Source organism: Puma concolor, chromosome A2 (genome assembly GCF_028749965.1).
Source record: "Puma concolor isolate L17-30 chromosome A2, mPumCon1.1.hap2, whole genome shotgun sequence".
Lineage (NCBI taxonomy): Eukaryota > Metazoa > Chordata > Mammalia > Carnivora > Felidae > Puma > Puma concolor.
In genome coordinates this window covers 148,238,298-148,310,386 of record NC_141668.1, presented here as the reverse complement: position 1 = coordinate 148,310,386, position 72,089 = coordinate 148,238,298, and the positions used below count along the sequence as shown (strand labels likewise).

At 41.9% G+C, this 72,089-nt stretch overlaps 1 long non-coding RNA gene across 1 annotated transcript; it reads left to right on the top strand.

The window, feature by feature from the left end:
* The first annotated feature begins 40,477 nt into the window (after positions 1-40,477).
* Positions 40,478-67,886, top strand: LOC147583582 (uncharacterized). The gene is made up of 2 exons (XR_015243233.1): positions 40,478-40,729; positions 66,895-67,886. It is a non-coding gene; the product is annotated as an uncharacterized LOC147583582 (long non-coding RNA).
* Positions 67,887-72,089: the final 4,203 nt, after the last annotated feature.

The following is a 72,089-nucleotide window of genomic DNA, read 5'->3' as shown; positions in this document are numbered from 1 at the left end:
ATTGGAGCTTCCTAAATAAAAGGGATTGTTCAATTTTCAGGTAGGAAGGGCACTTAGGTCAGTAAAGAGCCATCAAAGGGTTTTAAGCAGGGATGGGATAGGATACTTTCACATTTTCTGTTTGGCCTGCTGTTGGGATGAGCAGCGGCACCACGATCAGAAGAGGTGAGGCTGGTTATGAGGCTACTGCAATAGTCCACCGTAAAGGGGATGGATGGAGCCATTGAAGAATGGCAGGAAGACCAGAGAATTGAACCCTGGAGAAATGAGGCTGAGTGCAGGATGCAGTACTTGAGCTTATATATTCAACTAGCTCGCATGAGAAAGAGCCCTGCCAAAGAAAGAATAAGTCCCTCAATCTTGCCAAAGAAAGAGTAAGTAGCAGTGGCTAGAAGCTGATTGAGAAAGAGGTTGCCACGCAGCATAAAGAACTTCCAGGCAGGCCTCAGCCTGGATGCTGCTTTCCAAAGCATAGTATAGAACAGGGCTTCCAAAATCCTACTCTGTGGACTTTTAGATCCAAGAAATAGTCTGTGAGAAATTAGTTCTGTAGTTGGTGAGAGGAGACATGACATATGCACAGTACCCTCAGAGAGTCGCCTTGGACCTGATCATATTCATTAACAGCGCTGAGAAGTGCTGCTGTTAAGAAACTGAATTAGCAAAATTTAAACTACCATTTCCCAAAACTTATCTGGCCCTGACACTTTATTTTGAACCAGTGGTCCGTGGAGCACACTTTGGGAAACACTGCTATAGAGAATTCACACATAACTTTGAGAGTGAATTCCGAAATTTCTTCTAAGTCTATAATCTGACATTCTTTCTTAGACCTGACGTCATTCATGCAGTTCCCTTTTATAAAGCAGACATTTCTGATGGGACAGGATATTTCTGTGTAGACGATCATCACGCATGTAAAGAATGTTAGGAGATAGATGTGGATTTACGTCTTAACTGCCCCACTTACTAACTGACGGATCTTGAGTCATCTCTTTGAACTCCATGAATGTCAGTTTCCTCATTTGTAAAATGACCAAATATTAGTACCAACCGCAAAAGCTGCAGGAAGGATTAAGCAAAATCCCACATGTAAAGGGTAGTGAGCACTTGATAAACAGAACCCTAGGACCTTCAGCAGGAATGGTCCTGGGTGTTACAATGACCCAACGAACCAGGCCAGTGGTTCACAAAGTTCTAGTTGCATCAGCATCACCAGAAAGCCTTGCTTGCAACACAGATCATCATGGAGTCTTACCCAAGAGTATCTGATTCAGTAAGTCTGATGAGGAGGTCTGAGAATTTGTATTTCTAACAAATTCCCAGATGATGTCAATGCCGCTGGTCCAGGAAACACGCTTAGGAAACAAACCAGTCAACTAAGTTGGTGTTCAAAGTATCCCCAATTTCTCTCCACTTGGCAGACAGGATGAGGCTTAATTTGCAGGTTGCTAATGAGACAATCCCAAAATTACCTTATTCTTATGTAAATTCCTTCTGGGGGCCAAAACTTGGCTCTGAAAGGAAGCCCCCTTCCCCAACCTGCAGATGGGTTAGAGTAGAGGTTAGGAAGACAGGAGACATAGGAAGTAGAAATACATTCCAGGAGGGGAAAGGATCCTACAAGCCCACACCTCTTGAGGGTCCTTCGGTATAGACGCTCTGATTCAAAGACCATTTCCCATTTATCCTCCATGCCTGGTTTTGCTCCTGGAGAAGCAATTAAACTTTAGTTTCATTTTCAACCATTTTTCACCCAGTTGGGAGCCTCTCTGGAGGCTTTTTCTCCTCACTGGAAGCTCCTCAAAAGACAAGTCCATTTTTTTGGCTTGTCTCCACTGTTCTTGGGAGTTTATACATTGATTAAAAACCAAAACACACGTTATTCTCATATTCAAAGTACTTTTGCAAGTTCTGACACTTTTCCTGGTACCATGTTGAAGACATAGGCCGAGTAGGAGATGATCTGAGGAGGAACAATATTTATGAACTATGATATTTTATAAACACCTGGCATTTATATAAACATGGGAACTGGGATTTTTAATAAGGCAACCTTTCCAAGTTTGGCATTCAAACAGAAAACATGCTTATTGTGTTCTTCCTGCATGTAAGGAATCTTGTTGAAAGTACCTGGCACCTAGACAGTATTTTTGTAAACAGTGATTTTAGTCTATGGTGAATCCTAAATTAGACGCCGCTTACGTGCTATTGCAATATTTAATAATTCCCCCCAGTTTATTTTCATTTAAGGAGCGACAGGAGGGATTTCAACTTTATGATGTTAAGTTGCCTTGAAGGACTTTGCTATGACAGTTGTAATGTTGAGCCCAGAAGAGTTAGGGACAAGGTGCAGTGCAAACTGCTGAGGGCTGGCCCCTGGCCCTGGCATACCCTTTCCTAACCCCCTATCCCACCCTCCAGCCCCCACAGGAGCCTTGGAGCTTCCAACAAAATGCTAGTATTTTCATTTCAAATACTGATTTTGGTTTTCTGGGAGGCCTCATGTAAAATAGCTTCTACTCCTAAGTCTGTTGAGTAGAGGAGGTGGAACACTATCTTGTTTGAGGTCAAAAAGATCACCAAAGAAAATTGCTTTCAGAAAATATGATTTTTCTATTGTTACAGGCAAAGATGCCCCTCACTCCCCAGAATCATGGAAAATTCAGGAAGACACCAGTATATGAAAGCTGTGTCACAGGACTCTGTTTCTTCTATGCAAACCATCTTTATTTAAAATCAGAATATTAGTGTCCATTTACCGAGAACTTATTATATACCAGGAACTGGGCTCATCATTTAACATTTTATTTAATCTTTACATTAACCATAAAAGTGTTGTGTTATTATCTGCATTTTACTTACCAGGAAAATTTAAGACCAGAGAAGTTAAGTGACCTGCCCAGGAACACACACAACATAAGGAATAAGTGGGAAATCTAGATCTCATCCAAATACTGCATTCTTTAAAATATATATATATTTTAATGTTTATTTATTTTTGAGAGAGAGACAGAGACAGAGAGGGACAGAGTGTGAGCAGGGGAGGGACAGAAAGGTAGGGAGACACAAAATCCGAAGCAGGCTCCGGGCTCTGAGCTGTCAGCACAGAGCCCTACACGGGGCTCGAACTCACAAACCGCAAGATCATGACCTGAGCCAACTGAGCCACCCAGGTGCTCCTCCTGCATTCGTGACCACCAGGAGTATTGCCACATAATGCCTGTGAGGTTGGTATCATTAGCACCTTTTTCCACGTATGAGGAAACTAGTTTCACGAGGGTCACCTGTCTTACCCAAAGTCACAGAGCTCCTAAGCAGCACAACAAGGAATCAAACCAATCTGCATTAATCTACTGCATCTTCTTTTGACCATTATGATATCTTTCCACCCCAGCTACAGTCAAATATATATTTTGTAGAATTATAAGTTTCTATTTTTCTTGTTTTCACTCTGTGTCACCTTAATAAAATCCCCAATAATTTTAAAAAGTATTTTTCTTCAATATGTATAGGACATGAGGTGGAAAGGTACATATATTACCCTCCAGAGCCTGATCTCAAAGCCCACCATCGCCACCTACTAACTGAATATAAAAACCCAGGCAAGCTGTTTGGGGTCTCCAGCTTAGTTTCATCTAGGAAGTGAGTGGTGGTTGTGGTAGGGGTTGCTCAGAGACAATACCTTCCTAGTGGACCTCTAGAGACCATGAAATGGATGCTGTGCCCAGCATGCCGTGGAAGCTCAGAGAATGTTAATTTCTTCTCTTTGCATTTTCCACTTGGTTTCTCCTTCTTCCCTCACCATCTTCTTGTATGCTCCTAAATCATGGCTGGAGTCTTCATAAATGGCTTTGCCCCCATCCTTTAGGAACTGCTTCTTTTCTAAGTGCTGAAGTTCCCGGGAGATACACAATCCTGTAGTTAGGCACACTCATTAAGACTCATCCATGTGAGTCATGGATTTTCTCTCTAGGACCCATGCATGGTGAGTTCATTTCAACATCTTTTTAATCCCATGTCACTAACAACAGTAGAATCAATAAAACCCACGTGTGATGGGAAACCACAAATCTATTTACCTGTTTGAATCAGGCAAGCACCTACCCTGTTGGCTCTGTCATTAAACTTCTGGGAAAACACTCTGCACACCTGGAAATATGAACTGGAAATCTCATCAGGAAAGATATTTCTGATAAATCCCAGGCTTCACCACATTGTGATTCTCAGGAAATTTTGACCTTGCTTTGTTTTGGTCTGGACTAGAGTCAAAAGCATCTCTTAAATGAAACATCATTTTCAGAAGGGCTAAAAATGTGGGGCCATTCGTTTTGACTGCCACTGGATCCTTTTCATACTGCTCAGCCTCTTTATCCCCAGCATTAAAAAAATAATAATAAAAAATCACCATTTAATTGACTTGAGGCCAAGTTGGTTGACTACGGGAAAAAAAAGTGTATGAAATAAGAGGTTACAGTCATTGAGAGCTTTAAAAGAGTGTAGACAGTAAAAAAAGAAAAAAAATGGCCGGGAAATTGTACTTGCCTTTTTTTTAAAAAAAAAAAAAAGACAGGACTGAATACATTTTCCAGGCTCTTGAGTTTAATTAAAGTCAAAGGAACATCTCAAAGGCAAGTGAAAAAAACAGAGCAGGCAAGACATTGAGGTGACTAGGATAAGAAACTGTGTAGAATGTTATGGAAAGAAAAAAACTGAAAGCAAGAAAAGGAAAGGAAAGAAGATGGAAGGGGAGAGGAAGAGGGCAGCAAGGGTAGGGGGAGGGGAGGAGTGGGGGAGGGGAAAGGTGGGGGAGGGGAGGACAGGGAAGAAAGGGAAATGTGGATTTGCCAAACCCCATCAGATGACATGAACTCATTTTCTATCGGCAATATTCACGGCTCTCCTTTAGGCGCAGGTACTCTCCTCAATCTCCAGCTGGGTCACAGAAGCTGGATGTTACATGTCTCCCCTAAGAACACGCACTGGAAAATGCCAGAGCAAGACCAAACCATTTCAGATTCCAAAGCCCGTGGTCTTTCTAATCTATCCATCACCTTGGGTTACCATCTATGCATTTCAATTTTTAGTGGTGGTGAAAGAGGTTAAAAATAACTTTATTGCTAATTCTTCCTAGAAGGGCAAGGCATGTTCACTGTAGAGAAATCAAGTAATACAGACTTCGGTGCCATGATGATAACAATAGAGCTCACATGGATTGTGCTCTTACATTGTGCCGGGTCTGGGCCACAGGTCTTGGAGGGGTTATCTTGTTTCATCTTTACGTAAGCTCCATGGAGTAGATACAGTCACTTGGGACCTCCTTTTACACATGAGGACATAAAGGGAGGCTTACCAAGCTAAGTAACATGCATGAGGTGGCTCCATTTGAGAAAGGGTAGCTAAGATAAGAAGCCACAGGTGTGACTAAGTCATTGCCCCGTCCCAAGCAGTCCTACCTGAACGTCATCAGGAGAACTCAGAGAATTTTTGACAGCTGTTTTTGTAAATAGATATTGACTGGCTAATTATTTTCTTTAAAAAAAATTTTTTTTTCAACGTTTATTTATTTTTGGGACAGAGAGAGACAGAGCATGAACGGGGGAGGGGCAGAGAGAGAGGGAGACACAGAATCGGAAACAGGCTCCAGGCTCTGAGCCATCAGCCCAGAGCCCGACGCGGGGCTCGAACTCACGGAGCGCGAGATCGTGACCTGGCTGAAGTCGGACGCTTAACCGACTGCGCCACCCAGGCGCCCCGATTGGCTAATTATTTTCATCCACACTTTGTTTTCTCTTTTTATTTGCTCTTGTCCTCATTGATACTATCTATGAAACTATGGTTTTAATGTGCTCGTTTCAGATTTTCTAATACACATGAAAGAAAACACATCAAAATAAGTGCAAAGTGGTAAAATAAAATAAAAAGATTAATTAGTTGACCACCTACAATAAATTTTTTAATGTTTTGCTGGTGGTAAAAATATCGTCCTCCATCAAGCTCAGAGACAACCACTGAACGAAGTAGAAAAAGGTTGGATCATACCCAACACTTCTGGGTGGGGAAGAAAGAGGCAGGACTAGAATGCAGAGTTCAGGGCTCTCACTGCAGACTTTTCCCTGTGTGCCATTAGCCTCTCTCCCGTGTCATGTGTGTTCCCTAGAGTCTCGAGGTTACAGCTGGGAGCTTCAGAAAACTTCAACATACAGCTGATCCTGTATTTACTGATATTTTGTTCATCATGGATGTTTTGAATTAATAGTGATTTTCTCTTTAAAAAAATATTGCATTAGAACATTATGATGACTGAGTTTCTTAACATGTTATCATATATAGGGGCACCTGGGTCTTAGTCGGTTTAACATCTGACTCTTAGTTTTGGCTCCAGTCATGATCTCATGGTTCGTGAACTTGAGTCCCATGATGGGCTCTGCACTGATGGTGCAGAACCTGCCCAGGATTCATTCATTCATTCATTCTCTCTCTCTCTCTCTCTCATTTTCTCTCTCTCTCTCATTTTCTCTCTCTCTCCCCTCCTGCACAAAATTAATAAATTTAAAAAATAAAAAATAAAATGTTATATATAATGTTAATATATTTGTCTTTATACCAACATATTAAAAATATAATTTTTATTATTTTTTAATGGAGAAAGGAGACCACAAATATCCTAACTTGGCCCCTATTAACTGATTACTTCCTACCTCAATCCAACACACCCCACTTTTCCCTCAGGACCCTGAGGCCTCATGAGAGACCAAAACTATACAAAACAGTGGGCCTAACAGCAGTTCAGAGCCCCTTGTCCCTTCAACTGTGACACATGAATGCACTTTAAAAAGCTTTACCTTGTTGGATAACATTTCTGAGAAATTCCATAACACACACACACACACACACACATATATATTTTTTTCCTTTACTTACAAATGCTTACAGCCCCTCTTGCAAAACTCCTCAGGTTCTCTCTGGGGCACTTTCACCTCCAAACTTTTATCCCTGATAAATTAACCATTATAATCAAACTATCTAGCCTAAGCATTTTGAGTTGCTGTTTTATTTTTAAAAAGGGGTGGGGGAGGCATCCAACAAACCAGATGTGGCCGTCTCCAGTTTCAGTTCTTAATGTACAATAAGTTGCAGGTTTCTTATAGTTCCTCGGGGGTAAATCACAAACAAGAATTAGCACATCACCAGCCCAACTTCCTCTTCCCAGCATGTCTGTTTCAAGTTAAAGTGAACAACGACTCAAATATCAAAGGCATATTGCCCCTAAATTAGCCAATCAGCTCCAAATACAGCTGGAAACAAGAGCAGGGGATAATGTTTTTCAATCAGTGGACAACCCTTTGAAAGTTTAATTATAAATGGTAACCGTTTATTTCAAGCTAAATGGATTTTGCCACTTCTATGTGGGCAATACACACTGCACGTCACCCCAGCCTAATCTCTGTCTCATACTGCCTGCCACAGGGGAAGTAAAAATGATGTGGGTCCCCATTCTCTAACATCATTTGTGCTATTGTATCATTTTTTTAAGGGAATGGCAAATACTTGCTATATAATTGTTTGAAGAAATCAACTTTCTGAGCAGCTTTCTTACAAAGAAATTGGTCTAGGTTGACCTGACAAGGCAGATTTGAATCAGCGTCCCTGGAAGTGGCAATCCCGTTACTCATCAGTGAGGACGGTTTTCCAGGTCAGGGGAAGGAAGAAGGAAGGGGTGGTCTGCTTGAGACTGGTCTGAAGAATCAGGTCTGGGAAGAAACAAGTTTGTTATCTGTTCTTGTCAAGGGCTGATGACCTCAATCCCAGGGTTCACGCTCTGGAGATAATTGCAATGAATCATTTCTAGGCAAGCCTCCAGAAGCTTCTGCTTGGGCACAATGCAATCTTCCTCACTCACCCCCCCCCCCTCCCCCAGTTACACATCACTTCTCCTCAGGTGGGAAGATACAGTGGAAAGGTGAGGATTTGTCTGTCCAGAACATCACCACGTTTAGGAAACTCCTCCTCCCCCACTGCATAGACACACTTCTCCCCTCATCCCACAGGACAAAGAATGATGACTGGCCAGCCTGAGTCAAGAGCCACCACTCAAGTGAGCTTTAAAGTGGGATTCAAGGTGTTGCATGCCCATCAATCTGCAGGATTCCCACGTTCTTTGGAATCAAGCCCGGAATTGGACATCTGGTGGAGAGCTAGTGAGGAAATGCATCCCAACCCTTGAAGACAGACAGACCTATCACTTATCCAGCTGAGTGACCTAATGCCAACTACTTGATACTCTGAACCTCGATAATCCTATAAGTAAAATGGGAACAATATCTGCCCTGCAAAGCTTTTGTAGGGATTATAGTGACTGGAAATAGTGTAGCTACTAAAAAAATCATAAATGTAGATGTAGTCATATACCAAATTTTCATGCTTCATCAGCCAGTGATGATAAAATGGGGTCATGTTTGTATTTAACTCCCAAATGACCATGATTCCGACTCCAAGTGTTAGGACCTCTGGGGCCAGGTTTGCCCTTCCAAAATGCTCTGCAGTTTCTTCTAAGTCTCCCCAGTTGCTGTCGCCCATACATAAACAAAGTGGTCTGAGACGGTCTCCAGGAGGGATCCTCTGTCAGGTAGTGTCCACCATGTTTTCCTCTACTTTATTGTCAGTGTCACCTGTGCCCTTGCTATTAGGCCATCAGGGTCCAGGCCAGAGATGCTATTCCTGATGCTCCCTCTGTCCTCACTCTCAGTGGTGCTGGATTCTGGAGGCAGTGAGGAAAAAGAACTCTCTCCAACTACCTGCCCCTCTGATTCATTACTTATTTCCTAAGACAATTCCTAAGACAAACTCCAAAGAATCAGGGACATTCAGAAGTAATCCCATCTTCATTAAGCCACACCCTCCAGAAAACCCAATTTGTTTAACTGTGAACAAATAGCTCCAACTACAGAGACGTAAAACTGCTTGGAACTAATGGCCACTTCTCTCCACTCCCACCAACTCCCCTCCCCCCTCCCCGACTGTGTGCGCGCGCTTCTCAGTAGTTTCAGAGACCTGAGGGCTCAGCCTCAACGGGTCCCACGTGGAATCTGAGCCAACCCTACATTAATCAAAATAAACCCCCCAGTGTAGACCTTGCCCACAGCCAGTGACCACATGCTAGGAGGACAGGGGACAGATAACATATGGGTTTGTAGAGGTCAAGGGGTCTCCAAGAAAGGATGTGAATATGATTTGTTGGAGAGACTATAAATCAACTTCTTCTCTTCTCCCTTTCTTACATGTGCCATGTGATGTATAGGGTTTTCTAACAATAAAGACAAATTATGATGATAACAAGGTCAAGGTACAACATTTATTACAAGTTATATCTGGGTTTGGCTTCATATTGGTTCAATAAATAATTTGTGTGTATTGAATCATCATCAATAGATATTACATATGAGTATGATATATACACAAAAACAGATTACATATATGTATTAGTATGTTATATATATATATTATATATATATATTAAAAAGGGATATATAAATTAAATATCAGATGTTAGACAAATCTAAATAAGCCACTCTTGATGGTGTGGAGTCAAAGGTAGGTACTGTAGGAAACCCATTTAATTTTTACAAACCAAAAGCTGGCTATAAATATTAACATATGAATGTATCAGAATTCTTGTATTCATCTTTCTGGTCCTTCAAAGCTAAGTTTTACTTTGCAAGGACCCAAAATGCCATTCTGTGGTTGAGAAAATCTGCCCACCAGATCTCACAGCCAATTGTTTCATGCCAGAGGTGCTGTGTGATCATGTATGTAAAGGCAGGAAACTCAGGGATGCTATAAATGGCCAGTTGCCTAGGAGCAAGATTTCAATAAAAACCCTGCATGAAATGAGTCTCACACTTGTAACAAAATGAGTTTGAAACAGTCAAAAAGTGGTAGGAGGTCCACGGCTTTATGGCATGACTAACTTGAGGAGGCAGGCAGGCTAGGAATGCAAGGAAGATAGAGCTGGTTTTATGCAGCCCGGTTCTTTCAGTCTTAGATGGCTGTTCTGTATAAATGTTCTTGAAAGTTCTCAACTCTAATGGTAAACCTCAGACAGCACTATTTCACCAAACCACAGTTTTTTAATGGACCATTACTGTTTTTGCATTTTGTCTTTACTAGTCTTTCATTTCCTTGGCTGGTCAAACTAGATTTCCACTCTATTTCTTGTATTTCATCACTGTTAAGGATGCTATGATGGCTTCACCATTTCCCATTAATGAAACTGGATTGTGTCTGTTTCTTTTAATTCCTTTAATTTAAATGGGTAAGACTGAGTCATTACGGACAGGTGGTCTCACCCAGAATGCCCGCCAGTGCTAAATGACTAAGGGACTAAGGCTCTGAGGATGAGGTCAGGAAGTCTGACCCAGCAGGGCAGGGTGAAGGTGCCTGGGTTACTCTCCTGAAAGCGCTGGGGCCGGTGGAGGGGGGGGGAGGGGCGCGGAAAGTACAGCAAGCCCAGCAAACCAGATGTCTTAACTAACCAATTCAGTTCAGGTAAATTAATTTAGTAAAACTAATTTAGTGAAACAAAGTAAAGCAAAATTTAGTTACATTTTATCTGATGAGAAATGGCTGTTGTTGCATTTGTTATTTTCTTAACATTTTATTTTGAATAATTATAGATCCACATGAAATAATGCAAAGAGATCCCTTGTGCCCTTTACCCAGTTTCTCCAGTGGCGACATCTTGCAAAACGATATCACAACCAGGGTATTGACAATGATACAGTCATTTTCTAGGATAAAGGCACAGAAATGCAATGCTGGGTCAGTGGAAGTTGACTGTTTAGGTGTCTATTCATTTAAGAAACTGCCAAATTACTTTCCAGAATGGCTGTACCATTGTACATTCCCACTAGCAATGTACAGATGATCCAATTTATCTACATCCATAGCAGTATCTGGTGGTGTTACTATTTTTTTCATTTTACTGGTAGGTGTGTGGTATTATTTCATTGATGGCTAATGACGTTGAATATCTTTTCTTGTGTTTATATGCCATGTGTATAACCTGTTCAATGAGATGTCTTTGCATATCTTTTGCTCATTTTGTAATTTTTGTTTTTGTTTTGTGTTTGACTTGTCTGCTTTTCATTGTATTTTTTCTATTTTTTCATATGGCTTCCTATAGGTTACTTTAAGCTTTTTTTTTTTTTTTAGAATCCCATTTTGGTTTATCTATAGTATTTTGAGTGTATTTTAAATAGAGCTTTTTAGTGGTGTCTTGAGGTTTCACATTATATATACATAACTTATCACAATCCATTGGTGTTAATATGTTGCCAGGTCTAGTGAAAGGTAGAAACGTTACTGCCCTTCACCTTCACTGTTTATAATTGTCTTAATATAACATAGTTCTTTTAAATATTTCTTGTACATACATTTAGACCCATATTAGTGTTAGAATTTGTGCTTCTACTGCCAAGCATAATTCATAAATTCTATGAAGAATCTAAGAAGAAAAAGGAATTCTATTTACCCATATTTTTACTCTTTCTGTTGTTCTTTCTTGCTGTTCCAACATTTCCCCTTTTATCATTTTCTTTTTGTTTATATTCTTAACTCATTCTTTTACGGTAGATCTTCTGGTGACAAATTCTCTTGTTTTTCCTTCAAATTAAAAGTATGATTTCCCTTTCATTCCTTGAGGAGTATGTTTGCTGGATATAGAAATTTAGGTTGGCAATTCTTTTCTTTAAGCATTTGAAAGATGTTTTCTTATACCTCCATTGTTTCTCATGACAAATTTACTGTCATTTGAAACGTTTTCCACCTATAGGTAAGATATTGTTTCTTTCTTGCTGCTTTCACAGTTTTTTCATCTTAGTTTTCAGAAGGTTGATGTGTCTTGCTGTAAATTTCTTTGGGTTTATTCTGTTTGGGATTCTCTTGGTTTCTTGAATCTATAGGCTCATGTCTCCTGCCAAATTTGGGAGGTTTTCAGTCATTATTTCTCTGAGTACTCTGTTGGTCCTTCCTCCTCTCCTCTCTTTCTGGGACCCTGATGTCACAAATGTTAGATTGTTTGTTATTGTCCCACAAGTCCTAAGGGCCTACTTATTTAAGTCTATTTTTTTTTCTATTGCCCAGATTGGATAATTTCTATTTTTCTATCCTCAAGTTTGCTGATTCTTTCCTCTATGCCTTCCATTTCACTGTTAAGGCCATCCATTGAATTTTTTAAAAATTACAGTTATAGTATTTTATTATTATTTTTTATATCTTTTATTGATTTCCTGGGACTTTCTATTTCTTTCCTGAGACTTTTCACTTTATTTTTAAAAATCTGTTTCAAGAATGTTTGTAATTGCTCCTTGAAAGCATTTTTAACACGGCTGCTTTAAAATCTTTATCAGAGAACCTTAACACCTCTGTCACTTTCATATTGGTGTCTATCAATGCCAAATAAAAACAAAGCAGCTTTCAGTGCTGAGACATAAATTGCATCCTGGGATCTAAGTAGCTCAGCAATGTCCTGATTCTGGCACTATTCTTTCATTCAAATATTCTTTCCTTCATCAAGTACGTACTGAGTGTCTACCTTGTCCAAGCTCTATGCTAGGTTCTTGAGATTCAACTTTGAGATGGTCAGACAGCAACTGTTCTCCAGGACCTAAACATGTAGCAGTGTGCAATTTTAAGTTCTTCTGACAACTCACTGTTGCATCTTAGACATCACTTTGTCCTTTTTTATTCTCACTTCAGGATCTTTACAATGAGGGTGGGTTAATTAGAATATTTCTTTGAATTATGAAATACATTGAGAAGACTATGAAAAGCCATGCTCCTCACAAAAACGTGCATAGCCTAAATATATAGCACATACTCGTATACACAGTTTTACATATAATTTTGTAAGACCAGAGAAGATTATCGTTAGGAATATCTATTATTTGTTGTCTAAGGAAATTTTGAGTTCCGTCATTATATGCTTTAAAACATTTATACATCATTTGATACTGATAAACTGTTGTGAGAACACTTACTGGAATCCAGGAGATGTTCTAAACAATTTATATAAATTTTCTTACTTTATTCTCATAACAAATTTTATTAATCAAATGTAATATGTGATTAAACTGTAAAGGAAGATTAAATAGAAATTTTCCCTTATGGACTTAGATGAGTCTAAAGGGAAATATTGTGCTCTATAAATTCAAAATTAATAAAATTCTTCAGTTGCAGATCCCTACAGGGGTGATATAAAGGTGGAAATTGGGAGAGACTAAACTAGGTGACAGGGGAGTAGCCACTTATAAAAGAAGAATATATAAATATTTATAAGCTTCAAGCATTGTTTTAAAAAGAAATAAAAGTATGAGCACTAAAAAGTTTAGAGCTTACCAGAGAAAAATAAAAATAGAATTAGTAATTGTTTTCAAAAACTGTTTAATGAAAAGTAGAAAAAGATCTTAAAGGTATAAACAAAAAAAGGTTAGTTAAAAATTATAGTGTTAAATAGCAAAAATGCCTTAATATATTCAACATTAGAATGAATATAAATGGGATAAATTAAACACACTGGTCAAAAGACAGAAACTCTCAAATTGAATTAAAACAAAAAACAGGGGCGCCTGGGTGGTTCAGTCAGTTAAATGTCTGACATCAGCTCAGGTCATGATCTCATAGTTTCTGAGTTTGAGCCCTGTGTTGGGCTCTGTGCTGAGAGCTCAGTGTCTGGAGCCTGCTTTGGATTCTCTGTCTCCCTCTCTCTCTCTACCCCTCCCCTGCTTGTGCTCTTTCTCTCTCAAAAATAAAGAAACATTTTTTTAAATTCTTAAAAACAAAACAAAACAAAACCAAAAGAAAATAAGACCCAGCTATACATGCTTGAAATATATATATATAAATAATATATATTAAATATATATAAAATATATTTTTATATATTAAATATATATAATTATATATATAATATATAAAATATTATATATTATGTATATAATATATAATATTTTATATATTAAATATATATAAAAAAAATATATATATATATCCATCCATCCAGAGGCACTCATAATCACAAAAGCAAAATACTTAAAGCAACAGGTAAGAGAATTAAGAGAAAGACAGAAATAAAATGCTATTGGAGATTTAAAATCACTGCTGTTAGAAACTGAAATACTAAATCCAATACAAATAAGTTGGAATATAGAAGATGTTAATAATATAATTAAGAAGTTATACATACAAATGTATATACAATTTTTCACCCGGACATAGAATACACACTTTTTTTCTGGAATAAATAGATCAGTCATAAAAAGAAATTACATAGTAGATAAAAAAGACAGTATCAATATATTTCTAAGGCTCCATATCAGACAATTTTCTCTAACTTCAACTTAATAAAATTGAGTTACCTAAGAATAAAAATCCATGTGTCTCTAAACTAAGAAAAAATAAATCTACTATCAAACAGACCTTAGGCAAAATAGAAAACAAAAAAGGAAATTGCACAACTTAGTGATAATGAAAGCAGTGCATGTTAGCATCTGTGGGATGTGGCCAACAAAGTTTCTAGAGTGCAATTTATAGCTATGAACACATTCTGAAAATAAAGAAGACTGAGAAATAAATAAGCTAGGTGGTCATCTAATGATGGTAGAAAAAGGACAACAGAGTAAATCTAAAGAAACAAGAAAGATCGTAGTATGAAGATAAATGACATACATGGAAGGTTTTAGAGAGGAGGCGAGTAATATGTAATTCCTATCGCACACATATTGTCCTAGAAAGCTGAAAATGTAGGAAGTCTGGGTTGCTCAATTAAGCCAGATGAAAAGAGATTAAGACAATAATAATAATAATAATAATAATAATAATAATAATGTCAATTTAACTTCTGTACTTAGTTTTTAAAGTGTAAAAGAAAAATTATCTATATATTTCCAAAAGTATATTAAAATGATTCAAGAATGACTCAACATAAGGAAAATGAGCAACATAATTCACCTTTTTAGACAAAAAGACTTCAAGGTCACAATAGAATTAAAGGATGATAAAGTTTAACAACCATTTCTGTGGGGAGAGAACCCTTAGAAAACTAGAAATATAGTATTTTTGATTCCTATCTGAAAAAAACCTTAGAAAACTAGAAATTATCTGATAAAGCTTATCTACCAAAATCCATTGAAAACATAATTTACATAAAGAAATTTTATAAGCATTTTTTTTTAGGTCAGGAACAAGATAAAACTTACCACTTAAACAACTGCTATTCCAAATATCTGGAAAATCAGTAACATAATAAAAATAAATAACAAAAGTATTCGATTGAAAAGGACAAGACAAAATGTTCATTACCTAGAAATCCATGGGAATTAGGAGAAAACCATTAGAATTTGTAAGGGAGTTCAGCAAGTTTATGGTAAGCAAGATTAAGTACTAAAAACTAGTAACAGTAACAAGTATTCTGCACCTACTAAAGCAAATTCTTATTAGAAAAACTGTGATAAGAAAATAAGAAAATTTATGATGGCAATTAAAAGTATGAATTATGGGGCACCTGGGTGGCTCAGTGAGTTAAGTGTCTAACTCTTGGTTTCTGCTCAGGTCATGATCTCACAAGTTCATGAGTTCAAGCCCTGCACGGGGCTCTGTGTTGACAGTGCAGAGGCTGCCTGGGATTCTCTCTCTCTCTCTCTCTCTCTCTCTCTCTCTGCCCCTCCCCTGCTTATGCTGTCTGTCTCTCTCTCTATGTCTCTCTCAAAATAAATTAAAAAAAATTTAAAACTATGAATTATCTATTTGCTAATTTAATAAAGACTGCACAGGATGTGTATGGACAAATTTTTAAGTTTATTCTAGGACATAAAAGAAGGCTTGCATATTCTGTCCAAGGTTGGGGTAATTTAACATTGAAATTATATCAATTAGTATGCCCCAAATGTAGTTGAAAATTAATGCAATTCCAATAAAAATTTCAAACATGATTTAAAAAAAATTTTTTTTAACGTTTATTTATTTTTGAGACAGAGAGAGACAGAGCATGAACGGGGGAGGGTCAGAGAGAGAGGGAGACACAGAAACTGAAGCAGGCTCCAGGCTCTGAGCTGTCAGCACAGAGCCCAACATGGGGCTCGAACTCACAGACTGCGAGATCATGACCTGAGCCGAAGTCGGACGCTTAACCGACTGAGCCACCCAGGCGCCCCACATGATTTTTTTTTTAGAAATGTATTGTAATATATATATATGAATGAATGATGGTTCTTCGATGGCAAAGAACATTTTGAAAGAGAAAGGTAGGGAGATTCTTCTTGCCAAGTTTTAAGACACATTAAAAAGCAATCGTAATGAAGACAGCGTGGCAACAGAATAGGAGCAGGCCAGTAGGCCAAGAAAGCAAATTAGAACACCCCCACTGACTACTGGTACCGCAGGGAACTTGGAGTGTCATAAAGATGGCACCACATGGCACAAAAACAGACACATAGACCAATGGAATAGAATAGAAACCCCAGAACTAGACCCACAAACGTATGGCCAACTAATCTTTGACAAAGCAGGAAAGAACATCCAATGGAAAAGAGACAGTCTCTTTAACAAATGGTGCTGGGAGAACTGGACAGCAACATGCAGAAGGTTGAAACTAGACCACTTTCTCACACCATTCACAAAAATAAACTCAAAATGGATAAAGGACCTGAATGTGAGACAGGAAACCATCAAAACCTTAGAGGAGAAAGCAGGAAAAGACCTCTCTGACCTCAGCCGTAGCAATCTCTTACTCGACACATCCCCAAAGGCAAGGGAATTAAAAGCAAAAGTGAATTACTGGGACCTTATGAAGATAAAAAGCTTCTGCACAGCAAAGGAAACAACCAACAAAACTAAAAGGCAACCAACGGAATGGGAAAAGATATTTGCAAATGACATATCGGACAAAGGGCTAGTCTCCAAAATCTATAAAGAGCTCACCAAACTCCACACCCGAAAAGCAAATAACCCAGTGAAGAAATGGGCAGAAAACATGAATAGACACTTCTCTAAAGAAGACATCCGGATGGCCAACAGGCACATGAAAAGATGTTCAGCGTCGCTCCTTATCAGGGAAATACAAATCAAAACCACACTCAGATATCACCTCACGCCAGTCAGAGTGGCCAAAATGAACAAATCAGGAGACTATAGATGCTGGAGAGGATGTGGAGAAACGGGAACCCTCTTGCACTGTTGGTGGGAATGCAAATTGGTGCAGCCGCTCTGGAAAGCAGTGTGGAGGTTCCTCAGAAAATTAAAAATAGACCTACCCTATGACCCAGCAATAGCACTGCTAGGAATTTATCCAAGGGACACAGGAGTACTGATGCATAGGGGCACTTGTACCCCAATGTTCATAGCAGCACTCTCAACAATAGCCAAATTATGGAAAGAGCCTAAATGTCCATCAACTGATGAATGGATAAAGAAATTGTGGTTTATATACACAATGGAGTACTACGTGGCAATGAGAAAAAATGAAATATGGCCTTTTGTAGCAACGTGGATGGAACTGAGAGTGTGATGCTAAGTGAAATAAGCCATACAGAGAAAGACAGATACCATATGGTTTCACTCTTATGTGGATCCTGAGAAAATTAACAGGAACCCATGGGGGAGGGGAAGGAAAAAAAAAAAAAAGAGGTTAGAGTGGGAGAGAGCCAAAGCATAAGAGACTGTTGAGAACTGAGAACAAACTGAGGGTTGATGGGGGGTGGGAGGGAGGAGAGGGTGGGTGATGGGTATTGAGGAGGGCACCTTTTGGGATGAGCACTGGGTGTTGTATGGAAACCAATTTGACAATAAATTTCATATATATAAAAAAAAAAAAGATGGCACCACAAATCAGTGGGAAAAAGGACTGATTATCTGGTAAAAAGAATCAGGAAAACAGCCTCACTATGGAAAATAAAAATTAAATTGCTAACCTCACACCAAATAAAAAGAAGCCCTATGTGGAATAAGAACTAAATGCAAAAGTTAAAAGTATAGAATTAATGAAGACAGGGTAAACAGTATCTTTATGACCTTGAGATAGGAGAGGTTTATTAATTAAGACCCCAAAACATAAACCCTAAACAGATAGATTGATGGCTCAGGTATCAAAAATGAAAATTTTTTTCCATGGATTTCCTGGGTGGCTCAATCTATTGACTGACTCTTGATTTTGGCTCAGATCACGACCTCACAGTTTGTGCGACTGAACCCTATACCCTAACAGTGCGGAGTAAGGGCAATACAGCGGGCTTGGGATTCTCTCCTTGTCTCTCTGCCCCTTCCCCACTCATACTTTCTCTCTGTCTCTGTCTCTGTCTCTGTCTCTGTCTCTCTCAAAGTAAATAAATAAAAATTTAAAAGGAAAGACATTTCCTTCTAAAATATACCATAGACAAAGTTCTCAGGCAGAGGTGAGACTTACCCTCCACCTTGCAATGTTACAAACAATGAGAGTTAACTGAGCAATTACTATGTAGAAAGCACTGTTCCAAATACTTTACATACATGGAATCATTCACTCTTCCTGAGTACTATTGTTACCTCTACTTTACAGATGAGGACACTGAAGTTAACTAACTGGTATGAAATCACACGATTGGTAAAGGGGAGGGCTAGGATTTGAACCCTCGTAACCTGGCCAAATCCAGTCTGTCCCCTTAATTATGGCTACATGGTCTTTCAGGTTTTTCTTTGTTGGTGCTAAGAAAAGCAAGTCAGGGAAGAAAGATCAAGGATGCCCAATAGTGGAAGGATGGTGAGGAGAAGCCATTGAATGTGACACTCCAGGGACTTCCGAAAGCAGTTTCAGGGAAGGGTGAGCACGGTAGGCTTGTGGAGTAGTGACCAGCCAGCAAGACTGTTCAACCTTTCGAACTACAGCCAGTTCCAGAAAGTGTGAGAAGGACTCATCTTTCTTCTTAATAGCAGCCACTTGAGCGTTTTGTGGTTTGCATTTTAAGAATATAACTTAAATTTTTTTTTTTTGGATAATGCTGCCGATTATGAAAAACATGACAGCTATAAAATTCATGATCCTTACTTTCCAGAACAGACTCCCCACAAATTCAGGGTGTCTGGCGAGTTATAGCTAAAGCCTTCTAAACAAATTGGTTTTCAAACCAGCATCTCCAACTAATATTTTCCACAACACGCAACCCCATTCTTGTTTGCGCTAAAGCATTGGAATGAAACCATACTCTGTTTGTTCTCCAGCTCACATTATGACCTGCTATAAAATGAATTAATATTCATAAATCTTTTTTACTGCACTAATCTCAATGTTTTAAAGTGGTGATTACCACCTGACATGGGGCAGGCCAAGGACTAAAGGAATCTTCAGACAGCCCAAGATCCTATTCCCACGTGAGCGTTCAAAGAGGAAAGCAAAGGGTTCACATATTGAATTTGAGCATAGACATGAACATTTTGAGAAGGTTTTCCATAAGGACCCCAGATACTTTGGGGTAAAAATGTCGTGAACATTTTTTTTTTTTTTCAGAGCGTCTGGGAACATAAGCAGGGGAGCTGGGCATAGGTTATGTAATGTGGAATACACCACGTGGCCAACCTTTTTGAAATTTTCCAGATGGGACCTACAGTTTGAAAAGCTTAGAAACGCCTTCCGTAACGTCCATGTTTTCTGTAATTAAAGTTTCCTCAGACTCTGACAGCTGTGTAGTAGATTGGCTTCGATGATCCATGTCCTAAGCCCACTGGCTTCACAAGGCTACCTGAGGAGAGATAGACCTTAAAGCTGCCCAGTGGGAAACTCAGAACATACTGGAAACCAAGAACACACATACAATGGAACAGAGAACTGGGAGAGAAGTGTAGACACTTTTGGCATGGTTTTAATGAAGAGAATAAGAGGAAGGAGGATGGTTTACATTGGAAGGAGGATGGTTTACATTGTTGAGAATCTTCATTCTCAGTTTCGGACCCAAGTTATCAAAGACAGAGATGGGACCAGGAGGGACACATTCACTCAATAAATAGTTACTGAAGTTCTACTCTGTCAGAAAGCATGTAAGAGTGAACAAAAGCAGAGCTTAAAAATTAGTGTGCACAGTGACCAAATAATGAGATGAAGGAAAATAGAATTATGGGCTGAGATAAATGATTTTAAGGCAATAAAGCCCTATGACAGTAATCAAAGAAGTTAACCAGGTCTTAGGAGTCAGGAAGAGTCTGAGGGTTCCCTGCTAGAGAGACCCAGGAAGAGCCACTCTTGCCAGCAGTGTCAGGGGCAGAGCCAGGCTGGGGGAAGTTGGGGAGCAGACAGCAGTAGCCCGTTGCCCTTTGCCCTGAGCACGCTGTCCCCAAGGGACGCCCGTCAACACTATGTCTGAAATACTCCATTGCCAGGAGCAGTAAGACTGGAAGGACAGTGGAGGAAGTGATGCGAAACCAAGTCTATACTGTCCAGGGCAGAGACGTGAGTCACTGGTGCCTCGTGCTCCCCCACGAGTCATCCAGTGGGCCAGGCCACACCACCGGCTTGCCCCTCCATGATGGGAATCCTAGCTTGGGCTCCAGTCTGCAGCCATACCAAGCTGCAGACCCATCTGCCCAGTGACAGCTCAATTCGCTTGTCCCTAATACTTTTCAAATAAAAAGGGACCCAAACTGTTATGGTCTTTCACAAGGAAACCCACTTCTCCTCCGGTTTTCCATGCCCAAGTAGAAAACAGGGCCAGGGCTTCGTTTTCAATGCCTCCTGCCCTCCGCGGGTCCCATAGCTGAACAATCAACAAATAACTTTCCAATCCACTCCCTTGTCTCTCTTCCTCCTACCTCCGCCTGTGTTGGTACCACCATCATGTCTCATCTGTAAAACCTTAACCACCTCCAACTCCAGCCTGGTCTCCCTGCCACACCTACTGCCAGCCACCCACTTGCCCTTCCCATGTGGTCCCCACTGGAGACCTGGAGAGGATCTTGAATGTATGGAGCTTCAGAGAGACCAAGAATGACTGCCTCCATCCCCAGGGCATCTCCCAGCAGTCCTCCTGATGACCTGTGGGCCCCGGGGAAATCCTTGAGCCACTATTGACAGATGGCAAGAGGTCCATGCAGGAGACTGGGACTTCAGAGAGGCTATCGCCATGTGAACTTCAGTGAAGATGAGATCCAGAAAGGAAAGGCCCAAGGGAGTTGGGGAAGCTGATGCTTTGCATGCTCTAAAGCCTGGCTCTTCTGTAATTCGAGAAGACAGTTTTTAAAAAACAAAAGTATAATAACCGAAACACCACCGCCACTAGTATGTTGTGGCTGACATGGTCAGGGTCCACCACATTTCCCTGGATCCCTTCTCACTTCCTTGCACACAGCTCCTAGTGTGTGTTCACTCCCAGCAGCCTGCACCTGAGCCTTGTTGTGGGTGGCTGCCCTCAGCCTCCTGGAGTCCATGCACCTGACCTCACTTACCCGCCACTTCTCTCTGAGATGTGACCACACTGTCTCCAGAGCTTCCTCAGGGAATTCAGCCAAAATTATCTTTGGTGTAACTTTGCCTGATATCCTTGCTTAGCTGCCTTCCCCTCCCTCTCCCACTTTTATCTGGCTTCTCCTGGGATCGCCTCCCACTAAATCACTTTCCCATAAATCCTGCTCTCCAGGGCTGCTTCTGGAGAACCAAGCTCTTTGCACAAGGCACAGGCTGAGCATTTGTTATGTATTGTTTTCTCCAATCTTCAAAACAACTGTGTGGGCCAGTACCATAGTATCTCCATCTTACTGATGATGACACATAGGATCAGAGACATCTGGTTTCCTTCAAGCAGCCAGTAGTAAGGAGAGCCATGGTTCCAACCCAAGCCTCGCCCAACTCTTGGCCATTATGCTACACCATCTCTTTGCACCCATTCCCCTCTACTCCTTGCTCCTCACCCACTAACACAAAGCAGAACCTGAGACAGGGTCTGACACTCTCCACTATTCTGGAGAGTAGTCCCAGTAAACAGGTGGGAGGAGTGGGGAGGATACAGTAGGGACAGAGGGAAAGCAAATATGAGGGTGTGTGCCAGCTGGCCTCCATGGTGGGTCTTGGTCCCACCTAGCCAGACCTTTGCAGGAGCTGTGTAGAATGTATCTCAGAATTATCCACCTGAAAGACAGAAGGGTGGGGTATTTCTCTACCAGCTCTGTCCCCTGTTGGTCGAGGGCCCCCAAAGATGTTAACTTTCTCCCACTCCCAGGCCCACAGAGAGTGCTCCTGGGAACTCTCCCACTCCCTCCCCTCCCCTGTCAGAGGAGCCCCAAGACAGAATGTGAGGAAGAGGCTCTTGGGTGTATCTGGCTTGAGTGGCTGCCACAGCAAGGACTGGAGTAAAAGGATGTGAGTCAGAACACACATCCTTTCACTGTCTAATGCAACCAATGCCTCCTAATAAGAGCCCTTATTTGTGGAGCAGACCATGTGCCTGGCACTGGGCTAACCACTTTCCATGTGTGAACTTTCTCAATACCTTGCTGCACCCTGACTGGGCAAGCACTGACCAGTCTACAACCCATTTCATGGTTGTAGAAACTGAGGTCCAACGTGGTGACATTAACCTTTGTGGCAAGCAGCACTGCTGAGACAGGGACTTGGCCTATGCATCCCCAGCTCCCCCTACCACCCGCTGCTGCCCCAGAAGGCAGCCAGTCTCCCAAGCCATGGCAGCCTTCCACAGGCTGGGCAGGCCCCAGCTCCAGGCCCGGTTCTTATGTGGGGAACCCAGCCAGAAATCCAGCCAGGGACCGGATGGCGTCTTATAATTTCTCCATATCCCCCAAGCTGCCTAGCACTAAATAAATACTTGCTGACTGATTGACTCATTCCAGCACCGCTTCCAAGTTTCCCTGGGCCCATTCTCTAGGCAGCCGGGCCCCCTCCCTGGCCTTTTGGACTCTTCCATTTCCACCAGCTCCCGAAGCCTGAATTTGGGAGTTGAGGGAATATTGCGTTTTCGGAGATATGAGCTGGTAACAGAAGGGATCTGGCAGCGAGACTGGGTGGGCAGTGGGCTCATGAGTGGAAAAGAGCTGGATGAGATGGGAGGGGTCTTGAGACTCCTTGTTGCAGAGACTCCAAAGAAAAATGTGCATTGGCCACTCTGAGGACATATTCCTGAAAGACCCCATAACCGCGTGGTTAAAGACACCCTCCCCGGTTCAGATCCTCTCCACCTATCACCTTACCTGCCTGTGCCTCCGGGTGCTCATCCCTAAACTGCGATAATAATAGTGACCACCATTGTGTAGGGTTGTTGCTTGGGTGAACATGAATTAGTATAGTGCCTGGCTGGTGGTCAGTGCTCAACACGTATTAACTGTCATGGTTGCTGTTATTATGTAGCCAGGGTTTATAACCTGGCAAGGTTACTTTGCTACTCTCGTTCCCTTGATGAGCAAACGGCCTCAAGGAAGGCAAATGTTGTGCACCCGTACTAGCGTTTACATTCAAAGCTGGCTCAGATTGGCTCTGAAGCCCGTGGCCTTCTGCTACATCAGCATGTCAATCATTGATTGATTGATTGATTGATTGATTATGATTCCAGTATTCATGAGAACTATTTGTCATTGTTGCCCAGCAATGCTTTGCAAATATCCACCGGAAATGTTGCTTAAGGGGAAAGAGAATTAAACGGTGGGCAAGAGAGAAGGAACCTCACTCTCATTGAATGGAAGGACGCGTAAGTCTCAGCTCAGCTTCAGGCTGGCCTCAGTTGAAATCACCTGAAATACTGGGTGGATTACAACCTATTCAGAGTTCCAGTATATATCGTTTCATAAACCTGCAGGACCTAGTGCTTGCTGGTTTTTAACATCTCATTCATAACAGTAAAGTTGTTCAGGTTTCAAGTTCCATCAGCACATAATATTTGAATTCTCGTTTAAGGTTTAGCTAAAGGTGTGTTATATGTAGGTCAGAAGCAGCCTGGCTAAACTAGCCACCCCATCGCTAGAAGGCAGATGAGCAGAGAGATGGCATTTGGCAAGAATAGGAGGTCACTGCAACGGTATCTCAAGGATCACGGTCATGAGAAGTCTGCCAGTACCTGTGCTTGGAATACTGCTAGCACCCCGTGCCTGACCCTATTCCTAGCTGTCCTCACAGTAAGAGGACACCCACGATTCTCTGAGTGTGTTACTCACTTCAATGGAGTAGGGAACTGACCCCATCTTACAGATCAGGAAACCATGGCGCACAGAACAGTAACTTTCCTATGACTACCCAGTCATTGAGTGAAGCTGTCACCCCCAAGAAATCAGACTCTGCCTTCTGTGCTCTCAACCACTACCGTCCACTCTATCACTCATACAGAGTGGGAACGTGGGCTTCCGTGCCCCACCAGCAAAATGGGGATCATGCACAGGAGAAGGGGCCTTAGGTAGGGTTTATAAAACTTGAGCAAGAAAGAAGAAGTTACCTAAGGGAATGACGGTAGATCCAACTCTGTTCCGATCACACACTTGGGTCTTTTATTCACGAGCACCTATGTGATCTTTACAAAAATCCAGCAAAATGGGAACTGTCCATGTTGATGGAAGTGGAAACTGAACCTTAGAAAGGTCAGATGGCTTGGCCACAGCCACCCAGTTGTGCACAGGATGTGGCCAGGACTGATTCTTGACTTCCAATCTCAGGGCTACTTTCATTGTACCAGAACTGCTTAGAGGCTCTGAAGGAAGGTTTCTTTATTTATTCCACCTGACTGAAATGCAGATTTTATTATTATGCAGGTATAATGAGGCCAATAGATCAGGAGACAACTGCTATGGAGAAGATAGTTTGTTACAGCTCCCAAGAGGAGGGGACAATGCCACATCATGCAGGCCCACTCCAGGAAGTGCCAGGGTCAGTTAGGAGGCAAGAGGGCGTAGAGGAGAATATGAGCGAGAACCTTTATTGGTGCTTTCAAGGGAAGGAATGGGAAGAGCAGGGTAAGCAGGCTAGACAGATTTTAGATTGGCTAATTTGAGTCATTTTGGTGGACTCTGGAGCATGGGGGCTGTCTCAAGTTATCTGGTACTTGGCCCTGGGGTGATTCGGGCAGGAAGATAATGACCCCAGTGTGAGAGGTGGCTGAAGTTTGGGTTTCAGATGGGTTGGTTTGCATGTGAAAGGCACGTTCCCTAGTGAGTTATTTGCTCTCTCTAAAAATTAGCTAGCCCCGGGAGGGTCAGCTCTTCCAGTGTCAACAAAGTGCCAACATGTCAAAGCATCAAAATAAAAAGACATGGTTAATAAATACACTACCCTAGAAGAGAACAGACTTAGCTGTATCCTCATAGGAAGAAACCAAGCAGACAGGACACGATTAGGATGGATGGATGGATGGATGGAGAGCTGCTCAGATGGACCAACAGATCTGTAAGGTTTATTCTCCCTGCTGACCATAGTACTAGTCCAACACGTATGGTCGTTTCCATGGAAACTTCTCTAGTGCAAGATTAGGGGTAAAGCACAGTCACAAAGCAGCATTCATGGGACCTCTGGATAGACATTTCTTCCACTGCTTCAAAACGAAGACCCTGCTAAATGACGTGGAGGGAGAGCTGGAGGCGTGCAGCTGGCCCTCGGGATTTCACATTAGTCGTTATTCCCCATAACTCTGCTGCCTAGACATCAGAGCACGGCTAGTTACAAACATGAAGTCAGCTCCCTTCCAAAATCAATAAGAAGCTTTTGACTGGGCTATCCACGTTGACTCAGAGAGAAGAATAAGGATGCAAAGCTAGGAAACCAAAACTAGAGAATAAAAACTTCTGAATGGGCGCTTTCATTGGTTTGTTGGCAAGAAACACATTCAAGGAAACCAGGTTGGTTCTCAATTCCCTTTTTAATAAATTAAAAATACCTTCTTCTGATACTTGGACACATGGGGGCCAAATGGCTTGGATAATTCATTAGCTCTGATGGAGAACGCCATATTTCTCCATCAGCAAGTTGGACTCATCTTACAACGATCTCCAGGCTCATAACTACACTGGAAAGAGGGCTGTGTGCAAGCCCAGTCCTGCTACATTCAGGATTCGACTCTCCCTGAAACTCTGTGACTGGCGCTTTTTCTTGTGGGGTATTTCTATAGAAACCCATCCCTGAGTCTAGCTATTAATTGGAGAAGATTTATTTATCCTATAGGTTTGATAATCAATCATCAGATTTCAGCACTTGTTTTGCGGGATTCCATTTCATCACTTGCGACAGTATATATTATTATTCATTATATAAGTTTGTTAACGGTGTATTTATTTGAGTGACTCTCCTTCTAAATAAAGGGGCCTTATAAAGTTTTTTTTGTAATAAAAGGTTTATTTTTACATCAGCTATTTGCTTTCCTATGCTAAACCTCCGTTGAAGGCTCTGAGCAGCATGCAAACCAAATTCCTGCGTTTCAGGCAGGGATGGGGCTGCTGGAAGGTGATAAAAACAGCTGCATGGGCCCTTCAGCAGATTTGGCTTTTTTCAGCCCTGTCAGTCACTTTCCCCCTGAGAAGGGAATAAGAAGCCTGGTAGAGATTAGGAATGGTAATGTAAAAAGTTTCTACCTACTGCATAAAATTCTTTCAAATTAATGCAAGCATTAAATTGTCAATGATTTTTCACATAAAGCAGATATTAAACCGTTCATGCCCGCTGGTGTTGGTATAAAGTTTTGTCAACATTTTTGGCACATAGGTTATGAGCCCGGGGGTCGAAAAATGTTTTCAACCAAATTTTGTTGTTTCAGTTGCTTTTTTTTACACTCGTGTGTTGTAACTCAAATGTAGATTCTTTTCCCAAAAACGAAATTTGGCAGGCCATTAGTCCATAATGTGGTCTAATGCCTGTGGGTATTTTTTAAACATGTAAATGGCCAAGATATTTAGATTTTTGAGGTTGAAAAACTGCGCACGCACTCTTAACAACTTCTTTTTCAGCTGTATTTAGTATGCATATTTACTGCACATGTGTATTAGGTAGCATGCCGATAGACTGGAGATTAGTTGGGAAAATACACAAATGGCTCTTCGCAGGGGGGACTGTCTCACAGAGCATGAGTTGACATGTCTCCTCATTTTTTCCTGGGGAGGAAGGGGGAGAGTTGAGGCAAGCCATGGTTCTGAGGGCTCACTCCTGGAGTGAGGAGGCTCCAGGCCATTTCTACTCCTCCATGGGGCCTGAAGACACACGGGGCAGGACGGCCATGCCCCAGCCTGCTAACCAACTCCATAGCACATTAATATCCAAAGGGAGAGGCTGAGCATCCAGACCCCACGTTGCTAGATCCTGTCTCTTGCCTCAATGCCCTAGCCAGCACCAACGCCCTGTGGACACTAATCCCCAGCTCTTCCCGACATGGAAGGATCCACAGACAGAATCCAAAGCAAATACTCTGAGTATAAGGAAAACACAGTGTAGCCTAATCCACTGTCCAGATAATTGAAAACTAACAGTTATTACCTCATTTGAAAGTAATTTTTAACAATTAGCTTAGGAAAGTATTTTATAATTTTTTGCTAGCCTTACACAAACTAAAAAAATTTCATGTAATCAATTAAATCTGGCAGGATAGCATCAGGCACTCATTAGGCTAGGCTGCTTGAAATTCATGTACAATTTCTTCCTTATGCTGATCTGCAGGAGCTTTTAAACTCGCACTGGGATGCTGGCAACATCCTCCAAACATCTCAGACACATTGTCTCTCTGAACCTGAACTTTTTTAATGGTGGTTAAACATGTTGTCTGCTTTAGTTTCCTGTCTATCTTCATCATGAGCCAGCACCTGTTTCCAATAAATTATATGCAGCACTGTATCAGCCACACCTTGGCAACAGCTGCCACCCTTAAAAGCCGAGTGCCCTTGAGGACAATACACCTGTGAACACATAGAGTGTTTATTTAGCTGAAAGCCAAAACTCTAAGTTACATAAAGCAATTATCTAAAGCCTAATGTATGCCCATTATTAACACAAAATAACCCTGTTCTTAAAAACCAATAAAAATCTATTTAAAGGATTTTTCCAAATCCCACTGAAATTTGTACTCAGCTAGAGACCTAGTCTTAGCCTGGGACTTAAAATTCTAATGGTGGGCAAGGGAGAGGTCTGTATGTGAGTTATAATATAATATATTCTGAGCTCATGCCTGGAATTTGGGGCATGAGCATGCCTGGGTCGTACAGCCGAAGCTTTAGACTATTGAGCAAGGACCGGCTTATTTAAAATAATCTTTGTTACCTGTCACTTTAAAAAAATTGACTATGGTCTAGAGGTTAAAAAAAAAAAAAGGAATGGATTCAGTTAATATTTAAATGTAAGAACAGTTCATCCCAGGATACTTTTCTTTATTTGTACAGCCCACCTTTACCTTATGGTTCATTACCTAATAGCATTACCCTTAGGTAATGGGGTTGGCAGTATACTAATGAAAATGGAACCGGTGTCAGGTAAAGAGCTTCAAACTTCCATCCTGTTGCAGGAAATATATGAATAGTGAAAATTCCAGCAAACTATAGTATCTGCTGCACACAGTTTAGTTTCCAGAGTGTGTGACCTGCATCACTTTCAAGGAATGGGATCACATAGTACATATTGCTGAGCAATAAATAAGAACAGGGCATAGCTATCGTATCTCCCAAGGGAAGTCTCATGAAATCTGAATGATCTTTTGCTTAGAGTTTGTAGTACGTTAATCCCTGTCTGATACTTCCTGTTGACATTGAACTGATGGACCCGTAGTCACTTAGGTGCAAATGTGTTTTAGCACTTCTGTTTGGCTGATGCAAACGCTATGGAAGTAACTGCTAATGAGTATTACAGCTTCCAGCTTGAGCCATGGCACTGTCGGTTCACATTCAGTACAGAAGTGGCCTAAAGCCTGTGAATTGGACTCAGCAGAAGAAAGCCCAGGAGCAGCCTATGTCTTATGACAAAGTCCACAACACATCAGCCTGGCTACCCTTTCCTGAATCTGGACACATGACAGTGGCTTAGGCTGCTACAGGGGGAAGGCGACCCACGAATGCAGCATGCCATGGCCATGACTGCTCTACTCTCTCCTTTTCCAGTTTGCTGGTGCTCTCATTTAGTTAACAACTGTTTTCCGATCACCTATTCCAGACCAAAAGTGGGGGACACCCAGATGAATGAGACAGATGGTTGCTCCTTCTTGCTGGGTTTGCAAAGACCTCCCCTGGGCATTTGCAACATCTGTGATGAGAGACCCAGGTTCTCGCTGTGATTCTGTCACCACGGGCAGAGCTGGTCTGGAGCAAGAAACTCACACGCTTTCAGACAGCTCCCTCCCTTGTAAAACACGCAAAACAACTCCTGCGGCATCTACATCAGAGAATCAACAGGAAACTCAATTAAGCAACGAACGCACATAGATCCTGCAGATTTCAAGCACTGAGTCCTTTTGGGGACCTTTGGGTTTCAAGCTGTACTTGCACTGAGGATATTTCTTTAGGTGACTTAGCTTGTTGTAAGTTTGAAGACTCAACATGAAACTCACAAAGTGCGGCCACAGCAGCGGTGTCATTATCAAAACTCCAGCAAGCATTCCAGCCAGACTATTCCCCGCTGGATTCACTTAATGTGTAAGGAGATCTTTCAGCCAGACTTCACTGGGAAGTATATATGTGTGTGTGTATACACACACACACACACACACACACACACGATGAAAAATGAAGAAAATTAGGAAAAATGTGTTTTCCTTTTCTAACAGTATAGAAATAGTATAGCATTATGCTAATTCAAGACTCTGTCTCTATAGATATAAGACTTCCTTCTTTGATTGGTTTTCTTGATTAAGGGCCCTCACATACAATTGCATGTAAATGTGAGAGGCACCCAATTTGCATTCCAGGCCAGAAGACACCCAGGAATGGATTTTAAAAGGAGAGAGCTCATTCTTATCCTTCTGGAGAATTTATCTTTATAAAGGTCAGCAAATTTAGAGCACGCTTTGCTAATTTACCACGTGTACAGGAAATAAGTCATGAGTACAAGTTTGCACAGAAGATAAGACTTGCTATGTTTCACAGAAACTGGGTTTTGAATATCGAAAGGATAATTCAAAAAACATTTTAAAATCCTATTGGTTTCTCTGCCTGCTTGTCAGATTTCCCATTGGTGATGAAACACTGCCAAGGGCAGATTTAGTGCTAGTCATGAAACCAGACCTGGGCTTGTGGTTACTTGATAATAACTGTGATAATAAATTCATCCATTAATTTCTTTCCTGTTTCTCTACATGAGTAATGTTAAACCAAGATGTTATGCTATTGGAGGGAAAGAATAATTTTCATTCTCTCTCTCTCTCTCTCTCGAAGCTTTTTCTGTTCCCAAAGACTAGAACCACCCTTCCCATACCACAGGAAGAGAAAGCAAAGATTGGAAATCAGGTGCCCTGGGACCTGGGACTCTCAAAGGCTATTAGGCACAGTGACAGGCTTCTTGGAGATGGGCAAGTGTATTAAAACTGGATTCATAATGAAGATAATAAATACAGTAGCCTGTATGTGAATAACCAGGCAAAACTTGCCCAAACCTTCCCACAGATAAGTGGAACAGAGGCTATCAAGTGAACTTTTGTTGTTTTGTTTGTGTGTTTTGTTTTCTTGTCTCTTTTCAGGCTCGACCCACATACAAGGGGAAAAAATGAGATCACTGTAACATACTTTCTATTACTTTTGACCTGAGAGAATTTATGCACCTTCTAGGGGCATATCTCAATGGACCATATGTTCATTTTTCCTCACAAATGGCAGGCTCACAAATTCCATTTTATAAGATTGAAGATTAGGCTTCAGGTTTATTTCTGTCCCACACATGGGAAAGAGACAAGCCTAGCCTTTCTGCCTATGTGCCTTGAAACAAATCAATGAATCAATAATGATTTGTTTTTCCTCCTTTTCTCCCCTCAGCCCCCTTCTACCCTGAAAGCCAGGTAAAGAATGAAGAGGAACCAGAATGATTTCAAAGTGCAGTCCTTTTGTGTGAGGGTGATTTATGGAAACACCCCACGCTTGAGTTCTGAAAGCCTTTTCGCTGTAGACAAAGCAGAGAGGACAAACAACACAGTGATCTCGGTATATAAAACTATACTTCTTTGTGTGGGATTTGGTTTAAGCCCATTTTGAACTGCCAGTTCATTGTTTAAAAATGCACACCTGCACAGAACCAGTTGTGGTCAAGAAGTTTATTAGCAAAAGAATGTTCGTCAGTTCCTGGAAATCCTATATAAAGAACCGTCATGGTTTTTGTTAAGAATGAGATTCCCCATGAGTTACCAAAATCCAGTCGAACATCCTGCCTTAGCTAAGAGGAAGTTTGGAGAAGAAATAACTCTGGGATGGGAAAAGGATCCAGGAAAAACCTAGGAAAATAGGCAAACACAGCCTTACTTGAACTTAGTATCAATACAGTGTAGGGACATGAAAAGATGTGGCATGGTCTCCCCAGGTGTGACGACTGATCTAGGTACAAGGAAATAATAGATGGGAAACGTTTTTCACAGCTGAGAAATACTTCATCAGTGTAAAACTGGGCGTCCTGAATGACACTGAGCCCTAATATTTTTTCAAAGCTTTATGGCTAGAAATGGGGCAAATGGTTTTTTTAAAGCTTCCAGGCGGATCCTTGTGTCTAGAGACAGCAGCCTTAAATTCACCTGTGTTTGTGGAGCAGCTGCCAGTGGAGGGCATGGACAGTTGTTCAGAAAGCATTTTGGTTCTGCAAAAAGAAACTCAAAACCTTTTCTAATGTGGATGTTCGCACAGCACAGGGCTCTGCACAATAGTGTAAAACCTTCTTTGGGGGTGGAGACAGAGATGCAGATTATGCTTCCTTTTGGAGGAAGATCTCATGGTTGGTTTGCTTGTTACGGATTTTAGTAGAATGGCGGCCCAGGGCAGAGATGCCTGCTGGGGATCTGTCAACAGTTGAAAAAAGGTAGCCCCTCAGCTCGATGGCTTGTGGCAGGCCAGCAGGGGAGGTGCTGTGGGAAGTCTGTGGAGAGGTTCTGCTATGCGCATTTTAATCCCCTTCTGTTTTCCAAAGGCTTTCGTAATCTCTTGTTAAATCAATGAATCAATGGTCTGGTCTTTGGGGAAAGGGAGATGGGACCGGGTCTACGTATGGCGGCAGGCAGTTGGTGGAACAGGACAGGCAACCTGGGTAAAGTGGGGTTGCCATCTGAAGGAGTGAAATGGTGATTCTGGGAGAAACGTGTCCCCTGGGCAGAATTTGGGAAAAGACAACAAGCCCTAAGATTAAGCAGGATCCTTCTAATTTCAATGTTGAAGAGGAATGGGATCCTTGAGGCTAGTGCTTTGAGGCAGGGAGTCAGATGGTCGTTCCAGGCACGAAGTGAGAGCAGATTGCCTAGGAGCTCACCCTGATGTCCCCACTCCCTCCCTGTGTGTCTGTGGGGAGTGACATAACCTCTCTCCACACCAGGTCCTGCATCTATTAAAATGGAGATAGTGAATGTAACTATCTCAAGGAGTTTAAACGAGGACTGAAGAAAATAACATATGTTAAGTAGCCAAAGTACGTGTCAAAGTGTCTGCAATAATAAATGTCCAATAAATTATAACTTTTATTATTTTATAAACTAGAACTTAAGTGTTTATCACTGCAGCAGAAATAGACAGGGAGGAATGTGTACCAGGGACGAAGGTCTCTCAAGCAATTCCTGACACCAAGTAGTGACTCAGTAAATTTTTCCCAAGTGATGAATCACATAGACGAGGTGCGTCAGTTTACATAGAGTTGGGACTCAGCTTCACGTACCGAGTTATTTTTTAACTGCTTTCTAAAACACTTGATAGAAATAGTAAGGTTATCCCACTGGGCTTGTTATGCCAAGAAACACAGACATGTGATCGAGTCGACTCCAGGTTGTCACTGCACACTCACCCTCACTGTGTATCCTTATCTGCAACCTTGCCTAGGATTCCTACAGGAATTGCTCTGGTTTGGCCTGTTTATGTCAGAGAGGACCCCTCAGCATGGGGATAAGTAACAATCACTAAGGGCAGGTGTAACATGGGGCTGCAGGAGGCTTGTTTCTTTGCTAGACTCTATATGAACACTGTTGAGTGGCAAAGTCAATGAAAAGATGCGGAGACATGAGCAGCAAACAGGCAAGATGCCACCATACTCTCTCCACTTTGTCCCCTACCAGGGACATGGGACTGAGAACTAGAAGCAAAGTGAAGGCTGCAGTTCGTCCACTATCATAAAGAGGGGAAGGAAGGAAGAAAAGAACTGGAAGGGGAAATAAAAAGAACTTACCTTTACAAAGCCAAACTCAAACTACCACGTACCCAAGAAAGAATTGTTACCTGCCTTGTGATATAATCGAATAGGCAATAATCATGTAGTTCATTTTCACATTATGTCATGAAGCTTCATAAAAATGGAATGGATAATGAGACAGGAAAAGGAATCATGGAATAGAAGCTGTTCTCTGGATCTAAGATACATAGAACTCCATCGGGGTATAAAGGGAAGAGTCCCAAAACCCGCCAGGGGTAGAAGAGTGCTAGGAAATGCAAAGTGAGATGTCTACTCTGAAGGAACTTGACCAGGCTTTATTGCTTGGGATGGCGTTTGGAGTAGGTCCTAGATGACCTTCAAGGAATGTTGGGATTTTGACATGTAGATTCGGGTCTGGTCAGGATCACTGTAGATCCCAGCTCCAGTTAGGGTGTGGATTTAAGGTGTGTCTCTGACCACACATGCTAATTCCATGATCTCTAAATGCATACAAGTGGTAATTAAGGGAAGGGAGCTAATATTTTTTAGTATCTTTTGTGTGCTAGGGTACTGTGCTAGATGTAGCTCTAATTTTTCAGTAGCACTTGGCAGTAGATATTATTCTCGTTTTACACAGGAGGAAGCTGAAGTTCAGAGAGACTCTTGCATCTGGGAGCAGCAGAGTTAAGATTATAGACTGGCTCTGCCTGCTCTTTCCTCCACAGAGGAGAGAGTCAGAAACTGGATGAGAGAGGCTGTCAAAATGAGGTTGTGAGCATGTCTTGTGATTAAGCACTGAACGAAATCATGCAGTTATGTTGGGTCCCTCCCCTCACCCCAGACTGGAAGCATACACTTTCTGCATGAACTCTGAAACTGTGCAAACCCTATGGTGTAGACACTCTACTTTGCACCTTAGCGCTTACTGTACAGTATTTACCGCACAGAAAATTTACAAATAAACGCAAGGAAGTACGCTCGAGAACGGTCACTGCAGTATTTCTGCAAAAACACATCAAATCAACCAGCCAAACAAAAAATGCTAGAAGCCTGTTGATGAGAGAACTTTTTTCAGAGCAATAATGAGAACCAAACCAGTTTGTAGATTAAAAAATAAAAAAACATTACTGAGGGAAAATTGACGGATACAATTGTACATATTTAAGGTGTACGGTGTGGTGATTTGATATACATAAATGTTGTAGAGTGATTACCAAGATCAAGGTAATTAACACATCCACCAACTCACATAGTCAACATGGGTTTTGTTTTTTGTTTTGTTTTGTTTTTTTTTGGTGAGCATGCTTAAAATCTACTGTCAACTTTCAAGTATGGGATACTGTGTTATTTTTTTTTTTCAACGTTTTATTTTATTTTGGGGACAGAGAGAGACAGAGCATGAACGGGGGAGGGGCAGAGAGAGAGGGAGACACAGAATCGGAAACAGGCTCCAGGCTCTGAGCCATCAGCCCAGAGCCTGACGCGGGGCTCGAACCCACGGACCGCGAGATTGTGACCTGGCTGAAGTTGGGCGCTTAACCGACTGCGCCACCCAGGCGCCCCTGGGATACTGTGTTATTAACGACCGTCATCATGCTGTATATTAAATTCTCAGAACTTATTCTTGTAACTGAAAATCTGTGCCCTTTGATCAACATCACTTTATAAACTCCTCTTCCCAACACCTAGCAAGTAACATTCTATTCTGTTTCTATGAAATTGCTTTTTTTTTTTTTTTTTTAAGGTTCCACATCTAAGTAAAACCATACGGTATTGGTCTTTCTCCTTCTGGTTTATTTCACTAGCATAATGCCCTACAGATTCATCCATGTTAGCACAAATGACAGGATTTCCTCCTTTTTATGGCTGAATAATATTCTATCACATATATGATATGTCATATATATAACTATATATAACATATACAATTATGATAGAATATATATAATATATATATTTCTTTATCCATTCATCTCCTGAAGGACATTAAGGCTGTTCTCATGTTCCTATATTTTGGCTCTTGTGGATAATGCTGCAGTGAACATGGGTGTGTAGATATGATATATGATTATTTAACAATTTCTTTGTTAAATATTTTTTTAGAAAATTTTTTTAATGTTTGTTTATTTTTAGAGAGAGAGAGAGAAAAAAAGAGAGAGTGGGGGAGGGGCAGGGAGAGAGGGAGACAGAGAATTCAAAGTGGGCCCTGTGCTGTCAGCCGTGAGCCCAATGTGGGGCTTGAAGTCACAAACCGTGAGATCATGACCTGAGCCCAAGTCAGGTGCTCCACTGACCATGAGCCACCCAGGCGCCCCTCTTTGTTAAATATTTGCCTTGTTCCAATCTTTCATCATTATATATGGTGTACTGATAGATATCTTCATATATATATAGTTGCAGCTTTGATGATTATTTCCTTAGGATATACCCCCCCAAAATTAACAGGGATTCTTCTTTTCTTTTAATGTTTATTTTGAGAGAGACAGAGCACATGAGGGAGGGGCAGGGAGACAGAGAGGAAGAGAGAGAATTCCAAGCAGGCTCCGTGCTGTCAGCACAGTCCCACATGGGGCTTGATTCCACAAACCATGAGATCATGACCTGAGTTGAGATCAAGGGTCAGATGCTTAACTGACTGAGCCACCCTGGTCCAAGACAGGGATTCTTAAATAGGTAATGTTTTTAAACTTTCTAAATATCGTTTTACTTGTATTGTTTTGATTGAGGTATAATTAACATGCAACACTATATTAGTTTCAGCTGTGTAATAGGATGATTTACTATTTGTATATATTGTGAAATGGTCACCACAATAAGTCTAGTTAACATCCATCACCATACATAGTTATTAAAGAAATGTTTGTTTCTTGTGATGAGGACTTTTAGGATTTGTTCTCTTGGCAACTTCTAAATATGCAGCACAGTATTATTAACTATAGTCACAATGCTGCACCTTACATCCTCTGGACTTATTTATTTTATAACTGAAAGTTTGTACCTTTGACCCCCTTCACCCATTTCCTTAGGATAGACTCCCCAAAATTCACCAAGATTCTTAAAGTAGTATTTAGTGGACAAAATATGCTATATGAGCATTAAAAAACACACTAAGAGGGGCGCCTGGGTGGCTCAGTCGGTAAAGCACCCAACTTTGGCTCAGGTCATGACCTCACGGCTTGTGAGTTCAAGCCCCAGGTCAGGCTCTGTGCTGACACCTCAGAGCCTGGAGCCTGTTTCAGATTCTGTGTCCCTCTCTCGCTCTGCCCCTCCCCTACTTGTGCTCTGTCTCTCTCTCTCTCATAAATAAAACATTAAAAACACACACACACTAAGATTATTCTAAACGTTAATTAAATTAATTAACTCAGTCCTCAATAATAAAAAGCATGGGAAAACATATCCAGGGACTGATCTCGTTTACTTTTTTATGCTAGCTTTAGAAATACTTCTTTAAGTGCATTTATAATAATCTATAAATAAATGCACAAAATTTTAAAAGGTAAATAAAAACACACAACTCATTGACCGCAATGTTTACCTCTGCAGAAGGGGCAGGATTAGAGATGGTCATCAAGAGAACTATAACTTTCTCCAAAATATTTAAATATTTTACAAAGAGTAGGTCAAATTGCTATATTCTTATGAAATTTAAAATATTCCTTCCTTTATATGTAAGTCTTTACAAAATAGGGTAAATTTTGTTCCCTTGAGTCTATAAGCATGGAAATAATGTGTGTCCTTAAGGCGATTTACGTAATTTACAGAGAACTTTCTGCTACCTGATTGGTTATCACAATAGCCCTGTAAGCCAGGCATTATTGTATTTTAATCTGTAAAGCAGATACACACCTTGGGCAGTACGTGCTAAATCCACAAAATTCCTCCCGGCTGATATTCAAGAAGATGGCCCTATTTTGCTTCCCTAAGATCTCCTCCCTGCTCTGTTACCACAAAGCTCATTCCTTTCCTCTCTCCCTCTCCCTGTTCCTCCCCTCCCCCTTCCCTCCCCGTTGCTAGCTTTGAGAAGTTAAGAGGCCAAATTGGGGAACCCCATGTGGGAATGAACTGTGGGCAGCCTCTAGGAGCTGATGACATCCTAGGCTGACAGCCAGCAAGAAGCCCTCAGCCCTCCAATAGCAAGGAACTGAATTTTGCCAATGAGGTAAGTGAGCTTAGAAGCAAGTTCTCACCCCGATGAGACCACAGCCCCAGCAATTTTGAAGTCCTGCAAGGCTCAAAGCAGAGGATCCAGCCAAGCCATGCCTGAGTTCCTGACACAGAGACTGTGAGACAGTAAATGTGTTGTTCTAAGCCATTAAGTTTGTGGTAATATCATCACATAACAATATAAAACAAACACTTTTTCCATTGAAGGAATTGAAAATTTGAGGCACATCTTTGGAGCAGACTATGCTCAAGAAATTATAAAATTGGAATATCCACCATCATATTGCTCATGCAGGGGATGAAGGTCAAGGTAAGTCATGCACTGGCCCCAGTAGAGCAGCCCTGACCTCTCTGAACCAGGATTCTTTTGTTTTCACTCTATGGAAGTGCTGACATGTCAGCTGTTTTTGCATGTGTGAACGGATCTTACACAGAGGACTCATGTCTTAGAACATGCACGTGGTGTTTGTACAGCAAAAATAATGTTGGTTCACAAGACCTACGTATATAGGATTTTACTAGAGCAGAGAGGCCTTGGAAAAACCTTCCAACCCAGCAAGCTTGCGTTTTCTTTTTAAAGCAATACCAACCAAGCTTAATTTAAATCAATAGAGAAGGTAAAGGGGGAAAAGGGGGAAAATATTACCTAAGCACAAGATAACAAAAAGGAAAGTGGTAGGCAACATATATGAACCTGGGGGGAGTGAAAATTCAAGTAAAATGTTAGTGGAATTAATTGTTTCTCCCCTAGAAACGTGGCTGACTTACCTCCCTATTAGAAGGTGGCCTTCGCTGAGTGCCTCTTGATTGAAGGGAAAGCATGTACCTTGGCCATGTCATAGTCACTGGCTTACTAAAGGTTGCTGCTGTCTTTCCAGCACCTGTGGCAAGAAGCAGGATATGCTGAACTGGAAGAAAGGAAAAAAGAAAAAACAAAAAAGCAAAAATATTAGCAACATTGTTTAAAGGAAAAGCTGTAAGAGAAGATGGAAACAGCTTACAATGATCCAAAAGGGAGACATTAAGGCAAAGAGGAAATGTTAATGTAGGCTAAAAACACTTCTGTCTGGGAAGAAAATGAAAAATTCCCCTAATGGGTGATTCAAAAGCAATAATAAGCCTAGTAAACGTTGAATATACACCTACTGAATTAAACAACAGGAATATTGTAAATGATTAGTTAGCACCTCGAGTCGTCATTGCGCTAAACTTTTATCCATTTAGCAGATATTGGCATGCACTAACTCTTTAATGTTTCAGCACAACCCTACGAGGTACACAGTGTTGTTAATCTCCATTTTACAGACCAGGAAACTGAAGGCGGTTCTGAAACGTGCCCACCTCGCTCGACTTGAGAGTGGAACTGGGATTTGAATTCAGGGCTCTCTGATCTGCTAGTTTTCTCGAGTTCCACGGTGATAGTAGAAAGGAAGAGTAGGGAAGAGTCAAGGTTAAGAAATGCCCACATGCAGAAGGGAGGAAAGACAATGACTTATTCCTGGGGGTTAAGGAGCCCAGTGATTGCAGAAAAATGCCCCAAGAGATGAGTAGAACAATGGCAACAAAGGTGCGGTGAGAAATGCTCTCGGGATAAAACGGAAGAATAGTGGAAAATTTGATTTTAAAACCACTTTCCCAACCACTATGCTGATACTGGAGTGAATGAAAGAGAATGCCTGCATTAGAATCACTTGGGAATGCTGTTGGACTCTGGATCCCGGGGCAGCCCTGAGAATCATTGTGACAAGCCATCATTGACCAGGGGACCCTCTACAGCTAGGGAAAAATTCTGCACCAGAATGTAACTAGGAGGATGCTACTCACTGGTAGGAATGGCCACGGTAACTGGATATGTTTAGGTAACACTGACAAGAAGGTTAGCTCCCTGAGGAGCCCAAGTCATAGATTTACCTGGCCCAAATCCAGGCATGGGTATGGCATGGGTTAAATGATAAATAATAATAATAAAAATAAAAAGATCATGAATAAGGTGATGTCTCTCATCCCTTCACTCCTGTACTAAATAAACAAGCAAATGAATGAATGACTAAGACACGGTGTAGGCTGACAACATGGGCCCCTGGATGAAGCTGTAATCAGTGGCAGTGAGCACAGCACCCATTCTGCCATGCTTCCACAGCTAGGTGGCCAATAGATGGTGGGGCACGCCCTATACCACCAGTGCCAACCTGAAGGGCAGTCTGGATGGGCAGTCAGTCTGAGAAATACCTGAAAGACGCCTGAAATTTGAGAGGTCCTATAATAAACAAGGTTCTGTGTTTTGTTTTTTAGCTCTGTACGTTGGGTGTGTTTAGAACATGACTTATGGTACTCATGAGATTGTCACCTGCTGTCTCTGCTTCCTTCTCCTAGTCAGATAAAAGCTGTGAAACATTGGATTTCACCTTGTCTAGTATAAAATTTTTTTCCAGCTCTATTGAGATATCATCGATACATAACATCGTATAAGTTTAAGATATACAGTGTGTTGATTTGATACGGTCGTAAAATGTAAAATGATTAGCACAGTAGTGTTAGCTAACACCTCTATCATATCACATAATTACCATTTCTTTTTGGTGGTGAGAACCTTTCAGGTCTACTCTCTTAACAAGTTTCTCGTATATAATACATTATTGTTAACTATAATCACAATGCGGTGCATTAGACCCCCAGAACTTATTCATCTTCTAAATGGAAGTTTGCACCCCCACCTTCTTTAATTTCATACTCCTTGGTGAAAGGAGGTGGGGGGGAGCAGACTGGAGATGATGCAGAGAGCTGGCGCCTTAAGGAGTCTAACAGACCTTTTCCTCTCCACCATTTCTGCAGGAAGGTTTTACTCCAGCATCTGTGTTTTATCCTAGCATCTCACAAATCTCTCTTAACACAGACCATCGCCTGAATCCCTGTAGCCCTTGTATCTCTGAAGGCATCCCTGCACTGTGTTTACCACTGTTACTCTCACCAACAGACATGAAGCTGAGACGATATTTCTAAAAATAAAACGGCTCCTCCTTCTCTACCTGTCTCCGAAACTGGGTACTGAAACAAAGCCAGGAACACCCTTCGTAGCAACTCCCTTGCTGCCAGATTTGTTTTCAAAGCGTCTGACAAGCCACATCCGATTCATCCTCAAAACTGATTTGTCAGGGGAATAAACAAGTGTCAGAACTTCCCAAGAAATCTAGTGATGAAAAGGCCTTTAACGATGAACAAATTAAATTCAGTTCTCACGCCAAGCAACAGAAAGAAAGCGAAGTGAAAAGCCACAGAAGACAAGCACAGGTATGATTTAAAATTTTTTTAACATTTATTTATTTTTGAGAGACAGAGAGAGGCAGAGTATGAGCAAGGAGGGGCAGAGAGAGAGGGGGAGACACAGAATTCGAAGCAGGCTGCAGGCTCCGAGCTGTCAGCACAGAGCCCGACGTGGGGCCCGAACTCACAAACCGCGAGATCATGACCTGAGCCTAAGTCAGACGCTCAACCGACTGAGCCACCCCAGGACCCCTCAGGCATGATTTTAGATAGGCCAGAGATGAGGGACTGTTAATGAGAAACAGATATAGGAGGGGTCGTTGCGACAGCAGATGCCCAGGAGAAGGGGGCTGAGCTGGGCAGGTCTTGCAGGAGAGGTACTTTGGGGCTGACAATTACTCAGCGTTTTATGAAAATGTCCCATCCACGGGCATCTGCTGGAGAATCATCTTTGCACCTGCTTTTGCCACTGGCATCCATGCATCTCTTCTCCAACTCTTGTGTCCCAGGGCAGACGTGTGCACAGTGGGATTCCCCTGCCTTGTTTCCGCTCCTGCATTCCTCTCTAATGCTGTCAGATCAAATGAACATGCTCTAGGTGACCGCTCAATACTTCAGGCTTCAGGCTCTTAGATGAGCTGTAGCAATCTAACGGTGTGATGGTTTCCATTAAATTCTGAACCTTGCCCTGTAGGGATGGAGCTACAAAAATGCATAAATTATTTACTGTAAGGGCTTTGCTGATGACTGATAAAATCAAATTAGCTGCTTTGGGCTAAGGATGAATTTGAAACAGAATTTCCTTCTTTGAAGAGACAGTGACAAATCTATTTGATAGGTCTGCATGTAAACTTTTTTTTTGGTTGAAATTTTAACAGAATCCTTTGCTAGGCAAAATGAATGAGATTGGCCTAGGTGATGAACTAGTTTTTTCCCAAAATGTCTATTTTTGTCACATTATTAAAGCCATACCCATCCATATAGATTTTATTTTTAAAAGAAAAAAAAAAAAACAGGAAAACCACAACAAAAAAACCACTCACCCATAATCCCAAAATCTGGTATTTGGAGCATTTACTCATAGCCTTTTGTCATGTGGGTGTATTCGTATGCAAGTTTTTAAAGTGAAGTCATTTTATATATATGGATATTTACTTTCTTCACATATTCATTAAAATCTATGTTAATGAGTATATAATATTCCATATTCTGACTCCATTTTTTATTACTGCTTTAGAATAATTATTCCGCCAAAAGGTACAAATACTTTTAAAGCTCTTGATATACATTGCCATATTATTTTCCAGAAGCTCTGATTTTATTTATTTATTATTTGAGAGAGATAGAGAGCACACATGTGATCGGGGAGAGGGGCAGAGGGAGAAGTTAGAAATCAGTAACAGAAAAACTGGAAAACTCACAAATTTGCTGAAATTAAACAGCACACTTTTTTTTTTTTAATTTAGAGAGAGAGGGAGAGAGAAAAAATGCAAGCAGGGGCGATGAGCAGAGGGAGAGACAAAGAATCCCAAGCAGGCTCCATACTCAGCCTGGAGGCGAATGCAGGGTTCTATCCCATAACGTGGGATCATGACCTGAGCCAAAATCAAGAGCTGGGCACTCAACCAACTGAGCCACCCAGGTGCCCCTGATTCAATTTATAATCTCACCAGTTATGTATGGGTTTTTAATGTTTGGAGTTTGGGGATTAAAAACTCATAACAGAATTCGTTTCATACATACGGATACTTCTCAAAACATTTGCTCATTTACTAGATGAAAATACTCTCTCATTGCTCTTTGAATTAACTGACTAATGAAATTTACTACTTTTAGGCTTTCAAGTTAGTCTTTCAAAGAAACTGGGGTAGTGCACAAAGAGTTTTGCTCTGTTCCACTCCTTCCTGGCCACATGATTTCCTAATTCTCTCATTATGACTGATATAACCAAGAGTACCTGTATTGAAGTAAAAATATATCACTTTTTTGTAACTTAGCTGGTTCCCACATGAGATGCAATCCTAGTCTGATTCAAATCCTAGTCTAGCATGTTCAAATAAACATGCTACAGGAGCCAAAATGAATGACAATGTTTAAAATGTATATCTAATTTGACTTGTCTCTCTTAAAGAACATTTTTTAAAGACATAATTTATCATTCATGATATTTCTTTAAAAATCATCCTATTTCTTCTGTATTTTTTGCCCCATGGATACTTGAAAGTTTCTTTCTCTTTCCATCAATATTCTCCATCAAAAGCTGCATCCAATGTCCCAGAGCCCTTAGTCCTTGCCTTTTACATCAGACCCTCTTTCCTCCTGATGCTCGTGTCTTAATTTCCTCTATTCCTACTCCAAATTTGGTATCACAAAAGTCTGAATCATGTTGCTGAAGAATGAACTTTGGTTGATGGAATGGTAAGGCAGACACACATGCACAGTGACATATCTTTTCTACACCTTGGCTTTCTTTCTTCTTTTTTTTTTTTAATTTTTAAGTGTTTTTTAATATTTGAGAGAGAAAGACAGAGCGTGAGTGGGGGAGGGGCAGAAAGAGAGGGAGACACAGAATCCGAAATAGGCTCCAGGCTGAGCTGTCAGTACAGAGCCCGACGTGGGGCTCAAACTCACGGACCACGAGATCATGACCTGAGCTGAAGTCGGATGCTTAATCAATTGAGCCATTCAGGCGCCCCACCACTCTGGCTTTCTAAACTCCACTGCTGTTAATATGTAAATGAAACTTTGTCACAAATCATCTGTGTTTGTACAGTAGAGTCCTATCTCAAACTGAGTTAGCACTTGTTGACGTCCAATAAAATAAAAATTTCAAATGTCATTAAGGTATTTCAAATGTCACCCAAGGTATTGTACTCTATGCTCAAGAAACAAAGAAACTTACAAAGACATACAATATCTGTTTCCTGCTCTCTATGTGCCTTCAGTTGGAAATATGAAAATTATAAACAAGGGGGGAAAAGCCCTATCTTCCAAAATAAAATGTAACAACGATGTAATTCAAGAGAAATGTTTTAGAAAGTTCATAGCCACTAGAGTAGTACAATAAGACTGTAATACATATTCCCCATCTCCTTTCTTCAAACAAAACACAATCACCCCAGGTGGAAAGATATGGCAGCAGGGTCTTCAGCTTCCAATTTTTGGGTAAAGTCTGGTCTAGAGAAGGTGGCCTCATATTTTGGATTCTCCAAATGTGGTTTTGTTGTGGAAAATGTGCCTTTCACATCTCGTGTTTACTTGTCTGTCTATTAGATGCCACTCACTGGGTATACCTTCGGTGGGCCACAGAGATGGCCTTGCTTTCCTGTAGTTTCCAGGGGGTATATTTCATGAACAGGCCTCGATTTGGGCTCTAGTTGACTTTGTTTTCTATTTCCCTGATCTTTCTTATTCATGTTTTTGTCTTATTTATGTTCCCCCCCTCCCCCCCAGCATCGTATGTTTTTTTTTGTAAGATGCCATAAATTCCTAACACAAAACTGCATATAAACAACAAAGGGATGTTTCTAGTTAATCGCGTGCCAGCATTTCTTGCCTTGTATTTGATTAGCTACTTGAGGACAGGGGTTCTGTCTCCCTCATTAGAATATGGTATTTATTTTTCCATTTGTCTTAATACTCAGCATTGTATGCAATATATGTCTCAACAAATTGTTTGTATATATAATTTATCCCACTGAAATAGTTTTGTTGAGCATTGTCCTTGATTGAAACAACAGTTCTCCCTCAGTTCTGCAATCACGCAGGCAAGAGGTGCTGAAATATCCAAAATAAAGCATTTGCACAGGAAATACCAGGCTTAAGATCTGCCATATCGTGTATAGATAAGATCACCCAAACTAGCTAGCTTAACTTTTTAGGAACAAACATGGTCAATAGTTCATTATAATCACTGAGAACCAAGATGAAAATGGTCTCACTCAAAAAGGAATTTTACAGCCTCTAGCTGAAGTTTAGGATCAAGCTGAATAAAACTGTTGAAGAAGGAAACTGGATGATTATATCTTGCCCAGTCTCCACTGGACACCCAAAGGGAAGAATTAGGAAAGAAAAGCTTTGGCTTTTCTTTGGGAATGGTCCTTCCCTGGTTTGACTTTGTAGAAAAAGCTAATTAAGCAATGCCAGATGAAAAACGCAGGCGGCTGACCCAAGATTTGATCAACATAGCATTTACTCAGTTTAATTCAGTGAGCATTTCCCTGTGTGTTCTGTGCAAGACACTGCCCCAGGCAAGATAGGAATGTGAGGGAGATAGAAGAATGTGGGGGAGGCAGAAATGAACAAACACACAAAAGACACAAAATCTGGCCCCAGAAATTGGGGAGGAGCTCATGGAGAAGGCATTGGAGGAGGGGTGAGTCAGAGAGCCCGAAATGGAAGGATGGGTATTATTCCAGGAGGAGGAAACCTTCAGCACAAGGGCATGGTGATGGAAACTGTGCTGTGTAGTTGGAAAGGAGGGTTGGATGGCTAGACAATTGGGGAGATGGCAAATTACCAAAATATCAAAATATTTGGAGATATGTGGTGACTCAATTACATGCTCCGGTTCCACATAGATGTTTGGAGTCCTAAACAGCCAGATACTGGCCAGGGAAATTTATCTCATGCATGGTGTATGGGGAGCGGGAGGACCATAGGGAAATCCATCCTTTCTCCCTCCCTTCCCCCACTCCCAGCTAAGCCAGGACTATTTCTACAGGGAATCTCAGAACTAATACTAGTATCTCATTCATAGAGCTGAGTGGTTCTTTTTGTCCTATGTCAAAGATTTCACTTTATTAATATTAGCACTTCAGATCAAGATGATCTTTTCAAAGCATGCATAGTTTCTACTGGATGAGTGGTTCTTAAGGTACATTCAGTGAAATCCTAAGTTTCCTTTGGAAACACCTCCAGGTTTCCCAGAACAGAGAAAGAAATATATCAAAATGAGGAGGAAACAGTAGCAGACACTCACCCAATTTCAAAGACAGCAGATCTGCGTTAGTCTATTTTATACATGAGCCCCCTGCTTGCAACTTTATTTGGAAAAAAAAGGGGGGATTCCATATCACCAAAAAAAAAAAAAAACAACAGCAACAAAATGCTTTCATAACCTAACATTCAGAAAACACAGCAAAGCTATGGGAGTGGGAGGGTCATGAAGGGCAAGTGTAAGAAGGAGGGATGTAGACATCAAGACATCAATATTAACGACTGGGGTCTCAAATCCATACTTAAGTGTAACTTGGAATTTTATGACTTTTACCTTCCTGGAAAAAAAAAAAAGCATCCACTGCATGGATTCTCTTGGCTTGGGCAAGCCATAAATAGGCAAACTTCAGTAATAATACCTATACTTTTTGAGAACTTACTCCATGGCAGGCACTGTGCTAAGCATTTGTATGTCTATTTACAGCAAATCTTTACAACGAATCAAAAGGTCATCATTGGGTGGTTCAGTCGGTTGAGCGTCTGACTTTTGATTTCAGCTCAGGTCATGATCCCAGGATCCTGGGATTGAGCCCCACATTGGGCTCCATGCTGAGTGTGGAGCCTGCTTGAGATTCTCTCTCTCTCCCTTTGTCCCTCTCCCCAGCTCACACACTCTCTCTCTCACTCCTCTCTCAAAATTAAAAAAAGGTTGTCATTATTTTAAACTATATTTCTTTTAAATAAGGGGACAAGGTTCAGAAAGTTATGTAACATTCACCAAATCACAGTTAATAATAATTAATAAATGGGGTAATTCATAACAATAGGAACAGCCGATAGACACTATACAAGATGTTTCCACCTCCTCCAAGTCCAATTTCAAGGGCAAACACTGCCTATGGGACCCAATGGTTATATTGGAAAATTCCACAGGAAGAAATTCATCCATCTGCCACAGCTCCTGCAATCTTTGGATCTTTAACTTTATGACTCTTCCTTATCTCTTGTCTCTTTTCCCTCATGAACTACAATATAGTTTTTTAAGCAATGAGATCGGTGAGATATACCAAATGTTTACATGCAAAATATGTGATTTATGGGCTTGTAATTATATCCTATCAAAATTTTTATCAAACTATTACCAAAATTTTCTTTTGCCTTATGACAGTAGCCCTCAAAGCTTCAGAAAAATATATTAAATTTTTATCTTAAAAAAAGATTTCTATTACCAAATATTGTATTCCAGATTGTTGCGGGCTAGTGTCTCACAAGTTCTTTCCTACCCCTAATGTCTCAGCCTCAATAACTCATTGTTAAAATAAAAACAGGCCCGTCTTAAACAGTAGTGTCACAATTTCAAATAATGGCCATAAAATGTCTCCTCTAGGCCTGGTCCACAATAGGTATCTTGTGCTATAATGTTGGTAATAATTGGAACGTATGTGTATTTCTCCACTACTTGATTGTAAAGTCCCGAATGGAGTAGCTGTCCTGTTTCGTTTATAGTTACTTCACTGCATTGAGTTTGATAGTTTGTGGGTGCTGTAAGCTCGACAATTTAAGTCCACAGTGCTTGCTTTACTGAGGATTGGGAAAGAGGAGGCATGGGGCTTGGCTGGGGCAGGCATCTTGTAATTCCAAGAAGTGGTAGCCAAAGGAAAGCAGAGAGAAGGTGAAGCAAAAGAGAGGGAGGGAGGGAAGGAAGGACAAGCAGGCAAGAAGCTAAAAGGAAGAACAGAGCAAATGGGGGTGTTCACTCTTTACCGTCAATGGCAAAATGCCTCCTCATCTGAATGGTTTCTGCGCTTCATGACCAGGGGAGTCTTCCCTGCTCTCATCCCTTGAGCCTCCCACTCAGATCCTTTGCCAGGAACTCTTTTCCACCCCTTCCTTGCTGCCCCACGCTGAGCTGAGCTCCCCTCCTGTGCATTCTGCATTTGGCCATGCTTTCCTCTGCCCTGGCCTGGATCTGTGAATGCTGGCCACGTGGCAGAAGCCCCATTAGTGTTTGCCGAACTGGACTGCTAGAAGGTTCTGCACCTCTCACAGATCCAGGGTGTAAACAAAAGAGTCTACACATCCTGGGGACGACCTCGCATCCTCCAAGTTGTAGGCAGCTAACACACAAGCCATCCTGTTGAAAAAAAGTCTTGGTGACATCTCTGTCATTGCTCAGAGTGGCCACAGTGAATGTTAACAAAAGCCTTCTTTTGTTAGCCATATGTGAAGTGGTTTAGTCAGAGCAGAATTAAAGCACACATCCCAGAGGCGGTGGTGGAGAGCACTAAGCCCCCTTATGAAAGTCACCTTCTAGCTCCAGGGGCCCTCATCCAACTGGTCTGCTAGGCCAAGAACTGTCTGCAAGTTGGCAAGAGCAAAGCCTCAGTAGCCTGGAGCTAGTGTGATAGAATCCCTGGGTGGTAAGAGCATGTCAAAAGGCAGCAAAGAGGGTGAGGAGAGTAGCTGAGCACTGTCAGCTGGTGAAGCCACCAGGCTCCTTACACCTTGAACCTGGAGCCCTCCCACACTGTCTGCCTTACATCCACCCCCCCACCCCACCCCCACCCCCGGTAGCGACCAATCAGATTATGGCCCCCTTCTGATTGCACCAATCTCAAGTGCTTTGTGTTGTAAAGACCTAGGCTTGCCAGCAAGGCTTGGCAACAGCTAAACAGTTAGTAGCCTTAGGGCAGGGAACTTAAAGAACTTGGCCTACACCTGCTTTGTACCTGGAGAGGGAGCTTATGATCCAGGGCCTGCAAGTCAGATAGCACAGATACAGAGACGTAGTTCAAAGATCCAGCAGTCACTAAAGGCTGGAATTGAGTACAAAGGGTCTTTGAGCTGATAATTGTCAAGTTCTCTTTCAGAGAAAAGCCTTTAGGAATAATGTCCCTAGAGTTGCCTTTTATATTGTAAATCTGTGCAGAGTAGGTTTTCTTAAGCTACCTGATGGAGCTCTGTCACGGGGGCGTCTCGTGCATTGTAGGATGTTTGGCAGCATCCCCAGCTTTTACCCACTAGATGCCAGTAGCATCACCCTCCTCCTCCCAGTGGTGACAATCAAGGATGTCTCCAGACAGCACTAAATGTTCCCTGGGGCGCAAAAAGTGTCCTCAGTTGAAAACCACTAGTCTAGACGGTGGTAACTCTCATGTCCAGCTACAAAATGAAACCTAGTGTTGAAAGCTCCCTCAAAATACAGCCCGAGCAACCCTGATGATACCTCCATCTGGCTGTTTTTTCAAGACTCCGAGTTGGTTGCATTTCTCCCTAAGCCTCGTGCCAGTTCACCAAATCATTCTAAACTAGCCAAACTCACTGAATGCAACAGACCCAATATCTCCCTGGAGGAAATGTTGACATGAGAATGGCTTCTTCAGGGTCACTCATTAAACCAACAGATTTTTATCAAACCGTATGTCAGGTTATAGAGTTTTGGAAAGATTCATATGAAGCTTCTTACGAAATAAAGTCCCTTTCCTGTCTCAAAGGAAAGAAAACCATAACAATGCTTTGAAATTACCAACAAATCAGCTCTTCTGTACTGATTCTGGATAATTTGGTCACTTACTATCCTTAGGCTCAATCACCCTTCTGCCCTTTTGGGGCTGTACCTTCTCATCTCTGTGTTAATAGGAACTCAACATGAAGCTCTGCAGTGATCACAATGGACAGCCTTTCTCCAGATAGTGCGGTCCAGAAATCTGGAAGCAAGGGCAAACTGTCGATTGAATGCCTACTCTTTGCCAGACACTCTTCCATGCATTACACATACAGTAGCAACAACTTTGACCAAAACTTAGCAACCTCACAGATGAGGAAACCATAAATGTAATCATGAGAAATATGAGAAAAATACATGCGAAACGAGACTGCCACCTGGCATGACAAAGGAGGGATCTAACTAGTCAAGAGAGGACCGCAGACAAAATACTTAGAGTGCACACCTACAGCTGAGGCTGACAGTGTAGGTCAAGACTCTGGGAAGTGGCCCTTCGCCCCTGAAAGTCCTCTCTCCTCTGAATCACCCCAGCTCCTTTTTTTTTTTTTTTTAAATTTTTTTTTTTCAACATTTATTTATTTTTGGGACAGAGAGAGACACAGCATGAACGGGGGAGGGGCAGAGAGAGAGAGAGACACAGAATCGGAAGCAGGCTCCAGGCTCTGAGCCATCAGCCCAGAGCCCGACGCGGGGCTCGAACCCACGGACCGCGAGATCGTGACCTGGCTGAAGTCGGACGCTTAACCGACTGCGCCACCCAGGCGCCCCTGAATCACCCCAGCTCCTTAAATGTAAGCCTGCTGTGGTCTTTTCACATGCTGCCTTACCTTATCAAGACCTCTCTCTCCGTTTTTCTTCCCCATCAGTCAAGGACAGGCCCTTGCTGACCCATCAGGCATTTGGTACCAGAGCTGGGCTCTGACTGACGCTCCTGTTTATGGCATTCATTGTGATTTCCCCACCCAGGATGTTTGACTTGTGGCTCAGCTGCTACCCTGACTGGGGCTAGTTTTTCAGCCCTCTCCCCAAGTTAGTAAACCAGTGCCCCGGGGAGAAATACCCCAGAACACATCGGCTTGATCATTATTTCTTAGTTCAGGGACGGTAATACTCCCGATAAGTGTTTCATCACAACACGCTCTTCAAGCACAGAGTCTGTTTGTGTGACTGGGAATCAGAGGCTCCTCACAAAGTCCTCAAGAGAAGGATGATAAATAAAGTGACGGACAGAAGACAGAATGCTCACACCTGGCCCAGGCCCTGGTCCGGTTAATATCCTGCCTCGTCTTTCACACCATGCTCTGTACTCCCTGCAGAGATATGAAACAGCATATGAGGGAAAACGCCGTGGGTCAAATAAAACAGCATGGATAAAAGGGCCTCCTGTGTGTAGACCCATTCTTCTCTGGGCCTCGGCCATAAATCCAAGTAATAGCACCTGCATCTTTCCAATGCAAAAGGAAGTTGGGCGGGTCATGAATAAACTTAAGAGTTTTGACCTCAAGAGGCACTTGCTACTTGTATTATTGTCTTACTTACACAGTCAACAGTTTTTTTCAGTAGAAGCTATTTTAGGGGCATAGAGCTCAGTGGGCACTAAGGAGGACACACGGATTAACAACACCTTGACCCTGCTCTTGAACAGCTTGCAGTGAAGCTACTCAGAGTGGGGCTCCATGGACTGTGCTTGGCCTATGGGTTGTTTGTGACCCTCCATGATGAATAAGAAAGAAAAAATGAGAGGAAGCATTTAGAAAGTTGTGCCCAAGGGTGCCTGGGTGGCTCAGTTTGTTGGGTGTCTGACTCTTGATTTCAGCTCAGGTCATGATCTCACAGTTCACAGGATCAAGCCCCACATTGGGCTCTGTGTTGATAGTGTGGACCCTGTTTGGGGTTCTCTCTCTCCCTTTGTCTCCGCCTCTCCCCTGCTCATGCTCTCTCCCTCTCTCTCTTCCTCTCTCTCTCAAAAATAATGCAATTATATAGCAAATAATGTGATAGTTGTTGAATAATAGCAAAAATTCAAGTTTTCATTTTATGTCTTATTCTTCATTCATTTCTACAAATGCAATACTTACTGTATTTTATAAAGGTAAGGGTCCTCAGTGTTTTATAGCTAAGAAACAACTTGTCCTTAACCATCGACAGTTTGAGCAACACCAGTCAAATACACACGTGATTAAAATACAAGGCAGATAAAAACAAACATGCTGAAAACCTGAAGTAGTTCAACGTTACACAGGAGGGGAGGAAAATTCTGGAAAACGTGGGTGCAAAGGTACAGGAAGCCTAGAAATGATGCAACTTCACTTTCCAAGTGGAACAAAGATTAATCAAAAGAAATAAATGTAACAAAGACATTATTATCGACACTAATAGTAGAAATGGTCCCAATGTGACAGTTTAAATATCCAGAAATATCACTTAGGTATGAAACTATTGGCACCACATGCAAAGAAGATTCTGGAAATCATACTGTTTCCTTCTGGAAGGAATGAACAGATTTGGTTGAAAACAAGCCAAGGAATCTCAGAAAATATCCACCAATGTCTCAGAGTAGGCTTGGTACTAAGGACAGTGGAAGACCCCGTGAGAGTAAACTCCTCAATGTGCCCTCTAGGGTCACCTTTCTTCAGCCCATAAACAATATGCTGAGGTCACAGGGGCGGAGTTGGAGGAGTAGGTAAACTCAGTAAATGTCTCTCTAGCCTGGAACGGCAGAAGCCAAGTAAGTAACAATGTTGCAACAGCAAGTGTTTTAACCAATGCCTGGCAGCAAAAGAGTCCTATTAAAAGGAGGAAAATGCTTGTAACCACACCAAATCAGATGCTGGCTAGCTGCAAGGTTTCTCTGAAACTCTGACTCCATACAGGAGCCTGCTCACACCACAGATGGGAAAAACTGAAATCTGAATGATACCCAGTCCTTGGGATGGAAACCAATCAAGAAGCGAGGTGGTTTCTGGTGCAGGCACAAAATGGGAGGTTAATCAAACCGAGGCGAAGTTACCAACTGCAGTGGCTGCCTTGCTTGAGAAATTGAAGGAATAACAACATCCAACTCAAATCGCACGTGGTACAAGAGTTGCGACCCACTTTTAAAAACTGAATGGGGAAGGGGCACCTGGGTGGCTCGGTCGGTTAAGTGTTTGACTTTGGCTGAGGTCATGATCTCACAGTTCATGAGTTCAAGCCTTGCATCAGGCTCTGTGTTGACAGTTCAGAGCCTGGAGCCTGCTTCGGATTCTGTCTCCCTCTCTCTCTGCCCCTCCCCTGCTCACACTCTGTCTCTGTCTCTCTCTCTGAAAAATAAACATTAAAAAAAAATTTTTTTAATGAATGGGGGACAAGAATAAAAGGAAAAGAATGAAAGAAAAAAAAGAAAGAAACACTGGCATGTTCCCTACAAGAAAATGCTGCATCCCACCCCCAGTACCCTACAGGAAAGCGCTGCAGCGTGAAGAGTGAGAGAGGGCAGGCAGACAGGGGAAAGAGGGAGAGAAAAGGGTTTTGTTTTAGAAGAATTTCAACTGAAAAAAAAAAAAAAGACAATTGTTCTGAATTCTCAAATAATTTTTAAAGCACGTGGGTGAAATAAATGGCCAAAATGTGGTAAGAAAATGCAATGATATGATGAATAAGGGTTTAGCAAAATTTAGGAAAGAAATAAGGGAAAAGTAATGCTTTTATAGGACATAAAACCACATGCAAAGCAAGGAGCACAATCACTGCTGCAGGAAACGGGCTTGGAAAACACATGAAATGTAGCAAATAATGAAATGTTAGAAGGAAGGGGATCCTGGGTGGCTCAGCCGGTTAAGTGTTTTGACTCTTGATTTTGGCCCAGGTCATGATCTCACAGTTCATGGGATCCAGCCCCGAGTCCGGCTCTCTGCTGACAGCTGCCGAGCCTGCTAGGATTCTCTCCCTCTCTCAAAATAAATAAATATACTGAAAAATAAAAAGACTGGAAATGTTAATAGCCAGATTTTTAAAAAGATGTTAAAAAGGAAGAATGGTAGCTATACAGGGAAAGGCAATACACATACACGTATATATTCTGCATATTAAATACATATTATAATAATTTAATATGTTATATACTTTCTATCCAAAAAATGAATAATAGGTGATGGTTTTTATTAGAATAAAACAAATATTCATGTGAGGAAGACCTGTGTATGTACAGAGATGGCTGACAGATCTTAGGAAAAACTGATATATATCAAACAATGTTGAGAAAAAAAGTTCAGTAAAATTACTGTACTTAAATGATCAAGAGAATTGTACAAGCATCTATGCAGAATAGGCAAGTCACTCAAGAAATGAAAAGAGACCAGGTAGGTGTCTCAGAGAATTAGATACCAGGAAAGCATGATAGCAGTAGGTTAAGGCTGTGTGGGCTTTGAGGCGGAAACACCTGGCTTGTCCATACGTTTGCTGGGCAACCCTGCACTCCTACCACTTACTTGAACTTTCTGGTCCTCAGTTTCCTCATTTGTACTCAAGGATGTATAAGAAAATCAGCCAGTGCATATTCTTCTCAATTCAGAGAGGTCATGAAGAGACAGACCATCCGTCAAATTATAGAAGCCAACAGATACATCACCACCGATGCATCAAAATACACACAGTAAGAATTGCTGGAAATACAAGGAGAAACTTCAAGAAAATAAGAGGAAAGATGACTTCATACACCTCTCTAGTCCCCCTCTGGTGGGGTCAAGTAGAAATGAAATTAAGAGGCAGAAGTGGAGGGGCACCTGAGTGGCTCAGTCGATAAAGTGTCCAACTTTGGCTCAAGTCATGTTCTCACAGTTCGTAAATTCAAGCTCCACGTCGGGCTCTGTGCTGACAGCTCAGAGCCTGGAGCCTGCTTCGGATTCTGTGTGTGTCTCTCTCTCTGTCCCTCTTCTACTGCTCTCTCTCTCTCTCTCTCTCAGAATAAATAAGACATTAAAAAAAAAAAAGAGGCAGAAGTGGATTTATATAGTGTAATCATTTAGATAAATATCCACTTTCTGTCCTACACCCAAGAATACATATTAGTAAACTCAGGCAGCATGTATAAAAATGTTCCAAATTACTTTTTTAAAAATTCCAGAAAGTAAAAAATAGTACAGGCTGCACTCTTTAATCACATGTAACAAAATACAAAATACATGAAAGAACAAAAACTGCTAACAACAAACTCCCTGTCCAACAAAAAAAAAATTAAATTAAAAAAAATCTCTACAACATCTCTAACGTTAAAGAGAACATCAAAACCACAAATGCAAAACATATGGAAAACAAAATGAGAACATTTCACCCCAAATTCTGAGGGAAATAGCAAAAACAAGTAAGGTAAAGGTCCTTCCTCACACACAGTCGTTATTAGAACAAAACTGTAGAAACAGCAAGATGAGCATTTCCTCAAAAGTAGAACACACTGGGGGGCGCCTGGGTGGCTCAGTCGGTTGAGTGTCTGACTTCGGCTCAGGTCATGATCTCTCAGTCTGTGGGTTCAAGCCCCACACCGGGCTCTGTGCTGACAGCTCAGAGCCTGGAGCTGCTTCATATTCTGTGTCCCTTCTCTCTCTGCCCCTTCCCCACTCACACTCTGTCTCTGTCTCAAAAATAAATAAACATTAAAAAATAAAAATATATATATAACACACTACAAAAATAACTAAGGAAGCACAGGGAGGGATCCATAAAGATAAAATAGGATTGGTATAGTAGAAAATGCAAGAAGTGATCCTTTGAAAGCCCAGGAAAACAGATAAACCAGCGCATAGTCTAATCAATGATCAAAAGAGGGACAGGCCGCTCAATACTCAAACCAGGAATGAGAGAGAAAAGAAATAACAAATTTAAACTACTAAGAAGCAATGAGGACATGAAAAGATGTTCGCGCTTACAAATTATCACATGAATACAAATCAAACTAACATTGATATAACATTTTTAGCCATGAGCTAGGCAAAGACATGTCACTATCCAGTTTAGGGGAGGATGGGGGACAATGAGACCATTTCTTAACTTGGTGAGGGTGAAAATCCATGCACATCATCTGGAGGATGGTTTGGTAATATGTGCCAGACTTTTGAATGTGTGTAACCTTTGACTAAATACCTTTACTCACAGGAATATGTTTTAAGAAGATAGCCAGACACACACATGCCCACGTGGGGCACGAAGAGCAAAACTTAATATTTAATATCCGATAAAACATGTGCCTTTAAAAAATTATGTTGTAGATTTGCATTTCTTGACTTGGAAAGATATCTACAACATGTGAGGCAAAAAAAAAAAAAAAAAAAAAAGAAGCAGCAGCATGTAAATGTGAAATTACAAATTCAAAAATAAGTACTTTGAATACCTGCTCTGTGCCAGATATCCCGCCAGGCATGGTAGGGAGCACCAGTAAATAAGACAGAGAAAGTTGCTGCCCTCATCGACACTGGAATAAAAGCATAAGCCAGCACTGGCCTGTAGCACATGTCTGAGGAAAATGTTCACCCTCTATGAACAGTAGTTATCTGTATTTGGTAGGATTTGGGGTAATTTCCTACTTTCTTCTTCATTTCTCTGCATTGATAGTTTCAAAATGCACATATCTGGTTATTTTAATTAGGGGGATGATTTGTTTTCTGAGAGGTGTGGAAATCACTCGTGGTTGAGAGCATGGTGGACTTGGGTGTTTAAGCAGTGCTGGAAAATAAGGGTAGAATTTGCATTCATTGAGACCACAGTATTTCCCATTACGATCAATATATGATCACTGTTTACCAAATTTAAAATGAGAATAATATGACCACCCATAGGAACATACAATGACTCTCACACAAAATCTTGTGTCTGGATTTAGCAAATCCAGAAGTCTTCTGAGTCTCCCTCATCCACAGATGAATGAAAAAATCAACTGACTACAGCTCTTAGGAGGCCTTAAATAACCCACGTTTCTCCCGGTGAGGTGAAGGAGCCAACGGCTAAAAGTCCTGTGTGGCTCCAGGTGGAGGTACATGCAGTGGTAAAACTCCACTGCAAAACCAGTCATTTCTTAGATTTTTGTAACCCTTTCCCATTGGGAAAAGCAGTGAAATATTTGAGAAAGAAAAGAATGCATGCTTTAAGTTCAACGTATTTTTCACGTTTGACTTTAATTTGGGGACTACACACTCAGTATTTTGATATTGACATCTGTTTTATGTTTTGATTATTCTTAAATGTGCACTTCAGTGGATATGAACTCCTCAACTTTTGGGTGACGTCTGTCATCCGAACCACAAAACTGTCTGCGGTTTCCCCAGGAGCCCATCGTGGGAATAATGGGGTTCGTTGCCTTCCTCAGTACCACATTCATTTGTCTTCTTTATAAGGCTGACATTAGCGTTGGAATGTCCTGCCTGCCACTGTCTTCCGGAAGCCATTTGAATCTTCTTGACCTGGGTCAGAGGTTTAGCTCAGGGCAGAAGACTGTCAGTAGCACCCATATTCTTATGTCCCTCAGAGTATCTCTGTTCTACCATTCAACCCATCTGTGTGTTAGAATACAGCTTCCCCCATTCAAGCTTAGAAATAAAAATGAGTGTGTGTCTATAGAGGGAAGAGTGCCATCTCATAGGTACTTTGGAGTAAAACGTGAGAGAGGCCTGAGGATGCAAGTTTTGAAAATAATGAATTGTGTGTTGATGTAAAAGCCTGAATAAAAGGAGCTTAAACAAGGTGGAAGTTTTATTTTCAACAGATACGAAATTGGAAGTTAGAGCATTTAGGCAGCTTGACAAAGCCATCAGACACACCTTGTCATTATCCCTAAGATGGGCCCTTCTCTTCATGGTACAAGATGGCTGCTGGAGTTCTAGCCATCTTGTCAGCATTCCAGAGAGCAGAGTAAAGGAAGGAATAGAAGGAGACCTTCTCTCCCTTTTTTGGAGACCTCCCATTAATCCCACACAAACCTTCTCTCTAAATCCCAGTTTAGTTACTTGGCTCCTATAAGCTACCAGGTAAGCTAGAGGAAGCAGGGTTTTTTTGTTTTTTGTTTTTTTAACCAGATGGTAATGAGCCAGCTAAAAATCAGGGCCCTTATTATTTTTTTTTTTTCAACATTTATTTATTTTTTGGGACAGAGAGAGACAGAGCATGAACGGGGGAGGGGCAGAGAGAGAGGGAGACACAGAATCGGAAACAGGCTCCAGGCTCTGAGCCATCAGCCCAGAGCCCGACGCGGGGCTCGAACTCACGGACCGCGAGATCGTGACCTGGCTGAAGTCGGACGCTTAACCGATTGAGCCACCCAGGCGCCCCCAGGGCCCTTATTAATGAAGAGGAATGGGAGGATGGATAGAATGTTAAGAGGCAACATGTAGGCACACACCAATGCATGTAGACATAACTTTAATGACTTATTAAAGTTCTTCTGAGGGAAGGGGCTGTCACTACCAAGTTACCACAGGGTACCAATAAGGCAAGATCTGGAGACACAGGGGAGGTCTGTAGTAGAGCTGAATTTCAAATGGAAAGATTCTGACTTTAGCTGTTGTGCCCAAGAAAGACGTGGGGAGAAGATAAGTCACCGAGAATATGGGAAGGGGTCAGAGAACTCTGAGAGGTAGTGTGGTGAGTTTTAAAAAAGAAAAAGAAGGATAAAAAGGAAAAGGGGAGGAGAGGGGAAGAAAAAATACCTCAGCGGTAAAGTAGTTAAATGGATTTGTAGAACCGGGATGGCCAATACGCAAACCCACCTCGGGCTGCCCAAACTTACTACATTCACAAATCCCCGCTAGAGGGTGGGTGCTATGGGGGGAGGGGTAAATCTAGAAAAAAGCCTAGAAAGGCCCCTCAGCCAGGTCGGCACACTCCACAGGGGACGGTGTGCATGAGACAATGTTAAGTAGAAGCAGCAGTTTTGAGACAAATGTGGATAGAGAACAAGAGCCCCGCCCCCCTGCCCCATGGTCACAAACATCCCCGGGGGCTCAGGGGAACAGATGTACCACGAGTCATGAGGTGGGATTTTGAGCCAATTCTCTCCAGAGCTTAAAGGGCATTTCCATGTGGGTTAAGTTGCCATTAAACGTCGGCTTTTCTCTCCTGTCAATCTCCCCAAGTACACGTGAAGAGGATGGGGAAATGTTTATTTGAGCTTTAATAAAACATAAGCTTTATAATGAAGAAAAACAAAGTTAAATGCCATACAGCTGGTTAGTGGTTCAACCAGAACCAGAACCCGTGCTTTGTATGGCCTCCTTTATTTAGGAGGGAAATATGTGTCATTATCTAATTAACCAGAGAGATTCTGGAGTGATGTGCTCGAATGCATGAGTGAGTCTAGGCTTGGCAGAAAGAGGGCCCTGATCAATTAGTCATGTCTGCTGTGTGCTCTGGATGTGGGGCGTGACCTGCCATGCCGCACATCCATTGTCCTCCTTAGACCATGATGACACTCTAATTGCTGGGATTTACAGCGATGCCATTAGGTGTAATAGATGTAATAGGCCATGTGTGTTCAGACTTGCCAGGAAGAAGAATCTTAAAATCGTGTTTTTTCTGAAGTCCTGTCTAAAGTGGGGCAGAAGATCAAAAAGACAAACTCTACGACTTACAGATACTCTCGTTTCTCCAGTTCAACCTACTGTGATGCTTCAACTTCTTCTACAACATTCTATTAAAAGTTCAGCCTTTCTTGGCATTCCTCATGGAGCCGGAATAATAATAAACGTGGCAACAGCAAATAGCATGGGTAAAGCTTCTAGTAGGTGCTGCGTGTTATGCTAAACACTTCATAGAGCGCTGTCTTATCTAATTCCCTCAGCGATGTAGGAGACTCATGCTCCCATTATCCTCATTCTCTAGATGAGAAAACTGACAGCAAAGGTTAGGGTCCTGCCCCAGGTCTGACAGCTGGTTTGTGTTGAGCCTGTGATTCCAGTTCTAGGGGTAACCTGCATCTCGCTGCCTCTAGGAATGACCGTGGGGAGAACGAGCAGAGCCCCACCAATTCACGGGAACAAGGAAAGATTTCCATTCCACATCTGAGTCCTTCCCAGGACCATGGTGGACTCATATCCATAGAGGCAGCTGGGAGGGTAGTGAAATGTTCCTTCTCAGGCATCCTACTGACTTGGTTCCTATTCAGAAGGGATTCTCATTAGTGAAATCTGGAAGAACAAATATTTTTCTGAAAACACTTCCCCTTCCACAACACTCCAAGAAAGCGACCAAATGTCTTCAGGCTAGGATTAAATTGTAGTAACTAAGGCTTCTAAACAGACAATCACTGTACTTTCTCCCTGAGGGACAAATTAAGAATTTATTGATGCTTTCCCTCATTAGGGTTTCAGTCAATGGAACACAATTTTGTCACTAATATTCTGGTGGGAATTTTCCAGAGTGATTAATGAAGACGAATCCATGGGCCCTGATCAATGGTAGCTGACTGCTCTCAGGCCGGGAGAGGCATGAAGTCTTGGGGTGCATTTCTCATCTCCTCTAGACACAACAGTGTGGGGGGGATAGAGTGCCTGTCATCCATCCCTACCACTATGCACTCACTCACTCATCCGTGCCGTCTCCCTCACCCCTAATATTAAAGAGCGCACACAATGTGCCAAGCCCTGTTTTAGGCACCAAGGGAGATAGCAATGGATAAGTCATACGAGGCTCCTGCCCCACCCCCACCCACAGACTTCAGAGGTTCATTGCAGGAGATGGACAGACAATACACAATGGCCAACATCACGAAAAAGAACTTCAGATGGTGCAATGTCCATGAAGAGGTAAGAAGTGACTCTCAGAGGAGCTCCAAGTGCCTCTACACCAATCTGTACCCCCAACTAGAACATTCCTTAAAATAAATGCCAATAAGGCCACGCAAAGCCCATGAGTTGTAAAGAGACAAGACCATCTTCCCTTAAAAGTGGGTAGCATACTGCAGGCTTCATTATCCATGGTTTCACACTGTCCCTCTTCCACCCCTGATCCTAAAGGAAGCAAGCTTCCATCTGGCCTGGCATTTTTAAAAAATGATGCAGTCATGAAATGAGAAGACAAAAAATAATAAACTCCAGAGCCTGCCTTGAGAATAATGTTTTACCAACAGGATGTGTCATAAATATAAAATGGCAAAGAAAGATGTTCCAGGATTTGTCCTTTGTCCTTTGCTAGCCAGACAGATAATGAGTTACCATCAGGGAATTTTTTTTTTCTCATTTAAACATGAGCTACATATAACTTCCATACTTTTGTGAAAAGGGAACCTATAAATCACAAGTTATTGTTTCCTAGAAACTGGGATTATATAAGGGGGAGCCAAACAAAACCCTTTGTTTCATGAGCTTGCAACTTTTTAATTAAATACCACTTTAAACTCACACATGCATAAGCCAAATGTTCTCAATCCATTCCGCCTTCAAGCCCGGTGTCCAAGCTCCGCTCTCCATCACTGTTGCTATAGTAGGGGTAGGATTCTTGCGTTTATTTGTTTCTATTTTTTCCTCCGTCAATTTAGGTAAACTTAGGAACACAGAGCATAGGACAGGGATTAGTTCTTAACTTTTTTTTTTTTTTTTTTTTTTGGTAGTCATCATGACCAAGGACCAGACTATACATATAAGACTATAAACAAATAAGGAAGGGAAGGAGGGTGGGTGGGAGGGAGGGAGGAAGGAAAGAAGGGAGGAAGGGAGGGAGGGAGGGAGGGAAAGAGGAAGGGAAGGAGGAAAGAAGGAAGAAGTAGACTCCTTAGCATGTAGGGGGCATGTAAACCAAAAACACTTAACTTGACTCCTACAGGTCACTGAGGCAGAATCTGATTAGTTCTTCACCAGTGTCTCTGTTCCCTTCATCTTTGGCATACTTCTAAATTGCATTCACCAATTTCACGTGAGGACATGTGGCTAATTCCCCACGGAATGTCAGCAGAAGGGATGTGTGTTACTTCTAGGAACGGCCCCTAAAATTTCCTGCCCTGTTGCTCAGGTTTCCTCCCCTTTCTCCTGCTGGATACATGCAAAGGATCGAGTGGAGGTCTCCGAGGCCCTGCAAGATGGTACAGCCACACACGAAGCACCTGGGTCCCCCTTTATATTGGGCTGCGACATGAGAAAGGAAGGTAGGACACCGAGGGATGAGGGTTGTTCCTAAACACTTAACCAGCTCTGAATAATACATTCCAGTCTTAGTCTGTCTGGGCTACCATAACAAAATACCATAGACCGGGTGGCTTAAACAATGAACATTTCTCGTAATTCTGGAGGCTGGGAATCCAAGATCAAGATGCTGGCAGATTTGGTGTCTGATGAGAGCCCACTTCTTGGTTCATCAAGGGTGGTCTTCTTGCCATGTCCTCACATGGCAGAGAGATGAGAGAGTTCTCTGGAATCTCTTTTTAAAAAAAATTTTTTTAATATTTATTTTTGAGAGAGAGAGAGAGAGAGAGCACGCAGGGGAGGGGCAGAGAGAAACAGAGACACAGAATCTGAAGCAGGCTCCAGGCTCTGAGCTGTCAGCACAGAGCCCAACGTGGGGCTCGAACCCACAAATCACAGGATCGTGACCTGAGCTGAAGTCTGACACTCAATTGACTGAGCCACTCAGGCACCCCTCTGAAGTCTCTTTTATAAGGACACTGACCACTTTCATGAAGCTCTGTTCTTCTGACCTAGTCACCTTCCAAAGGCACCACCTCCATCACTGTGGATTAGGATTTCCCCATATGAATTTGAGGAGGGATACACACACATTCAGTCTATAACTCCTTTGCTCCATTGTTCCATCCATGAAGGTGACACTAACAGATACCATGTGGATAAACTCTCTCTTTTTACTATTCTCAGACATTTATGCCATGCTTCAGACACCTCTAACCTCACATTCAGAGGATATCCCAGAGATCTTATCCAAGGACTTTAAGTACTAAATTTATATTTGTAGCCAGTTTGTAATCTACCCTTCACTACAATCCCTATTTGAAAAGGCCTTGAAGAATCAGTACATCAGGGCACCTGGGGGGGGGGGTCGGTTGAGTGTCCAACTTCAGACCAAGTCACGATCTCATGGTTTGTGAGTTTGAGCCCCACACAGGGCTCTCTGTTGTCAGTGTGGAAGCTGCTTCAGATCCTCTGTCCCTCTCTCTGTCATGCTCTCTCTCTCAAAAATAAATAAACATTAAAAAAAGGAATGAGTTTATGATGAGAAGTCAAGATGAAAAAAGTCTTCTAAATCAGGGGTCGGCAATTTTTTTTTTTCTGTGAAGGCTACATAGTAAACATGTGAGGCTGTGAGGGTTTCTTTTGCAGCTAGTTAGTACCATCATGGCAGTACAAAGGTGGTTTAGATGCACCCAAATGAATAGGCGAGGCTATGTTTCCACCAGCTGTAATTTACAAAAACAGGTAGATTTGCCCCCATGGGCTGACCCTTGCTCTAAATCATTCCTACGTTTTCACTAAATATGATAGAGGCCACATGTAAATTCCAGTATCAATTTCAATTCTTGTGTCATTGGTTTATATTTGTTTGTTTGTTTTAAACACCACCCCTTGAGTAGTATCAGCTAAGACAAATACAGCTGTAAACACTAACTTTCTCTGCCCCAGCACTGTACTCACTGTGTTTGGCACAAGGTAAAATGCAATAAGTTCTAGTTCTCTTCTACTTTCCATAAAGTTTGCCCTGAAAGGTCAGATTTGAAGTCAAATCTGAATAGAAGTCTCATTTGTTAGTCTACACCTTTGGTCAAATCACTTTCTTTTTGTAAGCCTTGCCCTCCAAATCCGTAAAATGAGAAAATTAATATATTACTTGCAGGATATTTTGGAGAGGGAACCAAATAGAATCAGGTATATATTTTGTGAAATGTAAAGCCCAGTACAGAGGTAAGAGCCTATTATTATAAGCTGCCTCTCCCTTCCTGGATTCTGGATTGACTTTCTTCCCACTTGAAATGTGATTTTTTTTTTCCTGACAAATCCCAAGGAGGTCCACTAAATCCCCATTTAGCCTAGGCCAGGAGGCTGTTGGGGGTGGGGGGGGGCAGGGGGGAGGGGGGAGGACAGACCGGCTCCACCTGTGTCCTGATTGACTGTCAGAAACCTGAGCCTCCTTTATAGGGACTAACTGCATCCAGAGAACACAGCTCCAGCTGCCAAAAAGGGTTGCTGTTTTAAAGAGATAAAATGCAATAAAGATCTTTTTGTAATGGGCGTTCTCAGTATGGTTTGACCAGCCAATGACACAAGGCACTTGGCCTTGGACCCAATGATATTTGAAATGAGCTCTGGAATTGAGATCCTATTCCTATCAAAAGAGTGTTACCCTTAGTAGTCCGCAGCTAAGACCTTCCAAGTGCAAAAATCAAGACTACTTTTAGTCAAGTATTAAAGTGGTGAAAAAGATTTGTGGAGAGAGTATTTATCCCATTGTTGCAAATTTTCATGTCTGCCCCATTTAACTGGGAGTTGCCACGTGTATCAAACTCCAGACTCTAGAGGAAGTCTGAGTCTTCCCAGCCACGGGCATCTGCACACCATCTAAGAATAGTGCACATAACCACTCTCAAAGAAATAGAATGCTTTTTGGCTCCATCGATGGTGCCTGCATTAAACCTTGAAGGAAAAAAAAACTTGAAGGAAATCGTTGTAATTGGTTCTTGCTACTTAGTCATTCGATATGTCCTGACAACATCTAGAACAGTGCCTGGCAAGAGAAGGGCTTCAACACAGATTTGTCAACAGACCAAGCCCTATAAACTGGGCAGTGTCCTGTATCTGATAAGGTAGAGATGACAAATATCCAACTGGGCCATACTCCACCTGTGCTCACCACAGACATCAATAATCACTCAGAATGGCTTTTTCCTGATGAACCAAAACAGAGCAACAGTAACATCTTGACCAGGGCGGTTCTTCTGCAACCTGCATAGTCATGACTCTAGGATAATGGGCCCTCTGTTGGCACTTTGCCTTTCCCCCAAACCACGTTTTCCCATAATCTTAGTTAATTGTGGTCTACTGATCCACTCAAGAACTCAAACTAAACACCTGGTAGCATCCTTGAAAATTTACCAGTATCCAGTAGAATCAACAAATCCTGTGCACTCTAATACCCAATGCAAATTCTGAGTTGCTTCGGTTCAACTCCATCATGATGGACCAGGGCCATTTTTGGTCTCAACTACTTGAACAACTTTTAAAGCTCCTTTGCTTCTCTGTCAACCCCCAAGCTCTGTTACCCATACAGCCACAAGAAGGGTGCTATTAAAACTTAAGGCGGATTGGGGCACCTGGGTGGCTCAGTCGGTTGAGCGTCCGACTTCAGCTCAGGTCATGATCTCGCAGTTCGCGAGTTCGAGCCCCACATCGGGCACTGTGCTGACAGCTCAGAGCCTGGAGCCTGCTTCAGATTCTGTGTCTCCCTCTCTCTCTGCCCCTTACCGCTCATACTCTGTCTCTCTCTGTCTCTCAAAAATGAATAAACATTAAAAAAAAATTTTTTTTAAAAAAACTTAAGGCAGATCATGTTAATAGCTCATGGATGAACCACGTAAACTTCATGATCTAGATCTTTCCTTCCTTTCCAACACCAGGTCAGTTTGCTCTCCTCTCCATTACTGCAATGCAATTGCAGCTTCGTGGACATTCTTCCAGTTCTTGGAAAATATTTGGATCTTGGTTCCACTGAAGGCCTTCACACATGTTCTATTGTCTCCCTGTAAGTCTGCTGCCCATGCCTTTCATGACTAAGAACTGATTCTCCAGATCACAACCAAACTGCTACCTCCTCAGAGAGGTCTTCCTGGATTACTCACTCAACCCCCACCTTTTCTGTCAGCCTGATGCTCTGCTCTCTAACCCTACTCTTTCTCTGAAGACTTGGACTTAATGTATGTTTTACACACATAGAAGTTGCAATTTTTGTAAAAAAGGAAACATCAATGAAAACAGTACTGTAGTCATTTCCTAGTAATTACCACATTTCACCTTGTTATTTTACTTTTTGTTGTTATGCCACTTCTCTAATGTGGTATAAGTTCTTTTGAGAATGGGGACAATGTTTGCCTTGTCAGTACTACAGAAAACACACACACACACACACACACACACACACACACACACACACACACACACACCAAATATCCCTTCACTCTGTAGGGTTAGAAATTCTAAACCATATTCATAGATATACCTTTTTTTGTATCTACCTTTTCCACGAAATCTATGTACACGTAGAAGGAATACCCCAAACATAAGAGTAGACCAGATCTCCGTGTTTGAACCATGGGACACGGTCCATTCTCACCATCTGAGCCTGAAATTTGTCATCAATTGCCTTATCCAAGATACCTTTAGGGCAGGGATCTCATTGGGACTTTGCCCATTTTCAAATCCCTCAACTAATGCTGCCCCATAATTATATTTTGAATCTGTGGAAGGACAGAGCCAGGTAGTGACCCAGACATCCAAATTTTGTTTATTGGGTGGCCTGGGTTTGGTTTAGGCTCCAGGAATCTAATAAGAGGACACCCAGAAAGATGAAATTAAATCCCTAAATGCCTATTCATTCAATAATCCTAAAATAATTTCTAATAAAATTAGAAACAAAGAGCAATTGTGAAGGGTCTTTGTCTGTTTGCCCCACTCCTCAGAGAGCCTCCAGGGGTAGTTTTCAGAGCTTTGGATGAGGTTTGGCCCATTTAAGTCCCATTGTTTGTGGTTCCATTGGAAAAGTGAGTCTCTCCTCCCCCAGCCTCCATGCAACTCTTTGAAAATGGCACTCAATGAGGGCATTCCTTGCAGAGGAACTTTGCCCTTAGGGGAAAGTTTCAGATGACAGGTCATAAATTTAGAAGGCCCCAGTCTCAGAAGGCACCCTGAATGATTTCAATAAGGTGCAGAAGGAGTTGGTTGTTTTAAAAGCATTCTACCAGAGTGTTCAGAATGCAGAGGCTCAGCTGTCAATAGCTCATGGATGAACCACGTAAACTTCATGATCTAGATCTTTCCTTCCTTTCCAACACCAGGTCAGTTTGCTCTCCTCTCCATTACTGCAATGCAACTGCAGCTTTGCAGACGTTCTTACAGTTCTTGGAGAATATGCAGGCCAGTTTATTTCCTGAAGCATCCACATATTTTCTGGTCACCCAAGTCACATATCTTTTTGCATCACTACAGGGGATATTTACCTACCCACCTAACAGGTAAGCAAAGTGAGTCTGGGGGTTCCTTGAGGGATGCCCAATATGGGCCATGTACTCTAGTATCTCTTCATATTTACAATATGACCTCGGCTGACATCAAAAATGCTCAGTCTCATAAATGGAGACCTCTTGTCTTAGATTAAGTAGATACATTCAGAGTGAGAGCAGATTAAGTGAAGGCCACCATAACAGAGGGAAATAGTGAGCTCATAACAGAGGGAAATAGTGAGGGGAAAGAATTCCCCTCTAATTGACAATTGCATTAATCAGCTCTATATTAAGGCAGAGAACTGATCTGACTTCCTTTTGGGTCTGGTGGAGAGATACAGGGAAGGTACAAATCATCTTACTTGTTAAACTTCCTTCCTCTTTGTACCTTTCCTTTACTCTCAGCATTCAGGATAGTGCCTGACACACAGTAAACACTCAATAAATATTTATTAAATTGCTATTAATGAATATGATCAATTTACCACTTCACTTTGGCCCCACACATTGTCTAACTTTCTGGGATTCATATCACTGTTCTAAAATAGGTTGTTTTGTTGTTGTTGTTTTTTTAAGCAACAAGTCGACCATCATTTCTGCCATTGAAGGAGAATGTTACCTGAGACCACCCTTGGTAACAACTCTAAGATATCCCTCGGTCTCCCTGAGGTGCGCTGTGCAGAGATTGGACATCACAAGCTTCTCCCACAGCAGGTCTGAAGGATGAAGGTACAAGCAGCTGAGTATACAACCCATGGACCAGTGCCGAGTGAAGTCACTACCTTGGGGGCCCAGGACTGTCATCACTGTCCTTGCAAGTCCACGCTTCTGGACTCTTGTGTGGACACTGTGCACCTGCAGCATCTGGCTGACGGCTCAGTAGACTACAACAGACTGGATTCAAATCCAGCTTGGCTGTGGGGCTGGACTTCTCTGAAACTCAGTGTCCTTGACTGTGAAATGGGAGAGGATATAACCACTTCAATGCAGCAGATAGCAAATTTTGATGTGTACACAAATCACCTGGAGATCTTGTTATGATGCGGATTCAGACTCAGTAAGTCTGGGACGAGGCCTGACATCCTGTATTTCTAAGAAGCTACCAGGTGATACCCATGCTGCTGTCTGGGAACCAAACTCCAAGCTGCAACACTGTAGGGCATTCCATGAGATAACAAGAGAAATCAAGGGAGATCATTATTTATGTTAATAAGCATTACAAGGAAATTTATTAATAATAGTTATAGGTAGGAGAATTCTGGTTAAAACACATGAAGTTACCACCAACCAGGTTTAAATTAGACTGTTTCTGGCCCTTCATCCTTTTATGGCAAGTTTTGTGATTACATGTGAAACCTCCTTCAAGACCCTCCTCATAAGCCCTCATGTAACTACAGAAGTCAAGGGCACAGTGAGAAGATATTTTATTACCCATGTATTTATGTATGGGTTTTTGGGGTTTTAAAACTGGCAATTAAAACCTTGTAAATTTGTATTATCAACAAAATAAATGTAGACGGGTTAGTTACTCATTGCTAATAAATTTGATCATTCATTTATAAAACGAATGTTCGCCCAAGAATCACAGAGCACTCTATAAATATCGCTTCACTAAGCCACAAACCACCTTGACAAGGAAGGCACACAGCACCCCTGAGGGGTTAAACAAACCCTCCAGGGCCTGGGGGAGGGGAGGGCTGCCTGAATTCCAGCCCTCTTGTCCCCTCCCAAGCTCAGGTTCAGCTTCTGCCCCACAGGGGCCACTCTTTGAAGCATGATATCCGTTTGGAAGCAGTTCAAATCAGCCTGCCTGGAGGCTCCATCCCCAGATAGCCCCAGGAACCTGTCTGTGTGAGTCAGAGAAAACCATATTTCTCTGATTTGAGAGGCCAAAGAGGACTTGCCACCACCCCCCTTCCTCTTTCCCTATCATGTACTCGAGGCAGTTCAGCTACTGTTGAAGAAGGAACGCCCAAACCAACTGGCCCAGTTAAGGGACTCAAATGTGGAATAAATAAGACAACGGTGTTTTATCCCTGGTTTCCCAATCCAAATACCTCTCCCCCTTCAAGCTTTCCCTGCAGGGGGTCCTCTTCACTTCTTTCCCATCAAAGAATTCAGTAAACCTGATTGTCATCCAGTCCTGGTGCCCTAGATGGAGCCAGGCTTTAGTGTCTAGCAATACAGGGTGTGAATTCCAGCCCCACAGCTGAGGGGGAGCACGGACCTCATGTTCCTTAGCTGTGAGTTGGGATTTTACAGTCTACATCACCTGGCGGCTTGTGAGGACGTGTGCAGAAATAATGTGTGCAAAGCACCTGGCTTGGATAGGCCCTCATAGGTGGAATTTATCACTGATTGGGGCGGCAGTTGTGATGTTGGCCACAGACATTGCACCAGGAACAGAATCTCAGGAACCCTAAGCAAAAAAAGGATATGGTGCTCTGTTGACCCCTATACACACACACATACATACATACACACACATGCACACCTGCCACGTATATACACACACACCCACATACATGTGCCCAGGTACACCTTCACACCCACGCCTGGGCACACACATGCATGCACACATCAGTCCATATGCATAACTCACCCATGCTCTCCTCTCACTCATGGTCACAGACACCCATCCCCCACGTTCATACATGTGCATATATAAACCAAACTCACTCCCCAAACCTATATTATGCTAAAATTTCAATACCATTTTCTGATGTCAACAGCCTGGATAAGCATATAAAACCTGACCTTCTCTCTCTGTTGTCTGCTTCTTTTGTGGAGAGGGGGCTCTGGCGGGGTGGCCCCTCCTTTGCTGATGTCCTAAACAGAGCTAAGCCTCCTGTTGGGCCATCTGGCCCTACCAGGTATCACCCCTCACTTTCTCTTCCCCAGTTCTCCACCAGACCATCTTCATGAAACACCCCTCTAGCTGCCAGCCTTCTGAATGCTGTCCCAAGTCTTGCTCTGTGGGTAGGAGGAACCCAAACCTCTGCTCCCACTAAGTCTGATTGTGAGAAGTGACAGTGTTTGTTCTCAGCCCCCCGTCTACTTACCTGCTGCCCCCATTCCACCTTTTCCTGCACACCTGAAGCATCCACGTGGTCCTCTGCTTACACAAGACCTCATGGTTGGTGGGTTCAAGATTCTCGTCACTCATGATCTCTTCAATTCTTCTTACTTGGTGACCATACCTGTGTTCTCTTTCCAGATTCAGTCTCTGGAAAGAGCAGGACTCATCCTTACCTAGTGAGCTTTATTCCAGTCCTATATCGAGGTAGGAAATTTGATGAGACCTTGAAATATTCTATTCTTCACTGCTGCTTTTAGTGGCTCAACATGGAAAACCATAGAATTTTTGAGCAGAGAATCAAAAGTAGAAAATTTATAGGATATTAAGCTTGCTGAGACATGTCAACGGAGGGGAGAGGATCTCGAAGCTTTTTAATGTATCTTTCTATTAAAGGATTCCTGGTTTGCCCTGGGCTTGGAATGAATCATCTCCACTGAAGGCTCTAAGACAGCCATTGCTTGGGCTACCTGCCCTGTGAAGGCTCTTCTCTGAGAGGGCAAATGTCTGCTCTTAAGAAATGCTACAGGACATTTTACCAATCTGAGCTTGGCTTGCTTGTGGCCACCCCATATTAGCCTTCCAGCCAAAGAGAAAGGCCATACAATTACTGAAAACAGACCCATTAGGATTAAATTGTCTTCAGACATAATAGGATTAAATTGAATAAAGGGCCACTAGCAATTCCAGATCCATATTTAATTTCTCCATGGAAGCCATTATCGATACATTTTGCTGGGGAGAATAAACATTGCCTACCAACTGATGACATGAACTTCTATTAAGTTTTTGTATTATTTTTCCTTTGACTTCCAATACAAAAGTTATCCAAAAGCCATTTATATCTGTATTTGCAAGTACGGTTAAAAACTGCGGTACGTCTCCTTTGTTTAATTCAAACGACATTGATCGATGTTTTCCGTTCCTGCCTTTTCACCTCTGGAGCCTGGCTCACACCATTCCTTTCATCTAGAATATCCTAGTTGCATATGCCCAAATCTGTTTCATTTTCAAGGCGCGCTTGAGGCTCTCAGCTTTTAAGGCTCCAATGCCTTGTTCTTAGGTCTTTGCTGATTTCTCCACCCAAAGGCGTCTCCCCCAGGGGGTGCACACCCTCACATAAGAAATCGCAGGAGTGGCTCCATTCCATGTTCAGAAGGCAAGGCATCCTGGCAAGTCAGGCTTATATTCCTTTGTGTTGGTGTTAACAGCTTTATTGAGATGTAATTTACATACCATAAAATTTGCCTTTTTTTAGGTGAACAATTCAGTAGGTTTTGGTGCATTCACATTTGTTCAACCGTCATCATCATCTGATTTTAGATGCTGCCCACTACCCCACAAAGAAACCCCATGCACAGCACACATCAGCAGTCATGCCTGTTTGCCCATCCCAGAACCCTAGGCAACCAATCTCTATGGATTCTCCTATTCAGGACATTTCATGTAAGCATTCTTGTACGATATCTGATCTTCTGTGACTGGCTTCTTTGACTTAGAATATTTTCAACTTGTCCATTTTGTAACATGTACCAGTGCTTTATTCCTTTTAATCTCTTGTACGGATATACCTCCTTTGTTACCCATTTACCAGGTGATGGACATTTGGGTTGTTTCTTTTTTTGGCTGTTATGAGTAATGCTGTAGTGAACATTCTTGTACAAGTTTTTGCACGGATGTGTGTAGATACTTAGGAGTGGAATTTCTGGGTCTATGTTACCTTCATGTTTAACATTTTTAAGACCTGCCAAACTGTTTTCCAAAGTGGCTGCACCATTTTACATTCTTCCCAGCAATGTAAAAGGGTTTCACCTGCACATCCTTGCTAACACTTGTCATTGTCTTTTTGATCATCAGGCTTGCATTTCAAAAAAAGTCTGAAGCTTTATTTCAAAAAACAAGTTTGAGGGAAAGAAGGGTATCTGGAAAACTTCAACAAACTTTTTTTCCATAGGGGCACCTGGGTGGTTCAGCTGGTTAAGCGTCTGACTCTTGATTTCGGCTCAGGTCATGATCTCACGCTTATAGGATTGAGCCCCATGTCAGGTTCTGCACTGACAACAAGGAATCTGCTTGGGATTCTCTCTCTTCCTTTCTCTCTGCCCCTCCCCCACTCATTCTCTCTCTCTCTCTCTCTCTCTCTCTCTCTCTCTCTCTCTTGCTTGCTCGCTCTCTCCCTCTCTCTAAAAATAAACATTTAAAAATATATTAAAAAAAGAAACTTTTTTCCATTACAATCTCCCTGAACCTCTGACTCCTGAGCAGACATGAAACATGGAAAGAAAAAAGCTGCTGTACTTCCAAACAAGGAAGCCCCCTGTGGTTTCCTACTCAGTGCCATGATTTGCAAATGGTGTGCCTTTGGTAGATTATTATCTGGCCCTTGGTTGCCTCAGAGGTAAAATGAAGGTGGTATTTTCATTATTCATTAAAATGAAACAAGACATGTATATGTAAACATATCTGGAAGTTCACACGGAATGCAGTAGGCATACTCTAGAAAGTTCATTTTGAGTGGTTCTCCCTGAAGTCTTATAGTTTTGTGGCATTGCCTCTCCACCAACAGATGAAAGGGGAAATCTCCGTTAATTTTTGTAAACATTCCATCTGTGTGACAAGAATGGGTATTCTCTGTTCCGTGCAAATATTTTGTATATACACACATCAAGCATGCTAAATGTATAAGTCAAATTCA